This window comes from Cricetulus griseus (assembly GCF_003668045.3).
Source record: "Cricetulus griseus strain 17A/GY chromosome 1 unlocalized genomic scaffold, alternate assembly CriGri-PICRH-1.0 chr1_0, whole genome shotgun sequence".
NCBI lineage: Eukaryota > Metazoa > Chordata > Mammalia > Rodentia > Cricetidae > Cricetulus > Cricetulus griseus.
In genome coordinates, this window is record NW_023276806.1 from 126,590,882 (window position 1) to 126,662,970 (window position 72,089).

The window sequence follows — 72,089 nt, forward strand, 5'->3', positions numbered from 1 at the left end:
TTTCTAAGTTGTGGATATTGGGGTCCAAATACAGGTGTTAAGTCTTGGTGGCAAGCACCTTTATGTGTTGAATTGTTTATTGTTTCTACACTGTCTCTAGACACTTCAGGCTAGGACCACTGAAAACACAGTGTTTTCCTGCCCTGCCTTCCTCACACTTCTGCAAAGAATCTTCCTAGAAGAGATTACAGGGATTCCTTCTCTACCACATACCTATAATGCCAGAACTTTATAATGTACTCAGATACCAGGCATTGACAAATAGAGAATTTTTTTTTCTAAAAAAATGCTTTCACCACTGTAGGGAGAAACCCTGATTAGAGGTACTGCTGACCATGCCCTTTCTTGGCTGACCATGACTTTCTTTCGCCTGGCTGAGCTGACTGGGAAGCATTTCTGGGTCCGTCCTGCTCAGGTGCAAACCTGGTCACTAGCTCCCTTGCATGAGTAATTTTCCCCAATAAACTAATGGTTATCAACCTATTTCTGACTCCACTTTGTAATCATCAATACATCCAAAGCCATACAGTTTGTCTTTTAAAGAATGTGGATGTATGGCTATGTGATGGCACAAGTTTGTACTGGAGTTCTCTCTCTCTCTCTTTTTTTCTATTTACACTAATATTTTCATGGATGTTTAACTTCTTGAATGTTCTGTCTCATTGAACATTTACTTTCTGACTTTGGAATTGGACCCGGTTACTCTCTGACCTGTTCTAGTTCCTTTTCTGGTCTTCTCACATTTGTTTGTTGTTAATAGACTTGCATTTTCCTAAACAAAGTCGCTTTTCTTTTTTCCACTTCTTGACTCATTACTCTCTGGAAGTAGTCAGAGCTCATCCCAGGCAGAGCTCTTGAGTCCAGTATACCATCTGCCTCCTTCTCGTATTTTAGTCATCTCTATGTTTTATAGAGTCACAGCCTCAACCCGTTAGAGTTGAATGGGACCTTTGGGAGCAGGCCAATTCCATCATTTCACAGATGAGAAAATTGAGCCTTAGGAAGAGATGGATTGTAATTTGCCTACCCTCCTGTAGCTAGTGAGTTAGGGGCTTGGATCAGACTGCTGGACTCTTAATTGAGCTCTCTTGCCAATATGCCCCACCCCATCTACCCTGGCACTAATCAACTTTTGAATTTTCCTTAACATATTCTATGTATGCTTTCCCCTGAAAAGCATTAACATTTCTGCAAAATGTTTGAACAGCTTGACTTTCTGGCTCTTTTCTCTTACTTGGGGAGTCTATTTGGACTCTTTTTTCAGGTCTGAATTGGGTCCTTAGATACAAATAGTTTGGAAAGGTAAGCTAATATTCAGCCAGGAAATGATGCAAATGAATTGTATGGTGTTCTGCTTCAATTGTCAGTATCGATAACTCACACTTCAGACTAGGCAGAGAAGACAGAGATCTTCTTTCTGAAATGAACTTCAGATTGTCCTTACTTATGTGGGTATTATCTCAAAAGATAGCCACACTGTGACTGCTTTTAAACAGAGCTGGGTTATAAGTGTCATCATATTTTATTAGCTGGCCAACTTCCAGATGAAGCACACCTACAAAGAGAATTAACTGGAAGAAATTGATACCAATATTTACAATCCATCCTCCAGTAGTCTAGTCATACATACGGAGTGCTATAGTAAAAAGGACACATTGTGATTTTGGGAAATGATGCATCTTAGCCTTGATCCTGCTATCTTCTCTTCTCCTCAGGTCAATGCCAGCTGATTCAGAAAGGAAGGGTAATTCTCGGTGAATTCATTTACCACACCATGTATTCTATTTATCAGTTAAAGTAGGCACTAAGAATATGTTGCTTACCTGGGCTGTGGTAGTGGTTCAATAGGTAAGGTGCTGTGGAACTGTCCAGAACCCATGCAAACATGGACACAGCATGTGTGTGTGATCTCAGTGCTTCAACAATAAATTAGGAAGTGGAGACAGGAGACTCCCTAGGAGTTACTGGACAGCTAGGCTGGTCACACAATAGTGGAAAAGAAGCCCTGTCTTAAACAAGGTGGAATGTAAGGACTGAAACCTGAGGTTGTCCTCTGATCTCCACACTTGTTGTGGCATGTGTGTGCCCCAACCCCACATACCACAGCATATATGGACACACATAGATTAAAAATAAGCAACAAAATAAAATAGAACAACAAAGCTAACCCTCTGGATATGAAAGGAGAATTTTGCATTCAAAGCACAAAACAAAATAAAAGCCATAGATTGTTAATTCTATATAATTAGCTAGCTTTGGAAATCATCCAAATTTTACTCACCTTTTGCTATGCAAAGTGTGACATCATTTTTAAAGGTCGCTGCCAATATTGTGGGTTTGTGTTCTTACAGGCAAATTAAAGGCGTTTGGCCCTTGGATTGTAACACACCATCTTAGCTACAGCAAAAACAATAGGGAATCTGCAGTCTGATATATTGTGCCTGGTGCCACAGAGAGAAATTTCAACCTCTCTTTTAATCCAATTGACACATGCAATATTTATTACGGAGCAGCAAGAGTTCATTACTTCATCAATAGGCTGAGATATTAGATGATTTCTTTTTCAATTGGATAACTGGCTTATAATAATGGAATTCTAGATCAGGTGTGAAGCAAGCAGTTGTCTTTTTATCCCTGCAGTTGGTACAGCAAACAAGGCTCCTGATGAGCTGAGGAGCAGGCTGGAAAGAGCTTGACTTCTGAACTATTTCCAGCAATGGGCTAGCTACTCACTGGAAATTATACAGCATTTAAAAAGCTACCTTTGGCGATTCTTCAGGAAAATGGGCACCAGCCTACTACAAGATCCAGCAATTCCACTCTTAGGCATATACCCAAAAGAAGCACATTCATACTAGGACATCTGTTCAACTGTGTTCATAGCAGCATTATTTGTAATAGCCAGAACCTGGAAGCAACCTAAATGCCCCTCATCTGAAGAATGGATGGAGAAAATATGGTACATTTACACAATGGAGTACTACTCAATGGAAAACAACAATGGAATATTGAAATTCTTAGGCAAATGGATGGAACTAGAAGAAACCATTCTGAGCGAGGTAACCCAATCACAAAAAGACAAACATGGTATGTACTCACTCATATATTGATTTTACACATAGAGCAAAAGACTAACAGCCTACAATCCACACCACCACAAAAGCTAGGCAACAAGGAGGACTCTAAAAGAGACACACATGGTCCCCCGGAGAAGGGGAAAGGGACAAGATCCCCTGAGCAATGGGAGAATGGGGGGAGGGGAGAGGGAGCTAGGAGAATGATAAGGGGAGAAGTGGAGGGGTGAGGAGGACATAAGGGAGCAGGAAGGTTGTATAGGGGGGAGAATAGAGGAGAACAAAATAAGAGATACCATCAAAGAGGGAACCAGTATACGTTTAAATAGAAATCAGGCACTAAGGAAATGTCCAGAGATCTACAAGGATGACACCAACTAACCATCTGAGCAACAGTGGAGAGACTACCTTAAATGCCCTCCCCTGATAATGAGATTGATGACTAACTTATTTACCATCCTAGAGCCTTCATCCAGCAGCTGATGGAAGTAGAAGCAGATACCCACAGCTAAAAACTGAACTGAACTGGAATCCAGTTGCAGAGAAGGAGGAGTGATGAGCAAAGGGATCAAGACCACTCTGGTGAAACCCACAGAAACAGCTGCCCTGAACAAGAGGAAGCTCTTGGTCCCCAGACTGGGAAACCAGCATGGAACTGATCCAGACCCTATAAATGTGGGTGTCAGTGAGGCCTCGGAAATATATGGGGACTCTTGTAGCTCAGTACTTATCCCTAGCATAGGAATGGGCTTTGGGATCCCATTTCACATAGAAGAATACTCCCTCAGTCTAGACACACCTGGGAGGGCCTAGGCCCTATCCCAAAGGATTATGGCAGACTCTGAAGACACCCATGGAAGGCCTCACTCTCACTGGGGAGTAGAAATGGTATTGAATAGGTAGGGTGTTGGGGGGGCAGGGAAGGAGGGGAGGGAAAGGGAATGGGGATTGACATGTAAATGAAGCTTGTTTCTAATTTAAATTTAAAAAAAAAGAGCTGCCTTGTCAGATTTTCTGTGTTTTGCTGGCTGGGCCTGAAGGCCAAACAAAGCTAAGCCGGCTCTGTGGAGGTGGCTGTTGCTTTTTTCCTGCAATTTTAATATTTTCTCTATATTCCTGAAGTACTGTCCTTAACAAGCTGCAGATGTTGCCCTGAGAAAGGACAGTTGAGGATGACTGTATACACTTTCAGTGATGCTCTGATACCTTCAGGGTCTTCACAAGTAGAGTTGGTATTGAAAACACTTGACAACTGCGAGTTCCCAATGATCAGAGGACTTGGCTCCTGGTTTGATGCTTTCTCCAAAGGCTGAATTTGAGCCCTTCTAGAAGATTTGTTGAAGGGTTGTGGAACTCACAGGTGGGGGGGGGGTGGAACCCAGGCTCCTCATTTCTTTATTCACTCAATTTCTGAGGATACTTGACTGAGTGAAAATCTAAAGATTTTCCATCACCATGTGTTCAGTCCCCTACCCTTTTAGCAATGAGAATTAAACCTAGAACTGAAAGACCCCAGAAGGGGTACTTTTGTAGAAGGAGACCCGCACCCAGGAATCAGCGAGACCACGAACTTGGATGCAAACCGCAAGAGGTTTTATTGGTTACGCGGGTACCCAGGGCAACTTAGCTCCTGTGGGGCCAAGCGCACCGAGCCAAGGGAGAGGGGTCCTTATATAGCAAAAAGCACGGTGCAGAAGCGAAAAGCATAGTTACAGGGATTCTATTGGACAATTTAATGAGGTACAGAGCATTTTCTCAAGGTCTGATAATTAGGTGAAGCGGCCTTGGCTCTATCTCATCTTGCATACAACAGACTCGGCAGTTCCTCCCTCTGCGTCCAGACGGCTGACCTTGGAGCGTTCCCCATCGGGCGGGAACGCGGGGGTGGGGGCCCCGGGCTGGCCTGCCTGGTGCTCTCCCTCCTCGCTCGGCCCCAGCCCCGGGGCGCGGTGCCAGGCGGGCGGGCCAGGGTGAAGGCTTGGGAGGGAGCTGGTGGCGAGCGTATGGGTGCGCTCGCGTACGGGAGTGTCACCAAGAGAGAAAAAGCTAAGGGGCGGGGTCTTTCAAGGGGTGCCCCCCAACATCTGCAATCGCAGCTGCAGCAGGGACAGTGGGATGAGGGGAAGCAGGGCGGCGGGAGCGCCCCGTTTCCTCCTCGGCCAACTCTCCTCCCGCCCCCACCCGATCCCCATCCTCCCCAGCCCATCCCGCCTGCTCCAGAGAGAACACCCAGCACCGGCACAGGCGGGGAAGACAAAGAGGCAGCGGGCAGGGGACTTGCAGAAGCATGCTGAACGGGTCTTTCAGAACCTTATGCATGCTTGTTAGGTACTCTACTACTGAGCTCCATCCACTCCCCAACTCATTTAGTTTTACATTACAGAGTGGAGGTTAGTTTTTGTCAGCTTGATACAAACTAGGGTCACCTGGGAAGAGAAAACATCAATTGAGGAATTGCCTCCATCAAATAGGCCTATAGATATGTCTGTGGGGCATTTTTAATTATTACTTGATTCAGGAGGGCACCAGCCCAAAGTGTTTGGTGTCTCTCCCAAGCAGGGGGCCCTTGGTTGTCCAAAAGTTTTATCTGGGCAAGCTAGAGGAAGCAAGTCATTTAAAAAACATGCTTCCATGGTCTCTGTTGTACTTCCTGACTTGGTTTCCCTGATATGGACTGTAATCTATAAGCCAAATAAGTCCTTTCCTTTCTCAAGTTGCTTTTGATCATGGTGATTATCACATCAGCAGAAAGCAAATGGATTTACAAAAGTATATATATCATGCTGGATTTGTGTCACACACTTATAATCCCAGAACACAGGAAATGAAGCCAAGACATAGAGAATTCTAGGCTAGCTTGGCCGATATAGCAAGACACAGTCACATGTAAGTACGCAATGCACAGGCACACACACACACACACACACACACACACACACACACACACACACACACGAAATTTTTAAATCTTTTCAAGGTGACAATCAAGATTAACCATCATAGTGACCCTCCCACCAAAAAATAAAGTCCATATTCTCATCACAATTCTGCTACTTATTGCTGTGGAATAATCCTCTTGTATACTGTAAGCATTTATTACTCAAATTGGTTTAATAAAACACTGATTGGCCAGTAGCCAGGCAGGAAATATAGGTGGGCAGCCAAATTAAGGATGATGGGAAGGAGAAAGGCAAAATCCAAAATCAGAGAGCCACCGGCAAACACAGAGAACCAAGATGAGAATGCCATACTGAGAAAAGGTACCAAGATACCTGACTAAGTATAGACAGAAACAGGTTAATTTAAGTGTAGAGTTAGCTAGTAAGAAGGCTAAGCTATTGGTCCAGCATTTATAAATAATATTACATCTCTGTGTGATAATTTGGAAGCAGCTTCCAGGACAGGGAGCAGGTGGTCAGGGCAGGAAAACTTAAACCTATAACTTACCAACTGTATGGCTGTGGAAAAGGGCCTTGTGACTGTCGCAAGAAAGTCCCTTCTGCTCTGCAGTTCATTTAGGTCAACACCATGCGTGCTTCTAGGTGACCTATGACACCTTTCTCCATCATTCTGCACAGAAATCATAGACCCCCCTTTCAGTTGAAATCTGAGATGTTATCCCAAGGAGGTGACTTTCTCCAGCTTTCACAAAAGCCATGTTTAGATCATTGAATGCTGTCAGCAAAAACATTTGCCCAGTATTTAGTTTTCTATGTTATAGTCACAATGTCATATGTCACATGAAATTGGCCTTTTTATCAATGGGAAATGTTGCTTGAGTGATGTCTTATTTTTTTTCCTGTTACTGTGGTAAAATACTTTGCCAAAAGCAGCTTAAATGAGAAAGATGTTATTTTAGCTCATAGTTCAAGGTACAATCCATTCTGGTAGGGAAGTGAAGGCAGTAGGAGCTTGAAGCAGGTAGTCACATCACATCTACAGTCAGGAAACAGGAAAGGAGAATGCATGCAGGAATTCAGAGCCCTTCTCACTTTACACAGCCTCAGATCTCCGGCCCAAGGAATGTTTCCACCCACAATTAAGATGGTTCTTCACATGATTATCATATTCAAGACAATTCCTCACAGACATGCACAGAGGCTCATCTCCAAGGTGATTCTACATCCTATCATGTTGACAATTAACACTAAACTGTCATAAATGGTTTAGAAAACATCTTGAAGGAGAAATATCACATGACTGAAGATCTTGGAGAAATTATGCAAGAATGCATTGCTTATGTTTCTGTGCTGAAGAATTTGAAAGAGTGAGTAAAGCAATTACATCACTCTTCTTTCTTGTGTCACTTAAAAATCAATAAGCACAAGAGAGTGGGTCAGGATCTATCTATTGCTGTGGCTGATGGCAAAGAGAGATGTCTGAAAATGTCTCTGGTCTTGCTGCCCAGATGGTCACCTGTACTCACCAACCTCACTACTTCTTGCTCCAGCACTTGATTAAGCACTAAAAATGTCCTTTTCATGGGCTTAGAAGAAAGCTTTGTGGATAAGCACTTGTCATGCAAATGTAAGCATCTGAGGTTAATCCCTTAGAATTCATATAATGGCCGATGCAGTAACTCAGCATCTGTAATTATGATGCTCCTGTGGTAAAACGGCAAATGGAAACAGAATTCCTGGAAGTTCTTTGGCCAATTGACTTGGTGTATACAGAGATATACAACAAGGTGGACAGTGAAGATGACACCCCAGATTGTACTCTGACTTCCACACTCGCCTGCACACATACACACAGACACAGACACAGACACAGACACAGACACAGACACAGACACAGACACAGACACAGACACAGACACACACACACACACACACACACACACACACACACACACACACACACACACACACAGGGGAGTGGGAAGATCACTGCCTAACAGTTGCTGAGAAGGAGAAACACAATTCTGTGCCTGCCTTCCTCACATGTGAGTAGATGGACAGGGTGTAGCTTGCCAAGTTTCAGTCTTTGTGTGGGGTAAATTACTCCTTCTGTTGATCACAAAATAAGCATCCGACATTCCCCACAAATGCCCATTTCTTAATACAGAATTAACCTGCCCAAAACATTGTGCTTAGAGTCTAAATATTTAGATCAAAAGCCAAAAGGGTAGGGGTGAGGGTGCCAGTCTTCCTCCATATTTTATACAGTCCAATGAATGTTAATGAGGCTAAAAATAAATAGTTGAAAAGGAACACATTGAGGAGGGAGTGTAGAGGGTCAGTGATAGCTCATCACCACAGTTATTATCTGGAGGAAACATATGGAGCTGTTCTGTAGGCTTTGCCCACTCTACTGTAGACAGTTTCTGGTGTTAGAAGCCAGAGCCTTGCTTCATTTTGAAGAGGACTAGAAAGTGGGAATTACTGGGATACAAGATGGTTTCCTAGGTAGTGGGCTTGTTGCCAAATCCAACAACCCAAGTTCAGTCCCCAGAACACACATGGTAGAAGGAGAGAACCAATTCTACCAAGTTGTCCTCTGACTTCCACATGCTTGATAACTAACATGTAACTAACTAAATAAGTGTAAGATTACAATTTAAAAATAAAGAAGAGTAGAGTAACAACTAGTGCAGGGTATAGATAGGAAGCTACCCAGAAGGCATGGAGGTATGTGTTCTGCCTCTTCTCCTGTCTACCTTGCAATCTTCCTTCCTTGGACTCAAGCCCAGAGCCTCACACAGGCTAAGCAACAATCTGTACCACTGAACTATACCCCTACCCCATTTCAATTTTTGTTTTTCAGCAAGGTCTCTTTGACTCACACAGGATGACTGTGAATATGTTCCCACTGCCTCAGCTTCTTAGTGGTATCACAGGTGTGCAGCACCACCCTCATCCTAAGGTCTGGTTCGATTATGTTTGGTTCAGAAACAGGATCTAATCCCAGAACAATGTCTCTGAAGTCAAACAGACTCAAGCTTGAGTCCAGACTTGTAATTTCTGATGGCCACTTTGAGATCATGGAGGCTTCCAGGTCTAAGGACTGTAATTAGTACTGGAAGAGACAGTGCATAGGAACTATTAGGCAGATGCATGGCACGCAATAGATTACCAAAACTTGTCACTAGGATGGTGACAAGAGCTAGATTCTCTGTCCCCTTCTGTGACATATGTGCTGGGTATTCCTAGATGCCCAGGACACAGGACCCTGGGCTTTCTGTCATCTCTTTGCTCCTACACAGGGATACCTGCATCTTTTCAAAACCACACAGCCCTTTTTCTTAGACAGTCTCTGTTTCAAATATTCTGACATGTCCGAGGAATCCCCATATTTGAGGAATAGCCCCCAAATAACCTACTTCAGTAGTATAATACAAACAAAGGCAAAGGCTTCAAAAATGAAACCCTAAGCTTGAAAACTCCATGGTGAATGAAGACACAGGTTCCTAGTAGCCATGTTCAGTACAGCAGTGTAACGGTAAAACTGGGACTGTCGGGCAGTGTGAAGGAGACAGGCCGCTGTGCTGTACGAGAAACTGTGCCTCTAGTCATTTAAAACATAGTTGAAGTTGTTTCAGAAAGCCAGAATAATTTCCCTATTTTTTTCCATTTTAACATCATAATAAATACAAACAGATGTAATTAATTAGAAACAATATTTTATAAGAAATCATAAAACTCAGCTAAATTTAACTTGAAAACATCTGAAGTTTTATTTGGTGATTGATTATGGTTAACATTTTGTTATTGGGACAAAATACCCAATAAAGCAATTTAAGGAAGAAAGGGTTTATTTGAGCTCCTAGTTTGAGGGTATCCATCATGGCTGAAAAGACATAGCAGCAGAAGATACCTAGTCATGTTGCATCCATACCCATGAAGCAGAGAGAAATGAAGGCCAGCTCTCAGCTCACTGTCTCTTTTTCATTCATTTCAGGGCTTTAGCCCATGGAATGACACTGTCTACTTACTAAGGCAAGGTAGGTGATACCACAGGTGTGAAGCACCATTCTCATCCCATTGTCTAGTGGAGAAGGTTCAGAAACAGGTTCTGATCCCAGAACTCTCTTTTGGAGTCAAACAGACACAGACTTGAGTCCAGACTCTACAACTATCATGGAGGCATCTGTGTCTAAGGACTTCCCACCTTAGTTAACCTAATCAGAAACTGTCTTGCAGGCATGCCTGGAGGTTTGTCTCCTAGATGGTTCTAGATTTTGTCAGGTTGACAATTAGTAGTAATATTGTGGAACATTACTTTAACTAGGTAAAGATGTGTTATATTGTTGATGTTTCAGCATATTACTTTAACTGTGTGTAAAGGAGTGTTACATTTGTTTCTGCTGCCTTTGTTAACAATGTAAAGAAGCTACATTTGTTTATGCTGTATTTGTTTAATTAGGGAAAGATGTGTTGCATTTGTTTCACCTTGCCTACCTAAGGCACCTGGTTGCTCTAATAAAAATTTGAATGGCCAATAGCTAGGCATTATATGGATAGGCAGGGCTGGTGGTGAGAGAGAATAAGTAGGAAGGGGATGGGGAGGAGAGAACAAAGGAGAAAGATAGAGGCATGCTTGGGGCCCGAAGCCAGGCAGCCTCCAGCCAAACATTGAGACAACAGGAAAATAAGATATACAGAGAGAGAGAGAGAGAGAGAGAGAGAGAGAGAGAGAGAGAGAGAGAAAGGTAAAAATCCCTAAGGCAAAATGTAGATGAGGAGAAACTTATTAAAATAAGAGCCAAACTAAGGCTGAGCATTCAAAACTAATAATAAGTCTCTGTGTTATGATTTGGGAGCTGGTTGGAGGCCCCAAAGAAAAAGCATGGTACATAATAGCTGTACCACATGTTGTTAATCAAAATCCCTAATGACAAGGACAATGTCAACTTTGGAGATAGACAAGGAGTCATGTGTGTGTCCCTAAGATGACACACCCAAAGCATCTGTGACCTGTGCTTGGCTAAAGACAACCCAGCAGTTTTCTGAAGCCTGGGAATGACTTCAACATAACTTAAAATCCCTTTGAAAAAGTGCTTGGTGTACAGCATGGGTTTCTAGAACTTGAAATTGTGCCAACTATGGCCAGGGAAACCTCTGTTCATAAGCTACCTGACATGCAAGCATGAGGACCTAAAGCTGAACCTCTAGCATCCATATAATTCAGCCTCAGTGCCTGTAGGGAGACTGGGAAGAGGCAGGTAAAGCCAAATGCAATGGAGTCAGAACTAGATTGACAACAGGTAGTTTATTAAAGGGATAGTACTCACACAAGGGCCAGTGAACAGATTTACACTGAAGCCAGAGTCCGCTCAGTCAGGCAGGAGAGAGAAAAGAGAGCCTCGTGCGTGCCTCTCTACTACTTAAACCCTTGCTAGGTTACTCTGACCATGCCCAAGGGCATGGTCAGCAGTACCTCTAAACAGGATTACTCCCTACAGGCAGGAGTTGGGGTATCCCACAATTTGTTGGCTAGCTTGTCCAGCCAAATGGATAAACTTCAGATTCTGTGAGAGAACTTGTCTCAGAAAGTAGGGTGGAGAGAGATAGAGAAAGACACCTGAGGTTAATCTCTGTCAACCTCCTTCAAAAACATAAGTGCACCCTGTCTATACACCACAATAACACAAAATATCATGCAGACCTGCACAGAGACAGAGACTGAGTGACAAAGAGATAGAGACAGAGACTACAGAGAGAAAAACAGAGAGAAAAACCAACAAAGCAAAACAAGTAATACTGTAATGATTGAAGAACTCTCCAACTAGAATCAAAAAGGGATATGGAACAAGGATGCTGAGAGAGGTAGCCTCAGAACTTTGAATGGTGGCACTTCTCAGGGGGTAAGCTGGAAAGTTTACAAAAGATGAGTGCTTTTATGATTGAGATGTGAAAACCCAATCAGTCCCAGACTCATGAATTTGAATATTTGGTCCACAGATAGTGGTGCTGTAATTGGGAATATGTGGGTGGGTCTTTAAGAGTTAGGTTCTGTTTGGCTGAGGTGGGTGATTAAGGTGGGGCTCTGAGGTTATAGTGTAGTTTATTTCTGGTCCTGGTTTCACCTTCCTGGTCTTGGGCCACAGTGTGAATAAGCCTCTGCCATGCTCTGCTGCCAGCCCAGAGCTATTCTTCCATGGCTACCCTACCACCAGGAACTGATGTTCCTTTGAAACCATGAGCCAAATAAATCTGTCTCCCTGAAGTTGTTTCCTGTCAAATGTCTTGTCTTAATAATGAAAAAAGTAACCAGCACAGGGATGAACCATCTGTAGTAGTAATCAAGGTATGCGTGTCTCCCTCCTACTTAAACCCTTGTTATGTTACTCTGACAATGCCCAAGCGGGCGTGGTCAGTGGTACCTCTTAATCAGGGTTTCTGATAGTCTGATAGTTTTTGATAGTCTCTCTCTCTGTCTCTCTCTGTCTCTCTCTCTGTCTCTCTGTATCTGTCTCTCTCTCTCTCTCTCTCTCTCTCTCTCTCTCTCTCTCTCTCTGTATCTCATGTTGCTTGGGCTGGCTTAAAATTTGCTACATAGCTGACGATGACCTCTGGGGTACTAAGAATGTAGGCATGTATCATGACACCTGGTTTACTCAGATCAAACCCAAGACATCATGCATGCTAGGCAAACACTCTACCAAATGAGCTTGATTTTTAGGCCTGGATCCTGTTTACTAGTCTTTCTGTTTCTCCAACTGTAAGAGCAAGAACCTGCTGACAGTTGCCCAACTTACTTGTCAAAACAGTGGGCTACTGTGTTGTGTGATGCAGGAGACCACACAAAGCAATTTTGGAACACTTGTGTGGGGACAAGACTTAAGAGTAAGTGCCTGGGGACAAAAGGAGCCTAGCAGGTGGGCAAACAGCATCAGAGCTGGCAGAAAGGTGCAGTAACAGTAGGTTTCAGGGTCATAGAAATGGCCAGCTGTCTTTACACTGAGGGAATATTTTTTCAAGAGGATGTCTTTCTCACTGCAGAAAGCCTGTTTCTTGGAGGAACTGCCACTGAACTTTAATTTTATATCTGGCTACTACAGACAAACGCAGACACACCAGACTCAAGTCAATAACCCTTCCTCCTCCAAGAATGTTTTCTGGAGGTGTTGAGAAAGCTAGCTGGAGACTGAAAGCATTACTCTTTCAACATGCTACCAGCAAACAGCAATGTTTACCGAGGACAAAAATCCACAAAGTATCTGAATGTTTGCACTTCTGTTTTCAGAAGATACAGCACTGTCCCTCACCCCCCCAAAAAAAACCTTTATAAACCAAAGCAAAATATAAACAAAGCCTAGCTGCAGTGTGGGAAAGTGGGAGATGAAATTAAGCTGTAATTGTGAAAGACAGACACACTTCTATTTACTTAGTACCATGCTATAATTACTGTGATTTAGGCCACAGGCTTTACTTAAATGAAAATAAAACCTTGGAAAATATAAGTGTAAATGTGAGGCCAAGTCTTTAATCTGCTAATTATGCTTCTAAGTGATAGAGTGAGGCCTATCGTCTGTGTGGGTGGTATTTTATTTTTTATTTTATTAACATCAGAAGAGGCTATAAAATGGGGCCGTATTCCCACTTAATACACATTTTTTTAAAGCCCAAAGTTAGTAATTATGAATAAAATTGAAACCCATTGCATATTGGTTGTAGAAAAAAATACATAAACTTAATTATATGCTCTGGATAGCTGCAGCTAATTGCATTCTGTACTATTTATCATTATAGAAATGAAATGCGTGTCAAAAAAGGACATTTGCAGAGCAGAGATGTTAACAGAGTTATTATACTTGAAGAACTGGTATATGACGTCTCAGCAGTAACACAGTTTCACTGTCATCATTTGTTCTCTGCATAGGGGCACAAGGGTCATACAGCAAGTATGGACAGAGCCTAAGCATAGGCTACATTGGCTCATACCAAAAGTAGCTGTTATTCAGTGGAAGAAGGAATGTAGACTATATTGTAAAGCAGAAAGAAACCTTCCAGCGCTAGGAATGTAACTCAGAATACTTGCAGAGCATGCACAAAACCCTTGGGTTAAATCCCCCTCCACCACATAAACCAGGCTTGGTATAGCATACCTGGAACTCCACTAGTCAGGAGGTAGAGTCAGGAGAATTAGGAGTTCAAGGCAAGGCCTAGGCTCCCTGAGACTCTGTTTCAAAAGAAGGAGAAGAGGTCTTTCCCATGGCATTCAAGAGATCAAAATGCACAATCAGTCCTTACTGAAGGTGTAACAGTTGAATAGTTGATTTGATAGGTTTAGACTCAACATGAAAGAAATTTTTAGACATGTCTGTAAGGGGTTATCTAGATTATGTTAACTGAGGAGGGAAGATTCATGCTAAATATGAATGATGACATTACACGGGCTAGGGTTCTGGACTGGTTAAAAAAGAGAAACAGAGCTAATCACCATAGTCATCACTTGCTTCCTGACTGTAGCTATAATGTGATCAGCCAGCTCCTGCTCCTGTTGCCATGACTTCCCCACAGATGAGCTGTCTTTCCTGGAACCAAAATAAACCCTCTTTCCTTACATTGCTTTTTGAAATGTATTTTGGTTTTCAGCATTTTAGTGTGTGGGGGACTATAAAAATGTGGCTTATTTAGGGACTGGTGAAGCTTTGCCTATCAGCCATATGGCAGCAGCGCCTAACAACCTCAGGGATGAGTGGCGACAGGATGGCTGACCTCATAAGCATAGGGCTGCAGGCAGCAGCAGGCCCCCAGCTGCCATAGTCACAGCACACTGCTTTGGGGAGGAAGAAGGGATCTGGATAAAAGAAATTCCTCATGGCGATCTTTGACTTGCAGGTTTTGAGACTGCGAGTCACTTTTGAAATTCAGCATCTTGCTGAACACCTCGCAAGGAGATAAGCATGGATAATATTGAAACACATTGATTCTCACTGAGAACTGCAGAAGCTCTCCCACCAAGGCTGTGCCTGGAAAGCACTTCCCGATCCGTGTTGGGATTTTTACTTAGTTTTAGGCAGGCAAGCAAGGCTGCTTGCTGTGAATTAGTGTCAGCCATGTCTTGTCCAGAAGGTAGCATTTCAGAGCTCTCCTCCTTGTGCTCCAGCTCTTAACAGTCTTTCAACCCACTTTTCCCTGGTGTCTTCAGGCCTTGAATGGGGGTGTGGGGCGAGGCTTGATGTGGATGACTCACTCATCTGTGGCTGAGCACTCATCACAGTGGCGGATTCTCTGTGCTTTGACAAGCTACAAGTCTCAATCCCTCTCTTAAATCCGAAAGAACAGAAAACAGCTTTCTGTATTATTTTCGTATACAAATAATGGATGCTGTTTGAAATGGGGTCTCACTGTGTTGCCTGGCTTGGCGGGAATCATAAGTTTTGAAGTGGAGTGAGGAGCGCGTGTCTTCCTGGACATTGCATCATCACCTGCTCAGTTGGTGGCAGAGGAATTAAATGGCCCTGATGACTTTAAATCCAGACCTCATGCTGCGTTTAAAAGAATTAGGCCACAACATTTAGGCATTTTTAATGAATGTACTGTTATTTTGCAGTGGGATATTTGTGTGCCTTTTGATATCAGAAATGTGCGTAATTATTTGATGGCTTTTAGACTATTTGATGATACAGGTCTTAGTCTGGTTAAGACAAATCATCTCCAGTTTACAGTGCTAGAATTTAATTAATTTGTACACTCCACATGGAATTTGGAGGAGAAAATCCTTCACGTTAATGGGCTAGTTTTCCGTTTATTCAGTTCTAGGAAATATTTCACATTATACGCCTTCCTGCAACAGATCACTGCAAGAGAGGTTGTGATGGCTGTAACCAAGGTTCGCATCCTGGAGTAAAGTGTGTTTGTAATGAACCTGGTCTGTCTAAATGGAGCAGCGATGAGGGAGGCAGTGGAGGTAAGGGGGTTTGCTCTCTGGGAATGTGACTGCAGCTGTCAGGGCAGCCGGGAAGCTTTTCTAGAGACACACCCAAGTCTCTCTCTTTGTCTGGTTGGCCACTGAAACAATGACTCGACACAAACTGGAATTTCCCCAGAAATCTCATGCTTAGGAAAAGAAAAGGCATGAAGTCTTGTGCCAGCCAGAGGAGGAACTTGTGTTCCTGAAAGGAATTTCATGAAGTTCTAACAACTTATCAGAGCACCTCAAAGGAGAGACTGGAGCTGAGACCAAGGTGAATCAGTGAAGGGGATCATACATACACACCCACCTTGTCTTCTAGTTAAACGTCAGTGTATGGCATATGTTGAAGATGGCTTAGGGAAGAGTGAGTAGGGAGGCTGGAGAGAGTGGTCACAGTATGACCACATTGAAAGGTCAGTCTCTCCCCTCCCTCCCTCCCTCCCTCCCTTCCTCCCTCTCTCCCTCCCTCCCTCCCTCCATCCCTCTCTCCCTCTCTTCCCTCTTTCCTTTCTTCCCTCTTTCCTTTCTTCCCTCTCTCCCTCTCTCCTTCCCTCCCCCTCTCAATCTTTTCCTCCCTCCCTTCCCTCTCACTTCCCCTCTCCCTCCCTTTATCCATCCTGCTTTTCACTATTATCTGTTAGTTTAATGGCCCTTAAAAGAAGTTTTTTGTTGTTGTTGTTCACATAACTTAGGCTCTCTCTCTGTCAAAACTAGACAGATCCTAAAGCATGGGTACAAATGAACCCTGGACACCCATAGGTGGAAGATGACCAGTTGAGCTGAGGCCAATCCACTTTCCAAATTTCTGAAAACATTATTCTAGATGACAAATTTGATCAGAAATCTAATTCCTGTCTCATTGTCAGTAATGATGGATTTATAGCTACGATGTCCTTCTTCAGAATTTCCTCAGCCTCTTAGTTTGCTGTGATAGACTTCTTGAGAATAACTTCTGTGCCCAGATACCAATTACTTCCTGTTTTGAATCAAATTGTAAGTACCTCGAAAATGATCTGTTCCAGTTTCACTTCTGAGACTGTGATAAACACCCCCTGCCCCTCCACACACACACAACAAAAAAGGCAACTTAGGGGAGAAAGGTTTTGTTTTAGCTTACAGTTCCAGGTCCCAGTCCATTATCTTGGGGGGGGGGAGGTCAAGGTGGTGAGGACTTGAGACAAGAGCAGAGATATTGGAAAGCATGCATGCTTAGGCTCAGCTCTTTCTCCTCTCATGTAGTCCAGGGCCCCAAACCAGGAATGGTGTGGCCCATTTTCAGCCTGGGCCTTTCCATATCCGATAAAGTAATCATGACAACCCCACACAGACATTCCCACAAAGCAAGCTAATGCAGATCATTCCCCACAGAGACCTGTGGTGGCAGAGTAGGGGAATGAATGCTTTCATACAGAAAGAGACAACAGAGAAGGAAGAGTGTTTTCAGCCCAGTTCTTATACTTCTAACTTATAAGGGACTTTGAGCTCAGTCAGATTCTGCCAATTTCTGATGGACACATCACCATTCATTTCAGCTTAGCTTTCATTTCATTTCATTCATTGCTTCATGCATGAGGGCTTGCTAAAAGACTTCACAGAGAGTTCCAGAAAAGCTGACATCATTCTAAAGCAAGGAGACTGAGAAAGGCTTCAGGGCTGGGAAGCTAAGTTTCCAGGATGAATTCCTGTAGAGAGTCAGTATTCTGTAAACAAGACCAGACTTATAGGACACAGTCAATGAGCAACCCCTGCCCACACCCTGCCCTGCTCATGCTCGCCTCTTGCCCTGCTCAGGCCCTGCTCAGGCCCTGCTCACTACACTTTCCTTCTTATGCCTCAGGTCCCTTTGAATTAGTGTGTTGGCTGGCCTTAGCTGAAGTCTCTGTTTTGTCTCTCCATGCTATGGTTGTGGGTAACTGGACCCATAGCTGACTCCTGCTGTATTTATGCAAGAAGAGTGAGCTCATGAACCCTGCACCATTGTCTGCTGTAGGAGGCTCTCTGGCTATGAACTCTGTGTCCAGGAAGAGAAAAGATGGGTGGAGATGTTGCCATTTGGCTCTAATATACCTTTAAATACATGGAAGTATTTTCTTATACTTTCAAGTGTAATGTCATCCACCAAAAATAAATGTCTTTATTGTAAGCAATAAAAAGCAGTCAGCATCTATTAAATGGTTGTTTTGAGCCAGGGCTATTACTGACAGCTTTTTATGTGCACTCTCATTTAAGTTTCCCAACAACCCTTGGAATGAAATAATATCAAGGCTCCCATTTTTACATATAGATAAAACTGGAGGCTTAGAGAGAACACGAGGTCCCCAGAGCAGTGATGGTGGAACCCAGACACATTTACAATGCAGAGCTTGAGCACGATGTCCAGCACCAGGTTCGGCAAGATACACACTAAATAAACAGTGAACAGCTGAAGAGATGGCTCAGCTGGTAAAGCACAGGATCCATGAGCCTGAGGGCTAGAGTCTGGATCCTCAGAGCCCACATTAAGAACACTAGTGAGGCATAGCAGGCACCTGAAATTCATCTCTCAGGAGCCACACAAAAGGGATCCCTAAAGCAAGCTAAGGAGTTAGAGTAGCCAGAATTGGCCAGTTCCGGGTTCAGTGAGATTCCCTGTCTCAGAACAGTGGAAGAAGATATTTGACATTCACAGGCACACACACAAGCACATGTGCATCCACATGCACGAACATGTGTGCGCACAAACACATGCAAAAATAATAATAAATACCGACACTTGTGGCAGGCAATTTCACCTCTAGAAAATGGCAAACTTGAAGACCCTGTGAGGAATGAGAAGCATTCTTTCCTAAAGTGAAAACTGAGCCCATGGAGAATTCTATCTCTTCTCTGTTGGGGGTTTTTGAAAAACGATGCATGTATGCTCACATGAAATCTTCTCTGCATGGCAGGGTTACAAGTGACAACTTTGTTCTGGTCCGCTTAATATTCCATTCATGATGTCTGTAATGAAAACCTTTACTAACTTACAAAACCCCAAGAGAAGGCTCTTCATTAATGTCCTGATAAGAATTTGGTTTCTAATAGGTCATGTCCTGAGGAGAGAAGAGCATGAGGTGTTACCTGGGACAGACTCAGTGTTGCAGGCGCTGTGTCCCACATGAGCTGATGTGTGTCTAAGACAAGTCATGCTGTGTATACGAAGGTTGCTTTGTCTCAGTTCCTCCTCGGGAACGCAGCATGGATATTTCTGACTATCTGTTTGATTTCGATTGGAGATGCTTGCCACAGGCATCGCTTAGCAGATTGCTTTGTGATTTATGCAGGGCTCAAGGAGACCAAGGGTCATTTATCTTCAAACCAGGAAAGAGATGAAAGTGGCCCGGTGGTAAAATTTCCTGTGGAGTCAGGCGAGAGCATCAAAGGGGAAAAAATATCATTGTTTCATGAAAAACTAGGAAACGTGAGTCAGTTTTCAATGTCACAGAGATTTCCCTGTGAAGAGTTCAAATTGTTTGAAAAACTCCACTAAAGATAAAAGCGGCTGAAGCAGTGAGTCACAGTATTGCCTTTTGTGGAAGGTTAAACTGAAGATAAAGAAGGTAGTCGAAGACTTGAGTTCACTTCCGCCAGCTGCGATTATTTTTCCCACAATGAAATCTAATTTTATGTCCTTGCTTAAATATTTGAGTAACATGCTTTAAGAGTAAAATAGAAGATGCCCTCCAAATGGGCGCTTCCTTAGTGTGGCTATGCTTTGTTCTTTTTCCACACCCCCGCCCCCACCTCCCGGCTTTGTGTTCATTGACAGCTTCGACAAATGATGCTACCCCACTGCTTTGCCGAACTGTGCTAATTTTTACCATGGTTACTGTGTTTAGTATGTTGTAAGAGTCTCACTCATTTTAAATATGGTCCACAGATTCAGAGATGCCTCAAATACTGTGATGCCTCAGGAAAAAGATTGCTGCCATCAGGCCGTTTGTCATGGTGCAGAGGGATGGGAGAACCCAGCAGACAGAAAAGACATTATGGGTTTCTCTCTGGCTACTGTACATGCCATAAGTAAAACAATGGTGCATGAAGTTGAACTGACTGCCAAAAATAGATCAGGAAGAAAAATGTCTCCCCAGACAATTGGCAGTCATCTGAGGTTTTTCCATTTTGCTAGGAAACCTTGAACAGGAATAGATCTTTCTCTTTCCCTTCCTTGCTTCCTCTCCTACTTCACCGTCTCTCTCCCAGTTTCTTCCCACTGTGTTGGCAGACAGCCTCACAGAAGTGTGGCCCTTGTTAATTCATCAGAAGGTATAGGCAACAGCTGCTAACAGAGAGGGGCTCACTCAGGGTTCCTGGTTTTAAACACTATGAACTGTATTCTGTAAGAAGGCACAATTCAGTATTTTGGGGGAAAAAATGTACTGTAGTTGTGAAACACAGACTGAAGTATACAAATTCAGCCCAGTCCTATTTGCAGTTGAGGAATTGAGGGTGAAGGAAAGATTTTTCATTAATTTGCCATAGGAAATAAAAAGATGGACTGGCCTTTCAAGGAAGGTCTTGTGTGTGTGTGTGTGTGTGTGTGTGTGTGTGTGTGTGTGTGTGTGTGTGCATGTGTGGTGTGCAGGTGTGTTGTATGCATTATTTGTATGTGATGTATGTGTGTTTTATGTGTACACGGTATGTGGTGTGTATGTGTGGTGTTTATGATATGTGTGCTGTATGTATGGTATATGTGTATGATGTATGTGCTGCATGTATGGTATATGTGTATATATGGTATGTGTGTGTTTGTGTGTGTGTGTCAGCCTCTAGCTGTCAGCCTCTTTCAGGTATCCCTCAACCTTAGAAGTACACATCCATGTTGCTGTCTACCTTGTAGGAGGGTCAGCATCTGACAACAGAGGGAGGTGATGGAAAGGCCTGGCAGTGTGGCCTTGTCAACATAATCTGATGCATGCAATCAGGTTCACTGTCTCCCAGACCCTGTGAGACCCTTTCCTGGCCTGTGCTATAGCAAGCAACCAACTTCCTTTCCTTACTGAACACTTTGCATCCTCATTGTTGTCTCATTGTCTGCCTTCAAGGAATGCAGCGTATGATGGTCAATGTGACGACCCTGTGTGTTAGCTTTCTTTAACACAATAAGCATGAATGAAACAGTCTTCATATCCCTATCTGTAAAAAGTTTAGAAAAGATTATCATAAAAATAAATGAACAGGAAACATTCAACTCCAGGTGTGTTCTGTTTTCATGTAACACCCTGAGCCATTTTCTTCCTGCTTAAAAAAGACCAGCAGGCATCTGAGAGATCAGGTTTTGTCAGTGCTGTTACCTTGTATAATCAGAGGACCAGGAGAGAATTCAAAGGGGACACTTTCTCACAGGGTCCTATAGTGCTATTGACTGCTGCCTGAGAATTTCCCTAATTCACACACACACATTGTCCTGGAGCCAGGCTGAGACAGACACCAGAAAGAATAACTGGTCATTGGGGGTTGCCATCAGAATTACTTTTTATAAAATTCAAAGTGAAGTACATAGGATGCCTTTTTCTTAGATCAGATTTCCTTGTGTGTCCTCCACCCCATTCTCATACAAAGACAGCCTAGACTTCCCCTTTATTCCTTGACTGAGGGGGATTCCAACATTGTTTTTCCTATGGAGACCATATCCTCATTTCAGGAAAAGTGCAAATAGAGAGGGGAGGGTGGCCTGCCCTCCCTCCCCCTTCCTCCCCCTTCCCTTCCCCATCTACCTCTTTCCTCCCTTCCCCCTTCCTTTCTGTTGCCTTTGATTCATTCACTGGGGCACACCTTCCTCTTCCTACAAAGCTGGGCTGAAGATGCACAGAGTGTGGAGCTGAGGCGTGCACTACTCTCTGGGGAATAACCCAAGTGTGATTTGAGAAAGAAATGGCCGACTCAGTGGTGGCCTCCTTTGAAGCCTGGCACCCCACAGAACAAAGGAAACAAATCATTTTGAAGTTTCAGGTAGCAAAGGAACCCTAAATGAAAAGACAAAGAGAGGAAAATAAGTGAAATAGGAACACAATGAGGGGAGCCTGTGCTGCACACTCCAATTTCTGTTCTTTTGGAACAACGATGCAGTGTAGATGTGATAGCCTCGCATGAATGCTGGAAAGAGACACTGGGAAAGAAATGAATTGCTGTGTAAAGCTGGCTGTAAATACCACCCTGCCTGTCCCAATTCTCAGCACACAGGAAGGGATCTCCCAGAGACAGTGGCACCAGACTCTGAGGAAGAAACAGATGTGTTTCCAAAGTTCATGGCTTTCATTCTTTCAGGAAAAAAATAGAACTGGTCATTTATCTGCAGATCACCAGATCAATGCATTATTAGCTGCTTTTCTTGTAGCTCTGACAAAAACCAGACAAGGAAATAAAGAGTTATTTCTGCTCAGAGTTCAAGAAGGCATAGTCCCATCCCTTATGGAAGGAAGGCAGAGGGTGAGGTGATGGTTACATGGTGTCCCTAGTCAGGAAGAGCGAGATGAATGTTGGTCACTTTCTCCTGTTTATTCAGCCTAGACTCCCAGTGTAAGGAGTGGTGCTGGGCATTTTAAGGGTGGTTTAATTTGGAAACTCTTTCACAGACATTTGTTTCCTAGGTGATTTTAGACCAACTTGACAACCACTAGGAACTATGTGGGGAATTAGTATGTTTTGACTCTGTCTTCCTGTTGTGCTGCTGGTTCATACCCAACACTGGAATCCTCTTGGTAATCATCACCTGGGTTCAGCTATCAGGAATTTCTATAATGGGCAGCTCAAAGGGATCTTTATGTGTAGACTCCCTCAACGTTGTGGTTGCTGGATGAGCAAAGGACCCGGAAAGATAGACCACACACATGAAAAGGCAGTTTGCAACACTTTCAACACCATATACTGAAAAGCAGTGGCCACCACATGCTAGGAAGCAGAGGTGGGTGAGCCTGTGCTCCTCTGGCTCCCTGCCTGCCATGTCCAAGAAAGGCTGACTGAAGGGGAGATGGGCTCTCAGTAGAGCCTGCAGATGCTTTGAGCAATGATGTGGAAATGGGGGGCTATAAGATAGAAATTGAGGGTTGGTGAGCTGGAGAGCGGATGTACCAGGAACCAGCCAAGGACACCCTGGAGCCTGCAGCTTAGTGCTACCCATGGTATACCTGAAAATAGATCTCCAGGCTGGGAAAAGACCCACCTGGAGGGGAGAAATGATTAACCCTGGAAGGTCTGTATTATTCCCATTTCTGCTGCTGGACTCAAAAGCTTAGGACTTATGGGGTGAAACCTATGACACACAGAGGAATTTGTCTTGGGGATGAGGCAAAATTAGCTTAAGATGAAATGCACCAGAAATTTTAATATGTAGGAAATGGGAGACTCTCCCTTCCTTATTTTAGAGTCTGGAAAAAAACAAAACAAAACAACAACAACAAAAGAGTTGTGGACTAGGAATACAAATCAGTGGTAGAACATTTGCCTAGCATATACAAGGCTCCATCCCCTGCACAGCATGCCCACAAAAGACAACTGGGTGATTACAGCAACCCCAATAATACATAGTGTTGTGGAATTCAGAACAAATATCTGACTTTCCAATAGGGTAAAACCTGGGAACAAGAGATCCGACATATATTGTCGTGTCCTTGTGCCACATGTGAAGTAGAGTATTGCTACTTGAGCTCAGAACTGATTTGTTGCCCATAAGTGTGCACAGGCATGGGGTGATATTTGAAGAGGCACAACTCTGTAAGGTGGATTTATAAAACCCAGTAAGAAAGAAGGGCCTTCAGGGTGAGGGAATACTATTTACTAGAAGAAGGAGAATAAATGGCTTGTGTTGTTGGCCACAAATAGTCTTTCTAGTTGTGATTCAGGAAAGGTCAGAGGCTAAGAAGGGAAGACTCACTGAAACATAAAGGCCTTCTCTGTGTCTGGCTTTCTAGAAGGACCAGAACCATCGGGAACTGTCCTCATCAATGAAAACAGTGCCTTATGTAGACAGATGCTGGAAGGGAAGTCTCCCAGGAAGCTGTGTTAAAATTGGGGTTGATATCAGATGAACAGTGGAGAAAAAGTACAGGGCCAGAGAGAAGGAAGATGGAAAGATGCCTGTGTGCTTTAGTCTGGACAACTGGTGGCGTCTCATAAGGAAACAGGGGTCATGGAAGGACAAACAGGATTTGGGTTTGAAGTTAGTTCTCTGCTTGTCAGTGGTCTGCCAGGGGGTAGATCTGGCTTGCGGATGACTGGAAGTTAAGAGATAAGAAGGGGATGAAGGGAAGGTGAGTGTTGAAGAGGGGAAGTAAATAGCTCACCAGGGAAGCTGCAGTGTAAGGAGAGAGGGGGAGTATGTCAGGGCAAGCTGTCATTCACAGACAACAAGGAACATGGGAGAAAGCTAGAGGAAGGGCAATGGCTAATGCAGATGGATCGTCTACTTGATAGGATCAAGAATTACCTAAGAGAGAAATTTCTGGGCATGTCTGTGAGGGAGTTTCTGGGTTTGGTCAGTTGAGGTGGGAAGACCCATCATCGCATGGGTCTTCTAAATGCAAACATAAGAAACAGTAAAGGACAGAAGGGATAGCCACAGCAATACAAGAAGCCACTGTTGTTAAGTTACTAAGAAAAGAGCTAACTGGAAGGCTCACTGATGTCTTAAAGGGCAGGGGTCACTTTCCTAGTGATTTACTTTCTAGAGCTGTCTCCTTCACTGTGGTGATTTGGATGAAAAATGTCCCCCATAAACTTGTACTTGAACACTTGGTCCCCTGTTGTTGGCTGAACTGTTTGGGGAGGTTATGGAACCTTGCTGGAAGAAGTTTGTCACTGGAGGTGAGCTTTGAAAGTTTACAGCCTGGTTTTACTTCCTATTTGCCCTTCCTGCTTCCTGAGTGCCACTGAAACTCCTGCTCCTGCCACCATCCTGTGCCTTCCCCACTAGGATGAACTTTCTATCCCTCTGGGACTCTCTCTTCCTTGTGTTGCTTTTGGTCACAGTTTTTCTAGCACAGCAACAGAAAAGTAACTAATACAAACACTGAGCACGTGGAAGGTGCTCTATAAGTGCCCAAGTTCTGCCTGGTCTAATTAGATGCTAGCAATGCCCTGTTGTATTTGCAGTGTCACAAAAGGAGAAGGTTACTTTGTTTGGGTTCTTGCAGGGACTCCAGAGGAGAGGGAAACATGCTTCTGTATACTGGCTGCTCATTCTGCTGTTGCAGATGCTGGTGGGAAACAATCAAACCCATTTGCATTAGACAGAATCTGGAACACTTACAGGTCAGTTCAAGTTCAAGAGAACACATTAGCCACAGAACATGTTAGTGCATTACTGACATTCACTGGGGTCAAGTGTTTTAACTTTGTAAATTGAGTTTATAAGACATGCTCTATGGTGATTCCAGATGGTCATAAAACTTTTGAAACTTTAGGCAAAGTGTACAGCTAATTACAAATGAGCACGCATCTTTTCATGTATTACGTCATAATGTCGGGAACTGGAATTCGGGAAATGCAGATGAACAGAGAGCCACAGCAGCTGCAAAAACATGACTCACTAGTTTTTTATTTCATTTTTTTATTTTAATTAGGAAGAAAATTATTTTACCTGTCAATCCCAGGTCCCTTTCCCTCTCCTCCTCCCCTGCCCCCCCCCAACTAACACCCTACCTATCCCATACCCTTTCTGCTCCCCAGGGAGAGTAAGGCCTTCCATAGGGGGTCTTAAGAGTCTGTCATATCCTTTGGGATAGGGCCCAGGCCCACCCCCTTGAGTCTAGGCTCAGGGAATATCCCTCCATGTGGGATGGGCTCCCAAAGTCCATTCCTATGCTAGGGATAAGTACTGATCCACTACAAGAGGTCCCATAGGTTTCCAAGGTCTCCTCACCGACACCCACATTCAGGGGGTCTGGATCAGTCCCATGCTGGTTTCCCAGCTATCAGTCTGGGGACCAAGAGCTCTCCCTTGTTCGGGTCAGCTATTTCTGTGGGTTTTACCAGCCTGGTGTAGACCCCCTTTCTCATCAGTTCTCCTCTACAACTGGATTCCAGTTCAGTTCAAGGTTTAGCTGTGGGGATCTGTTTCTACTTCCACCAGCTGCTGGATGAAGGCTACACAATGGCATATGAATTAGTCATCAATCTTTAGTCTTTAGCACTCTCTATTGGTTGATTTAATCAATCAATTGCATGTGTGCGCTTGCACATGTGTGTGTGTTATAGTGCTTGGGGAAGTCAAAAGACTACTTAGGGAGTTGGTTCTCACCTTCTACCATGTTGGTTCTGGAAACTTATATCAGGGTGTCAGGCTTGGTGGCCCACACCTTTACCTTCTGAATTACTGTGTTGGCCATATTTTTTGAGACACATTTTCTCACTGAACTGAATTGAGACTGACGAACCAGCAAGCTCCAAGAATCTTGCCTGTTCAGTCCCACTCAGCACTGGAGTCACAGACTAATGTTTTATGGGGATCTGAACTCAGGTCCATACAGGTATGCACCAAGTACTTTACCACTGAGCCACACATTCAGTCCCCCACTGTCTTTCAAAACCACCGAGACCAAACAAATGAGATGAAATCTGACAGTGTTGCTTTTGTTTACTATAGATTTCATTTTTTGGATAGGTATTTCCAGAATATAGAGTTACATGAAGTCAGTCAGTACTTTTTAAAAAAGCAGCATCTATGGCGGTGGCTGACTAGTCAGGTAGGAAAAACAATTCTACCCTGCCCTGCATATAGGATTATTTCCTAGCTATGTGACCCTGAGCAGCCAGGGTACTTCTCTGGATTCACGTTCCTGTTTTGCCACAGGAGTGTGTGTGTGTGTGTGTGTGTGTGTGTGTGTGTGTGTTTGTGTGTGTGTGTCTATGTGAATATGGACATGTGCATGCCAACATATGTAAGAAATCGAAGTAGTCCTTGGGTGTTGTTCTTCATTGACTACCTGGCTTGAGACAGGGTTTATTGTCTTTTTTTCTGGATATCTTTACCAGGATAGCTGGTGTGTGAGTTTCCAGGGCTTCTCCTGTCTCTGGCTGTATCTCCCCATCACAGTGCTGGGATTAAAAATTCCTGAGCTCCCATGTCTAGGTTTCCGTAGATTCTTGAGCCGTCTAACTCAGGTGCTCATGCTTAATGTGTTTTTATTTTGAGATGGTCTCATGAGTTTTATTTATTTAGCAGCTCAGGTGGGCCAACCACCTGAGGAGTTAAGATTCTGGGCTTGTGCTATGAAGTGTACATTTGGCTAACATTTTGAGGTATATTCTTCGAACCTAGATAGATGACTCTAAACTGTGTCCAGTTGTAAATTAAAGTTATCTAGGATACTTGACAAGGATTTTTTTCCATTTTTTGGGGGGCTATTTCTTCATTCTGATGGTGATTTCCTTTGCTGGGGAGAAGTTTCAAAATTTCATGTAATCTTATTTGTCAATTCTTAGGATTGTTTACTGTGCACCTGGTGTCCTTTTCAGAAAATCCTTGCCTCACGGTATATCAAATTATGGTTTACTTATCTGTCAACTCCAAGAAATGCTGGTCTTCTCTAGAGGAGAAGCCATGCCTTATTTACCCGTACTTCCCTTAAGTGGCCTCTGTTGTTTCTCAGACCCATCCTGAATTATGCCCAGCACTATCTGATGGAATGACCTCAGGAGGAAAGAGGAGTGACCAGTTGAGCAGGGATGACCACATACAATTCATGCTTCAAGGGAATGGATATGGTAAAAAAAGATGTATTATTTGAGATCTTCAGGTATCAAAATAATTGTGAGTGTTTTAATATATCTGTGTAGCTTTGGGGAAATAAATGGAACTAACAGGAAAGAAACTCTTCTTGGAAATTTTAAGAGGTTAATAAATCTGATTTCAACAAAAATGGCTTTCAGAAGGGTCCTAGCATGATGCCTTGTTAGCTAAAGCAGGGAGTGTGACGTCTTTGAACTTAAGAAGACACAAAGATCACATCTTTCTTATATTCACTATCCTAACCTTTTGCAGTAGTAAATTCATTCCTTTATGATTGACATACATTTTCATTTATCCTGTAAGGACCATAGGAATGAAATATCCTTGTCCTGACAGAATCATATTTGGAGCCTCCAGAGCTGGATTGCTATTGCCTGGCCATTCCAGCATACATCGTGTCAACCGCTGACTTGGCATGCTCTTGAATTCTGTTCATTCTCACATGAAGCCACAAAGACAAGGCTTACAGATGTTCCAAAAGGGAAAGCTGAGGGTCCAGTTTGCTAAATGATTCATAAGGTCATACTGTTCTAGCAGAAAGCCCCAGTGTTTAAAATCACATTTCAGAAGAATCTTGTAAAAGGGAAGCCATTAGGAAATGGTGAGGTTAGAATTATTTAGGACCGTTTAAAATCAAGGAAAGAGAACATCTGTTGATCACTATGTGTTGAAGGATGCCAAACCACGGAAATCATTTGGGAAATTTCTAGAACTTAGTAAATTTGTGTGATAGAAAGGAAACTATAATTGAGGACATGAGAAATTAACTTTCACTCAGGCAGGAATGGGACATATACTTGGTTTAACAGAAATTTACATAATTTGGGATTAGAGATTTTTAATGTTTTGTAGCTAGCTGGGTATTGCTACCAAATGTAGATAGATAAAAACAAATTTAAAGACTGCGATCTCAATTTGAAGCTTCATTAATCTGAGTATTATTTATAATGAGGAATAAATTAAATCTGGTTCATCCAACTTTAACCAGATGCCATTACCTCTCATGTTTCTGCAGGTGCTCATGACTATTTCTTTCCCTCCCTCCCTCCCTCCCTCCCTCCCTCCCTCCCTCCCCCCTTCCTCCTCCTCCTCCTCCTCCTCCTCCTCTTCTTCTTCTTCTTCTTGTTTTTCAAGATAGGATTTCTCTTTGTAGTTGTCCTGGAACTCACTGTAGGACAGGCTGGCTTCAAAATCAGAGATTAGCTTGTGTCTACTTTCCAAGTGCTGGGATTAAAGGTGTGCACCACTATGCCTGGCCTGACTGTGACTATGTTAATCTCAGGGGCTACAATTTTATTTTGTTTTTTAATGTGTGTGTGTGTGTGTGTGCTCGCACGCTTGCGCGCGCACATGAGAAGGCCAAAGTAAGAGCTCATGAGTTATTCCCTGCTATCCATCTTCTGGTGTATCTCAGTTAGGGAAGGCTGGCTGACCAGTGAGTTCCAAGGATCCCACATCTCCTCTTTTCCACTGTTGCGATTACAAGTATGTACCATCATGCCCAACAATTTCATACGGGTATAGAAGATTCCAACAGTTAAACAGGATTCACATCTGTTTCATTTTGTCTAGTCTGTTTTAATGCATGACTTATTGAACTTGGAGTTGATAACTTTTCAGTTTTTCTATTCATGGGACAGACATACCAAAGTGCTATATTGGAGTCAAATAAAACTTAGCCATGCCCAAGAGCATAGTGAATGCTGAACGCATCCTTGTTTCAGACGTTGTTTTGCTACATGTAGTTCTTCAGTAGTATCTTACTGCTTGGTTGTCAAACACCTGATCCTAGAGTGTCTAGGCTGACAGGACCAGGGGACTGCCAATCACCAGGGAGTGACTTACAGTGCAGAAACTCACCACTCTCTATCTGCTATCAGGAGTAGATATCTGAGGATCATGCCAAGTATCCTTCTGTCCCTTCCCCATCATGGGATAGCTGTGTTCTGGGCCAATCAGCTACTTAGGTGAGGAAGCTCAGCTCTGGCTGGGTGTCCTGTTGATGGTGAAAGCCAGGCTGAATTAACTGAATGTGAATTGGAGACCACAAACCAAGTTCTCAGCTTCAAGGTTGCAGAGGCAGCTTGTACAGCATTGTCCACACACCAGGGATGGTAATTTGTTGGGGGAGGGAAGGCTACCAATTCCTCAGTATTCTTGACACTTTCCTCACAGAAGAAAGACAGCACCAAAGAACCAAACCCACTTTTCCTCCCCATCTGTATTCAATAAATTGTTAGGCCACCTGTCAGCATTTGAGGACACACAGATGAACAGTATGTCCCCGGGTTCTGAGGCAAGTGTTTGCCCCAAGCCTTACATCCACAGCATTCTGATGCAGCCCACATTTCCAGGAGGGAAACAGATTGTGGGGCTATGAGGTTTTATGCCGCCTAAATAGAAAATACCCCTCTCACAAAGAAAAGTTGGCACTCCATAGCAAAATGACCTCATAGGACCGGATGCTGTCCTTATCCTGTCAAATGTCTGTGACTGAGGAAGCATTAGCATTTTCCTGAAGGGACTGGGTCCACCTTGGGGACTGTGGTTCCTGACGTGGAGCTGGTCACATGACTTCTCAATATAGTGTCCACAGCTGGGGAAGCATTGCCCTTTCTCTGTGGCAACTGGTGTGACTGGGGCTGGGGTCCAAGTATCACAACTGATTGGGACTGAGTGTTCTGAGTACTTGCCATTGGTCAATTTCTGTGGCTGTGTGCAAGAGCCTTCCTTGACCCTTCTTGGAAGCCAGCCTGCAGCAAATGACCACAGATGAAGTGACTCCTGCCCTGCACATGACTCTCAAAATATCGACCAGCTACTCATGTTAAAGCCTCACACAGGAACTCAAATTGCTTTCATTTGGTTTAGCTTTTAGATATGAAATTCACTTGTATTTCCATCTGTGCTGGATAATTTACATCAACTTGGCACAAGCTAAAGTCATCTGAGAGGAAGGAACCCCAAGAAAATGCCTTCATCGGGTAAGGCTGTAGACAAGCCTGTGGGGAATTTCTCAATTAGTGATCAGTGGGGGGAGGGCCCAGCCCATTGTGGGTGGTGCCATCCCTGGGTAGGTAGTCCCTACCCAGGCTGAGCAAGTCATGAAGAGCAAGCCAGTAAGCAGAACTCCTCCATGGCCTCTGACTCAGCTCCTGCTTCCAGGTTCATGTCTAGTTTGAGTTCCTATCTTGACTTCTTTTGGTGATGAACAGTGATATGAGAGTTTAAGCCAAATAAATGCTTTTTTCTTTAAGTTGCTTCAGTCATGATGTTTTGTAACAGCTATAGAAATCCTAACTAAGACACAAACCTTTAAACAAAAATCTGTCTGTAGGCTGTGGGAACTTACTTGGTGTCCTGGTTTTGTTTGCAGGCCCTGGATGTTGGTGGCTGCAATGGTACATGGTTTGACCTAAATCTGTAATAGCTTAGATAAAGGTGGAAACAAGTTGTATTAGTTTCTTTTCTTATTTCTATGGCCAAACACCTGACAAGGAGCAACTCAAGGGCGGAGGGGCTTATCTTGACTACAGTTCATCATGATGGGAAGCATGGAGGCAGGAGCATGAGGCACATGATCACACTGTGGATGTAGTAAGCAAATCATGAGCAGACAGGGAACAGAGCTTTCTTTAGAACCTTGTAGTCTGTACCCAGTGACAACTTCCTCCAGTGAGACTCTACCTTCAAAATGTGCCACAACATTTCCAAATGGTATCATCACCTGTGGATAAGTGTTCAAGCATGAGAGCCATGGAAACACATTTTACATTCAAATCTTGGAACGTATTTGGTAACATGGTATCCTATTTGTAGTAGCTTTAAAAAGTATGGGTGATTCTCACGCATCAAAAGTCCATTCTCATCCATCAATAGGCAGGCATTTATGAAATCTATTCTTAGTGGTACTGTGGAAGATTCCAGACTCTTCATTTGTACTCCATCCTTTTTAGTCTCCTGCTAAGGTTTTGCATATTTGGCCCCATGATTGTGAAATTGTTGTTGTGCCTCCATGCACCATGTACGAATCTCATTTGATGATATCTAGTATGTGATGTACTTTATCCAAGCAGAACAACTCTCCTAGAAGCTCACTGATCTCTGTTTTTGTCTCATTGGCCAAAACACATGACTTTTTCAACTGGAGAGAAGTAGGAAACTGAAAGAGTTGGTTTTCAGTGTTCACAACTGAGAAAGGATTGCATAGGTGACATGAACTGAACCTTAGAGGACCTGCCAGGGGAGGCACTGTAATCCTCATATAAAGTGATAAAGCAGCTCAGAAAGACTGCCAAACACCAGAGGCAGATTCCTGTTGACTCACTCTGACCAAAAAGCCAACATAGGTGTCACTATCTCAAATTCTCAAAGTTCACTTCAATTCAACCATTGTTAATCATCATCTGCTATAACGAAGTCACTATACTGTGGTCCCAGACTGATTTTCAGAGGAATGAAACATCATTCCCGCTCTAGAACAATGGATCACCCTGGTGGAGACTCCCATACACAGAAGTCTCCAATGTGAGGTAAGCAGAATCAAGACAAAGTGTTGGTTATCTGGTATTGGATGGAGCTGGTGGAGGGGTGAGGAAGCTAAGAGGGGAATTTCCTGGAGAAGGACAAGTTTATCTGGGTGACTTTTGTGTATGTTTCCTTTATATTAATAAATAGTGTGGTTTTTTGTTTTTATTAAACTCCAGTGAAGTTTTCCTATTGTGTTCTGGGTCATCTCAGGCACAGTTTATGTCAGAGTCAATGTAAAAGTTTAACCATTCAAACTAAATCAACTAACATTATTTTCTTAATTTAATATTCTCATAAAAGCCACAATCTTGTCTTAAGCCAGCACCATATCTAATGTAGCAAATTAGAATTTAGCATTTAAGGTTGTGTTTGCTGCTCTTGCAGAGGATCCCAAATGCAGTTCCCAGGACCCATTTGATAGCTCACAATGATCTGTACCTCCAGTTGTAGGGGATCCAATGTGCTCTGACCTCTGAGAATACCAGGCACATATGTGGTACACATACATACATACAGGCAGCACTCATACACACAAAAATACTTTAAAAAAAGAAACTAAGAGTATGGCATGGCTGTGCATAGCAGTAGTATTAGCCCCCCAAGGTAAAAATAAGAAGGCCAGGATTTGAAAGTATTATTCATTTTATCAGCCTTGATACTAAGCCTTGTGGATTGATGGAAGACAATCCGACACTTCATAGTTCCTATTAAAACAAATGTTTTCTTGGGAGCTGAAACGTGTCTATTTGGGAGGCTAAGGCAGGAAGATCTCTTGAGATCAGGTACTTGGGCTACACAGTGACAGTCCATCTTTAAATGCACACACACACACACACACACACACACACACACACACACACAAGCACGCACACACGCACGCGCACACGCACACAAATGCATACACACAGTCTCATCATAGAAGTCAAAGCCTGCTTCAGTTCACCTTGCTTCTCTGGCAGCACAACACCATAGAAGAAAACCTCATGATATTGAAATATTGCAGAAGCAAGGCAGGACAGCTATGACAGCTATTGTTGCGATGTCTGTCTGTTTGCTTTGATGTCAAGATGCAGGCAGTTCCCATGGTGGTGTATGTTGGAGAAGAGCTGTCGGCTGTGTCCTGGGAATGCAAATGATTTGCTTACAATTTTCTGACTGTTGCCACCTACCTTGGAGGGTTCAATCACTGATATATGGTAGTCTCAGTGCCACCAGCACCAAGCATCCTAACTCCAGAGCATCCATCGGCAGCTTTTCTTCAGAGTGTTTGAGTTAGGTTGGGACAGTGAGTCCACAATTGGCAAAATTGGCCTCCTCGGTCTAGCATATGATCAGATGCTTCTCTAAGGGACACACATTTACTCAGTTCACTAGGTAGTTTTGCTTTATTTGCTTCATCTAATCAGGGAGTTGAAACCATGGCTGCTTAACACCTTGCAAGGTCCTTCATGTCGTTCAGTTGAAGTTTTCCATGCTTTTTGAAGTCACTATGACTATCCTCATTCATAGATAACAGATATAGTAAAATCTTACCCCTTTGAAGCAGAGGAAGTCCAGGACCCAAACTAAAGCCCTTATGTCTGGAACCAGCCTGCCAAAGTTCCCCCAAGTTCAGTTGCTTTAGATTCAACCTTGCACTTTTTCTAAAGTCACAGACCACATGAACTCTGCACGGCCAATATTTTTCTGTATGTCACTTGTTTTTCTTTTTTTACTTAAATAAAGCAGCCTGCATCCTAACCTGCAGCGGTCAGGGAATCATGAGATTCATGTGCTGGTTGTGTTTCTTCTAGGGTCTCCATTTAAAACATCTACACATTAAAAAGAGAAGCAAGTTTGGTCCCTGAATCTTCTAAACATTGCCATATAGGAGGGCATGAATCACAGCTTGGGAAAAACTGCATGAGGCTTCCTCCTTCAGGCTTGCCCAAAGGAGTTTCTGACCCTGCTGTCTCTTGGTGAAAATTTCCACATAGTCTTTAAAGACAACAAAAGCATCAATCAACAACTGTTCCTGTATCCTGCCCACTAGCCAGGCTACACTCTGATTCCATGGCCTCCACAGACAGCAGAGACTGGGGGCTTAAGATTCCTGGAGATTCTTATTGTTTGTGTTTAATGATTTCTATAAAAAAAAATCCATGTATTTTCACTTTTCTGCAAGTCTCCTCTGTCCCAAGGACAGCAGACAACCTCCAAGCTGCTGGTCACATGTTGTCTTGTGCTTCCACCTCTGCTAGACACGGACTGCCTTTCTTATTTGTTGACACATTTTTCCCTAGGCAATGGCTGCTGGCAGCAGCACCGGCTTCTCCTTCAGCCTTTAATTCTAAGTTAGACTGTCACATGCATCCTGGCACAGGCAGGGCTGTATGAACTCCCAGCTTGCTGATCAAGTCTACTGGGCTTGTAGTGACAATGGTGGTAGGGTTGGCTCTCACGAGCAGTGCTCAGAATTTCTGTGGTGTAGTTGGCATGGTGAGTTTTGTAAAGGATGTCCAGGAAGCTTTTAGGACCTCCTCATTTTGCTTTTCCTGTGTGGGAATTGGCTACAATACTGAATGCTATCAGTCATGCCTTTGGTCCTGAAATATTTACCAGTACAGAACCTCTCAGTGGGGAGTTACTATTACTTTCTCCAGAGCTGGAAATGATGATGTGGTGCAATTTTATGCAGACAGTTGGAGAGAAATCTGGAAAGTAGCACTTACCTCATGAATAAACATTGAGCTAGGAAAGAGGAAGCCTTCCCTTTCCTCCTGGCTGGGTGACTGCAGGGAAGGGCCACGCTTTCTGGGTCTTTGTGTACTGTCTGACAAAGCTTCCTTATAGGGCTGTCAATCTATACTTCTGGTGTGCAAAAGGGCTGAGGAGAAGGCTGTTGGTAAAGTGCTTGTCATGCTAACATGAGTACCTGAATTCAGATCCACAGGACCATGTAAAATGGCAAGGTTAGCAATAGCACACATCTGTGATCCCAGCATTTGGGAAGACAGAAAGAAAACATTCTATGGGATTGCTGGTCAGTCAACATAGCCTATTCCATGAAGTCTAGGTTTAGTGAGAGATCCAGTCTCAATGGAATAAGATGGAGGTCGATAGAGAAAGATACCACTTTCTGCTGTGGTAGTTGCTATGATGCATTTGTATCTAAAATAAGCAGACCTGGGCAATGTATTTGGGCATTTAAAATAATTATTACATTTGTATTTATTTTATTTTGTCTGTGTACATGTGTGTATGGCATTGGGAGTGGGAGCATGTCACATAAAGTACCACAGAGGACAGCTTGTGGGATCCCTTTCTCTCCTTTTATTGTGTGGGTCTCAGCTCTCTCAGGCCTAGTGCCAGGAACCTAGCTGAGCCATCACACTGGCATGGATTTGGGGCTTTCCCCACCTCCAGGGCAACATGACTCTGGCAAGGACAGAAGGATCTGGGCGATCATGTGAGGTAGTTTGTTTGGCTGATCCAATTACATTGACATAGAAGCCCTCTGTTTTTATTAAGTCATAGCAACTTGTTTTTAAGCTTTGGATCTGGTATATAGACTGAAGCAGATATGGAAAAGATAAGAAGGAAAAAATGTCTAGAATTGTTTCCACCACCCCCAGAACAATTGAGAGAGATCATTGTGTCACAGCAGGGCAATACACCAGAATACACTAAATATTTTGCTCATTATCCTTCCAAAAAACCTCAAAATGAGTTGGAAAATAGGGTGGTTTGGGCCAGCTGCTGTGCTCCAATGAGATGACAAAAAGGAATTATTTGATCTTTATGTCTGTCATCCTTTACCAAGTTTGTGGACTCTGATATCACAATAACCCCGATCAGCTCCCATATTTAGGCAAGGATTTTAATCATAGTCACTATGTTTTATTTAGTAGTAACTATGTGGGACACAGTTTATTTATCTCGAATCCTTGTCCCTATGTTGTGGGGCAAATGGCATCATTTCCATCTTTTTGGTGGTACAGAGATCCTAGCCCAGGGCCTTCCTTGTTCAGTTCAGGTTAGTTAAGTGTTCTGTCACAAGCTGTCCCCAAAGCCTTGCCATTTCCACTGTACTGAGAAAAAGACAAGAGCAGGCTAGTTGGGCAGCGAATGGAAAGCAAGAGGGTGGATTCTGGTCTGACTCTAAAAATCTAGCTTTTTGAGAATGCTGTTTTCATTGTGACTAAGGAATTCTTTTTTGAGGGGGTAAATCAATGCTGTTGAAGTTTAAAAACCTGACTTTTATTGACTTAATTGCCAAACCATAATAGACTATTAAGAGAAGCATGGAAAAATATGTCACTGGGTTGGAAGTCTGAAGTTTATTACATTAGTTATCATTCAAATAGGTTTTGGAAATCACTTACCTAATTAGCCATTATGATCATCAGTCAGTTGTTTCTATGGATACAACTTCATCGTATTACTCATAATAGACACTCACTTATGTGGTTATTTGTGGAATCTTAGACATCAGTATCTGATTATTCTTATACAGGCTGGGGTTCCTGCTCCTTTAGTAGGCCATTTATTGGTTAACTGAGTTGTAAGTAGAGCTGTTCCTTGGTATATACCTATAAGGAACTGGTTCTAGGAGCTCCTGCCATCCAAAAATCTGTTGGGGCTAAGTCCTTAGAAACATGTCACTGTTCACTCACAGCCACCAAATCCTCCAATGTGCTGTAAGATTATTCTTATGATTATGTCATGCTATATATTATTATTGCTGTTGTTGTTATTGTTTTTTTTAGCTGAATAAAAAAAGTTTTATTCATTTCCTTTTCACATCTCATTTACATTCTGTTTGGATACATCATTACATCCACTTTGTTACTTTTTATGGTTATACAGTACTACACAATAAAACAAAATTGGAGTCATAGGTGGTACAGAGAATCCAGTACCTCCTGATGAACTGGAAACAGACAGAGAGCTTATAGACTGGGTTACAACTACAAGGAGAGGATGAAAATACAATAGAAAAGGTAAATTTCTAAATCAAAGTATTCCTATGATACTGTTGAAAAGCTGCTTATCTCATACACTGAGTCGCTGTTTCAGATTGTTGAAGAGGATTATACACTTTCTGATATCCTCAATGATATCACTAAGGAAGACTTAAAGTGCGTCAGACTACGGTAAAAGCTTCCAAATGGTTTGAATAATAGAAGGTCTTAGTGAACATTTTAAAATGAAATAGATTAACAAAATGCCAGTAGCTTCCTCCAATCATAATGAAATTATCTTTCCACTCTTGTTTAAATGCCACCACCAACACTTTTATGGCACCAGGTCCAGACAAAGACACACACTTAATAAGTTAGAGATTATATTTGAAAGAGTAGCTGGCAAATGTAATCCTGTAGATCAAATGCTTGTTTCTCCTACTTGTGAGGTGGCTGTTTTCAAATTTGCTTTCCTTATGGAAACTCCTGTTTTGTAGCGGTGTTGTCCTCTGTAGACTCTGGCATGCAGTCTCCCAGCACAGAAGACAAATGCAGGAGTCCTCACACTGAGCCAAGCTGAAGAGAATACACTAATACCCTACCTGCTTATGGCCAAAGCTTCTGTTCATGTACACACAAATCCTGCACTTACACAGGACCCCTGTTCACTGATTCAAGAATGTATAATTTAGGTCATCCTTGTGTATAAACAGGATTGTATGTAACATCAACCATGATCTAGTGTACTAAATTCTTAGGATTGTATTTCATTTAAAAAGTCAACATTCCTTATAGCAACTGCTGGAAAGATAAAAGCATAATACTTAAATGTGAAAGGTAAAAAGTGTGCCTTGTTGTTGTTGTTGTTGTGTGTGTGTGTGTGCTTGTGTTTGTAGGTATGTGCATGAGTTCGGAGGACGATGGCAGCCAGAGGCTTTGGATCCCCCTGAAGTTCCGGGCTGCTGTGAGTGGCCTGATATGAGTGTTGGAAATCAAATCAGACTCCCTGTAAAAGCAGCAGCATTCATAGCTTCTGAGCCTTCTTTCCAACGTCCTCCCAGATGCTTTAAACAAAAGCTTCAGATCATGTATAATATAATGTGCTATGTAAATGATTGTGAGGCCATATCTTAGGAAATAACAAGAAATAATATCCCGTATTGTTGGTGTGGATATTATTATTATGATAGTGTGTGTGTCTGTTTATATTTGTGGTCCAGGTTGACTGAGGCCACAGAGCTCATGGATAGGGAGAGCCAATTGTGTTCATGATGAATTTCCTCAGGCATTGAGCTTCAGTGTCCTAGCCACAGAGCAGTGGTTCTACTGTTTGACATTTGACACCACCTGGAAGTAGTGGTCCACACAAGAGAAATCAGGCATCTTCTCTTCCGGCTTATTGTGCCTCAGGAGTCTTCAATGGATGGTCAAGGTTATGTATGTATCATGGAGCCTAACATGAACAGGTACAAGAGTATGGCGCTCAGACTTCTCTCTCATTGTAGGTGCACCAAAATGTGAAATAGTGATTTTCAAAGTAGGGCTGTGTATTAGACTCATGGGGGAGGGATGAGAGCTTTAAAACTGAGACTCAATTTCAGTCGCTCCAGGTTCTTCATCAAGCAGTCCTTGTATTGGAGCTTCGAAGTATTCTTTCAAAGACCCCTGGCTGACTCTAAGAGGAAGCATGTTTTGAAGCACTGATTGACTCTGGGGGAAGGTGCCTCCAGCTTTATTATGCTAAGTCTACCACAGTCTCTGTGAGAGAGGGATACTTTTCACCAGGCATCTTAGCTATGGAATTAAGAATCTTGTAATGAAAAGTTCAGTTTACATAAGATTTCCTGGTGGCATGAGGTTTGAGAGACTTCCGAAAAACATTTCACCAGCCTGAGCTATTGAACACTGCCACTATCAATTATTGACAGAGCAGCCTGGGGTTTCTGTGAGGGGTGGGGAGGAAAAGTTTAGTTGATCTATTGGGCTTTGTTTCCTAGCATTTGAAGCCTCACTTCCTTCATAGAAATAAAGGGTTTAAAACAACAACAGGGCGGGGGAGGTGGCCCCTTCCGGAAAACACTTACCTTGGAAGTCCGAGGACTTGTTTGATTCCAAAAACACTAAAAAACAAAACAAAGAAACAAAAAAAACCTACCACCAACACAAAAGCCTAGGCACGGTGGTGTATGATTTTGGCCTCTCAGAGGTAGCAATGTGGATCCCCAGGGTTCACGGCCAGGCAGCCTAGCATACTTGGCAAATTTCAGGTCAGCAGAGACCTTATCTCCATATAAATAAATTAAATTAAAATTAGAGTAAAATAAAACAAGAAACAGTGGATAGCATCTGAGGAATAATGTCTGATGTTGTCCTCTGGTCTCCATGTGTACTGGCAAACATGTATTTCCACATGAATACAAACACCCAAATAAATAACAAACTAAAGACTGTATGGCATTATATCAGAACGCTGAAAATACTCAAGATGCTTTATAGTAGGAAAGAGCCCTGCTTGAATTAATTATTAAACTGTGAGCAGCTAGCTGTATTTTGAATTTCTTCCAAAGACTTTGGCCAGAGGTCATGTTTTCTGCTGTTCTTGTGGATAGCCTGCCTGCTTTTTCCCTTTTCAGACATCAGTCCTGCTGAGTTCACAGAGCCTCCTCCATCATCATGGAGAAAACCTTTTCTAATAATCCAGAAGCTCCAAAATCAAACCTAAAATGCTTATAGTAAAGATGCTGGACATACTTTATGCATCATAGTCACAAAACAGGTGCATAAGTCAGGTTGAGGCTGTCCTTGCAAGTGGCAATCAATTTTTGTTGCTACTTTCTGCTTTTTGGGCAATCTGGCTAGTGAGACGTGGAAAATGCTTTGGTTTGATTCCTTATGTACATTGTTGGTAATCATTGTGGATTATTGCAGAACTGCAAAGATAGTTTCTGGACCTGAGTAGCCATAGGGAATGGGGCTACTTTTAAAATCCTGCCAAGATTCCTGTTGCCTTAGCTGACACCAAGGAATGCACAGACTCAAGCACAATTCTTATGAAACACTTTATTTTGTTGTAGTTTGCCACTGGAAGAGTCCACACACAGCAACAGGGAAAGCAAGTATGTCCTGTGGCTTATGGTGGGGTTGGTCCTTTCTGCAGGTCAAAGAATATATTGTTGTGGAGATTTTGGGGAACAATCTGTATGCCCCCTCATGCTCAGGAAGCATATCTTCCACATAATTTTGAGTTCTAAAGGAAGGAACTATTTTATACATATACATATATATGCATAAGTATATATTAATAAATACGTGTATGTATACCCTTCCAAAGCCTAGGATGGCACCAGCTGGATGTGGCCCTCATTCTGGAATACCTTCAGGATTTCCAAACAGAGAAATCCATTTGTTCAGCCTGAATTATTTTTTTCTCAGTACCAGATGCTATTGAAGAACTGACAGAAAGCAAGGCCTACTGTAACATATCAGGTCACCTTTGGAAACGCCCTTGAAAGAGTGAAGGGTGGATGGAAGCAGGGAAACTGTTTAATGGCAGATTTAGCATGCTTTGTCAACATACATCCTTGCCTTCTAAAACTCTTTGGAGCAGGGGTAGAAGAGAATGACTCATATATCCCAGGCTGTCCTCAAATTTGCTATGTAGTCAAGGATGACCTTGAACTTCTGACCTTTCTGCCTCTACCTCCTGAGTGCTGGGGTTGCAAGTATGTGCCACTATGCTCAGTTTCTGTGCTTTTTGGGGATTGAACCCAGGGCTTATGTATGCTAGGCAAGGGCTCAACCCCTAAAAATTTTTTTTTATTATTGTAAACAGATCTGCTGTACCATGGCTGAATGCTCCTCAGAAAATGGTTCTGATTAGTCAAAAAACAGCAGACAACCTAAGGATTATTGCTGGTTTAGTTTTTCATAAAAGTCTCTTTTCTATCAAGGATGGTATCTGGTATAAAGAGGAACACCTGTTCTACTAGAACCCAACTGAAGACTTCTAATTCCTCTGATAGAAGTCACAGGACAGCTGTTAGATAAGATATGGTAACAAGTTTAGACACTTGAGAATCGAGATACTGAACCAGTGACCTGGAGCCCCTCTGCCACCTGTCATGGAAGACTACACAGTCATTAAGGGAAAGAGTGTTGCCCTGTTGTTTAAGAATAGACCAACATGTGTTTGGCATTAGGAATAGTTCTTCCAGCTTAAGTAGCACTTATTTCTGATTACTTTTAGACTTATCCCTGTCCTATTTAGTGATGTCATTATTCTCACATCTAAAATCAGAGATCATCTTTTGTCTTTTATTTACAAAGCCTGGCTGATCTATTTCTGTTGTCTGTTGTGACTCCTTCTTTTCCTCACATCTAATGCCATCACTTCAATCCAGGTTTCCATGAACACTCCAGCATCCTCTGGAGGTAGCTGAGGTGCCTTTGGATCACCTGTCATGCAAGCTCCTTTCTATAGTGAGGTTTTTCCATGGATCCTCCGCTGCGCTCCACTGCCTCATCATGCTAGGCATTACCCACTGTTTCCTAATACAACTCTGGCTGGATCTGTCTTTCAACTCATCAGAATACCTCCAGCATCTTCTCCACTGCAGCTTTGTGGGCTCCTTTTTGTTCACTAGTAGGGTTTTGTAGGTGTTCCTGATGTTTCTTCTGCTGCAACCACATCCTTCTTTTCCTCCAGTCACCATCATTTGTTCTTCTTGCTTAACTGTTTTTCAACAATTATTTATCATTGTTGACAGCTTTTTTCCGCCCCAAGAGAGATATGACACCCCTTGCTTTTACCTTTTAACACTTGGTCTTTCTTGTCTTGTTTATTCCTGGGCCCACTCATTTTACAAATGAGGTGCACTTATTTGATTTATTCTGGCTTCTCTGGGGACCAGAACTGCATCCTTTTCATTGTTATTCCCTGAATAGCCCCCTTTATCTAATGGTATGTATTCAGACTATGTTATAATGATGCAGGATTTAGGCAGCATTGGATGCCCACTGTAGATCCTGGAAAGCTTCCATCTTAGTCCCAGATCTCATATACCACTCTGCAGCATAGGGTTGGTCTATGTGCTTGAGTCTTTTGTGAGTTTAAAAAATTGAGGAATAAACATGAACATAGGTAGCTATCTTCCTTCTGAAGCATCTTTGAAGGCTGGTCCCCTTATTGACTCCATACTTCCAATCTCTCTCACCTGCTGTCTATCTCCCAGAGTTGTCTCCATCTCTCAGAGCCTACCGCACCACATTTCTTCTAGAAGAATCTTGTTTTTCATCATAAAGCATTTTGTTAGAACAGTTTGATTTAACTTAGCAAATTCTTCACACTTGATTCAACTGAGGACTGAGTCAGGAGTATTGTTTTCCATAAAGGCATTCCTGTCTCCTCTTACACCTGGTTCTGTCACACCATATGTCTCTAAGAAATTTTTAATAATTACCTAGACCTAAAGTGGGGAGAAATGGTAGTCTCTATTTTACACAAGATAAAAAATACACTGGAATCTCTTGGTGCCTGACATATGTAAGTCTTGGCATGCCATGTAATAATATGAGCAGTTGTTTTGATCACAGCTGGGGAGCAAATGCTAGCAATGCCTGATGCTCTGAGACCTTTATCATATTGAAGGGTAATTGTAGTGATCAGTTTGGCACACAATTGTGCCTGGCTTGCTTTCTGGAACCATTCTTCATCTTGAACAAGAGAGGCAAAGCCAATGCAAGCATAGCAACCATGGTTCACTCAGAGATGTTTTATTGCTTGAGTTAACCACAAAAACTTATAAACTATCTGAAAACATGAAAATAAATGTGATTCATTAATCATTAACTAATAACTTCAGTGTGTTCCAGTGCTATCATACCCAGACTAGAAGATCATTGAAATAAACCCAAGGTATTTCCCACGAATATGTTAAAGGCTACTTAATTCTTTGCTAGAAGAAAAAGAAACCCATCTCAACACAGTAACTAGGAAATGTTTGTTTCCAAGCCATTGCAGTTTGCTTTGTTAATCTCTCATATCTCATTGTAGAACATTCAAGTTAGCATGGCAACAGGCCACTGTGTGAATTCAGAAACAATACAATTCTTCTAACTTTTCCACAGACTTTGCTTTTTGGGCCAGAAGCCCAGTGAATTTGGACACAGCTGTCCTCTGAACTTAGGTTGCCAGTTAACATTTCCATGTCTAGGCTTTTATTTGGCTTATTTGTTCCAGAAAGTTCTCTGTTTTCTGATTAAATGTTCCACTGTGCTGTACCCACAGATCCATAACCTATTTCAGTGGCTGAGTTGCCAGTTGAGGTTTAAAAACACTTGCATCTTTTTTACACTGGATCTAGGTCTGCCCTACATACCATTTCAGTGCAGTTTGAGTTTTGTCCTTGGTCCTTTTCAGTCTCTTTTCACCTTACGGGGGTTTTCCTCAATCTCTACAAAGTTGGTCTGGTGCCCCTTTGTAAACTTGGAAAGCTGGAGCCTTATTAAGGCATTGGCAGCTCACGGAGCTATTTCTATTTGAAATTAATATGGCCAGTATTTGGAAATGCCTGAGACCCTAAGTAATGAAACACTACTGGGAGGTGACTTGGATGGATCCAGAATTACTGCTACAGCAATTTTTAATGGTTGCAATAATAATTAACTCCTAATTCCTTAACTTGCACTGTCTTGTGGGGATTTAGAGGTAGTGCAGGCTTCTGCTGACATGCGTCTCCTGGAGAATGCCTCAGAGCCTCAGAGCCAGCTCTCCAAACTACTACTTAAGACAGGGATGTGCAGGAGGGTTCAGAACTGCAGCTCAAGGCAGGGGTGTGAAGGAGAGAGGAGTCTGGGTGAGATAATGCTGAGTGCTGTGTTCACACAGGCTCACTGCTGGGTGCTTGGGGACCTCAGAACCCTCAGAAGCATAAAGTTGCTGAGTGTCAAGGTGGTCCAGATATCTCAGTATAGAAACAATTATCACTTTTATTTCTCGCCCTGGTAATAGCACATTTCTTACACTCCTCTGTTTTTTGTGCCTCACTTTTGCTTAGCTGTAATATTTGAGCTACAGGAGGATGTATCTCACTTCTTCCTTCATGATTTTTTTCATTGAACATGGGGACAGTGACAATCATAATGGGATTCTATAGAGCAGGGAGAAGGCCTGCAGAGTTTGTATCACACAACAGGCTGCTGTGCCAACATCTATCCAAGGCCAAGGGAGCCCAAACACAGCCAGGCCCCAGAGGTAGGAAGGGTGGTCTGAGAGCTTTGCTGTGACATATGACTAGCTTTAACAAGATCCTTCATTCTAAGACTTTGCCACCACCACTCCTGTACCTTCTTCCCAACCACAACCAGCCAATAGCAGAATTCAGTGTATCTGGGGCAGGCCTCTCTCTGGGTTCACAAAGATGTCCATTCTTTGGCATCTGCAGTGACTGGAGCATGTTCTAGGATGGAGAAACACAGGAAACACACCTGCCTGGAATGCACACTCCAGCCTTTGATGTAAACTGGTGTGGTTGTCCCTGGGAAATATTGAAAAGACAAGGAACACAGAAGGCATGGCATTTAATATGTCATGTCACAACACACTAAGGAGATGAAGGAGACACTTGTTTAATTGGCTTGTACCACTCTGCAAGATGGCCTTGAACATGGTGCTTCCCTATTTTTATATCTGTGAGAGCCCCGGGCAGCATTCTGCCCTGTGTCTCTAGTATACTCGGGCAGTGAGTGTAGGCTTCAGGTAAATGCGAGCCCTTTCTGTGGCAGTGGGCCATTTCTTCTCAGCAGTCTAGTGTCATGACATTGTTCACTGAAACTTTCTGTGACAAGGAAACTGTTGTATTTCTACCCAATCCTCCCATGGCTACGGGGTGTCTTGGCACTCCTTGCAGGTAAGAGGTGTATCCTCATTTCTTCATCCTCTCTGAAATCCATGCTTCCTGAGTCCAACCATATGGATGTGTAGCACATGCACAGGAAGACTACTGATTTAAGTCACACTACATGCATATGACCAGAGAAACACGGCTTCTTCGCTGTCTGTCTGAACTATGCTTCCTTTGGCCTTTGCTGTGCTGGGAACAAGAAATGCATTAGGCAGCTAACCAATTCTTGTATTTATGAGCCTAAAGCATTTATCAGCTCGTTGTTTTTGTAGGTCAGAAATCTGACTTCCCTGGGTTCTTTGGTTTACTTGGGGTTCTTACGAGGGCAAATTCAGGTTACATTTGGGATGGACGGTAAGAGATAGCTCAAGACCGAGGCATTTCCTGTGATGTGGGGCTCCTGGTGAAAATAAAAGTGATGAGAATGCTGGCATGGATTAGCTGCCTTGTCTGGGCAGTATGAGTTCTAGACTGACCGCTTAAGGTCAACCACACCAGGATTCAGAATTCAGTTATTCATGAGTTGCTGGACTGCAGGTGTCATCTGTCCTTGGGCCATCTCAGTGTCTTTGCTGTATTTTGTCTATGTTTATGTCACTAGGTCCAGCCTACACTCAAGTGGAGTACATTGTAAGAGGGCAAGAACTTCAGGGTAGAAGACCACTGAGAGCAATCTTTGGAGTTTCCAGTCACTGAGAAATAAAACCAAATGTATTCCAGTGTGGTAAATGTGGACTGCAGTGTCTGGAAAATCATCATGACTTTACTTGTACATGGAATCTAAAGCAACTGAACTCATAGAACCAGAGATGAAAACGGTGGTATTCAGGCAGGGCAGGAGGGGAAGGGAGTGGGAAGTGCCAGCTAAAGGGCACAGTATTTTGTTCTGGGATGTCAGTCAGTCCTGCAGATCTATTAGAAGGGTGCATCATGCCTACAGCTGACGTCAGTGCTGCATAACCTTGTGAAGAAGGCATAGCTTCTTACCATACCCACCAATAGAGGGAGTGGGAGGAAACATTGGGAGACAACAGGTATGTTTATGGCCTTGAGGGTGATAATGGCTTCATGAGTGTATACTCAGACTCAAGTTCCTTGAATGTATACATCAAATATGGAAAGCTTTATAGTTCTCCTATTTAAACAACAACAACAACAAAGAATTTCAGAATTCCTTTTCTGAGATGGTTCCTCCTTATATGACAGAAGAAAGCTCCACTGTTCTATGACAGTGTGATAGGGACCTGTGTTGACTGGGGTCCTCGGTTCTCTTCCATGAAGCCATTGGGCCTGCTATCTGCTCAGCAACTGAAGCTAACAGCTGTAGCAAACCTGTGTTCTGTAATCTCTCCACTCTGTGGCCTTGGCTATCTTCTCATCTGAATGGATATGTTGTGTGACTTTTCCTGGGGATATATAAACAAACATCAATACTCTAGTTAGGCCACAGATGACAGACCAAAGAAACCATTCTATCCAAGTCCAGATCAGTGAACCTAGGAGTTCATCTGGAGTTACTTACAAGAGCAGGAGTGACTCAGAGATAGCTGCATCACCCCAAAACCCACCCCAGTGTGGGCAACTCAAAAAAGCTGCTGCATTGGTGCTCCCTGACTGTCTTTCGGGCAGCTCTAGTGAAGGGTCTCCTCCCCCAGTGATTTCTTGTCATTTAAATAACCTTAGGGAAGGGCCTTGGGATGCTCCTAGGGTTCTGAATTTCCAGAACTCACCTTTCTTAACGTGTACAGTAACCTACTTAAGTCCTGAAACAAGAAAAGATTCCAGAGCCTTCCAGTGTTTTTAAGCTTCCTGAGTCATTAAGAGTCATTCTCCTCTATCCAGAAGGGAATTCTACTGTTCAGGTGAAACAGCCACACAACCAGCATCACTTCTGTTATTTGAAAAGACCATGTCCTCCACACCATTTTTTATTCTAGATAGGTCTATAGAGAAGCACTGTAAAGCTCTCCACTTGAATCATCAGATAAAGCCTAGTTCTTTCCTAAAAGCATGTGGGAAATTCCAGATGCTTTTGATCTTTGAGGGTCACAGTCATTCTAGGGGGCTGAATTTGGGTCTTCTGTCTGCACAGATATGTGGTGACTTCAGAGTCAGTGTCCCATGGGGGTTTGTGGAGTCTCTAGAAATGAGGTAAATGCTGCTCTGTTCTTCTCTTTCATTAACCCACACAGGCTCTACTCTACAACTATGAGCCTCTGCAGAGGAGGGTATGAAGGAGGTCATGCTATTTTGTGTCCTATTCCCATTGCTTCCCATAATGCAGCACAGTGAGCCAGCTTATGCTATCTTCTCTTCTGACTTCTTCTTGCCCAAGAGAGGTGGTTGGGTGACCTCTAGGTAATGTGGTATCTAGGTCTGCTCATAGGGTATTTTATTTATTTTTTATTATTTAGAGAATACTTTATTAGTTTTTGTAATCAAACCCATGTAGATAAAGCCTTACATATTTAATACAGTGTGTTACCCTTGTACAAATGGAAAAAAAATTAAGTTCAACATTTCTAGACCAATATAGCTGTTAATTTCTGTACACTGCCAACTCAACATGGTAAACTGGGATACTTTTTTCCAAAGTTGAAAGTACAGCTAAAGTTTTCAAAAATTCAAATTATATATATATAATTTGGCAGCATGTTATGCACCAATAGCAGCAGCAGCTTTTCCAGGTTCGGCAGTCATTTGAACAAAATTGTAGAGACATCCAGAACACTCCATTTAAAAAAAGTAAAAAACAAAATCCATAGGATATTTTATTAATCAGAGTTAGTATGACCTGGATTGTTTTCTTCTTTCTACCAAGGCTTGATTTTCAAAAATTGTTTTTTAAATGTGGACTTGTAAAAATCAAATTTATGACTCAAAGTTGATCAATGGCCTTTTATTCCTTGTGTAATAAGTCTTTTGGCCAAGCTGGGATGTTGAAATTATGAATGGACATGATTTAGGGCTGAAGTGAAAAGATATTTATTCAAAGTGCCAGCAATGTCATCTTTATTAATCTTGGTTTTTATAGTAAGAATTCTATGCCTTAGTCTGAGAGTTCCCAGAACTAATTCTTCTGGAATGAAGATGGGCTACAAATAGAAAAATTTGAATTTATTTTATTTTATATTTGGCACACCATTTAGTTTATTGGGTTTACGGAGCAATAAACTAATGGTTACTTATAGCTACATGGGTGACCATGAATAACTACATCCCTGCAAAATCCAGCCCATGATAGTTGATCTCATCAAAGCTTCATCATTGAGTCCTTTGGAATGGGGGGAATTTTAAAAATGGTTTTCTAGTTTAATCATCAAGAAGCTATTTTCCTGCTAAATGGACAGTCCTTTTCAGGACTTTAGATTACCCTCCATGTGACATCTGTATTGTGGAGTCAGAAGAGGGATGTTTAAGGGGAATCAAGGGCTGGTATGTAGGGAGAGAATGCTGGTGAAAGAACATGCCAAATGGAAACCAAGGTGTTAACTAACTCTTTAGGCCCTTTCCAGCAGCTGCACAGAGCGGGTGGGGTGGGGAAGAAATGTGCCAAGGCAACACAGGAAGCCTCAGGTTAAGGCAATAAGGAAGCCTCTCTTACAAAGCCACAGTGGAAGTAGCTGTCTTCCCACCAAAAAGCCTGGGGCTGTACAACACTTCTTTTTGCCATGGCATGGGAAACGGAGACTGAAGGCTATTTATGGCAGCAAGTTGGCAGAGGCAACAGCTTACAGAGCTTATTTGAAGGAAGCAGTCTCCTAATAAATGGAACTGATGGCTAATCGGAATTAAAAGTGAATGGGGGCAATTCCAGAGGAAAAGACCGCATCAAATATTTGGCCTTAAAAGACTTGACACAGGAGAGTGACTATTTCAGTGAGAGGGACTAAACATAGGGTGAGGGCAGACCCAGGGCTGAGAAACACAGGAAGGAGCTGCACCAGCTTGCAGGGCCTCCATTATTGGCATGCAAACTGCCTGTGGCTGTTTTTCCACCTGGGGTTTGACTCATTTGTATTTCTTTTTCTCTTATGAAGTGTGCTGTGAAAGACTTCTCCTGATATTTTGGTAATTACTTGTTTCCACAGAAATGATGTAAATATTGAGGCCAGAATATCAAGAGGAGAGAATCAGGGCAGCAAGAGAGATGTGAAACAGAGCACCAAGTCAAGTAGAAGCCATCCTCCCGGAATGATGACTTACAAAAGCTAAAGGCAGGGAAAGAGCCAGGAGGGAGGTGGCTTAGCAGGTAATGGGCTTTTTTTTTTTTTCCCCTGTGAGATTGATGACTAAGTTCAATTCTCAGAGCCTGTGTAAAAAGCCACGTGTAGTGATTCCCAGCATCTGTAATTTCAGCACTTGTACAGCAAGATGGGAGACAGACAAGAGGGAAAGTAGCCTGAAATCTATAAGGTCAGATAGCTTGAAGTATGCCGCTTAGCAGAAGTAGCAGGAGAGAACCCCTGCTGACACAGAGAGACCTCAACAAGGTGGAAGGCAAAAACTGGCCTCTAAAAGTCATCCTCTGACACAGGCACTATGGAGCTGGGCTCACATTCACACACATCAAACACACACATGATGATGATGATGGTGGTCATGATGATGATTAGGGAAAGGTGGATGGAAATGTAGGCTAATGAGCTTGGGAGATGCAGGATGACTGTGAGTAGGTTGGGGGTATATACAATGCTATAGACATGTATGAGAAGAATGGACTGGCATTAGATGTGTGTTGATTCTTTATCAGGGGTGAAAAAGGTGAAGTGAATCTGAACGAGTAGAAGAGATGGCTGAGACAAACTTTTGAAGTGCCAAAGTGTGCCTGTTAGCACTTGGCTTCAAGACCTGGGTGAGAGTCCTCTGCCAGCAAAAGCAGAACATCCTTTTTGTGTGATGTAGTCAGAAGGGGAGGAGTCTTTCTATGCCAAGCTGAACCTTGTGCTTCTCTGGTATCCTGAGGATGGATGTAGTTCTAGTACAAGACAGCCCATAAATAACTAATACAAATATTATACTTATATAATATTTATATAATATGCCAGTTCTGGAAAGATATCATTTCCTCCATTTTACTGATTAAGAAAATGAAGATTATTAAAATGTTACTACCTCAAAACAAGAGATGTTGGAGACAGTATCTAAATCTATGTGTCTTTACTTCTAGAATTTGTTCACATTCCGGTGACACGGCTTGATCTCCTCTGTGCTCTCATTTCCAACGAAATCTTAGAAGCTGATAAGGTAATAGGCAGATTTGAAAAGGGAAGTCAATCTTAAGCTATGTGTCAAATTTTAACTGACACTCCAAGTCTACTATCATCTAGATATACCAGCTAGACAGGTCAGCATAGCCATGTCCAGAAAACACTGGCCCAAAGCAGAAACTAAAGCTGCCTCTACCACAAGTACAGAAACTCCTTGTCTAAATAAAACTCAGCCATGGCTGTTTCCTAATGGAGGTTTGCACAGTCAACTGATAGTATGGAAGGGGTAGGCACTGGGCTTAACAATGACAGGTGGTCCTTGGCCAAGTGGCTTTACTCTTTTGGTTTCTGTTTTTTATCTATAAGATTAGTGGTTCCACACCTTCTTACTGTTGTGGCCCTTTAATGCAGTTCCTCATGTTGAGGTGACCCCGAACCATACAATTACTTTTGTTGCTACTTTATAATTGAAATTCTGCTACTGTTATGAATTATAATATAAATATCTATGACCCCTGTGAAAGTGTCATTCAACCTCCCACTCTCACCTCCCCCACCCCATCACCCTACCCTCTCACCAAGTGTCAATACTACATCTACAAACTTAATAACTGGATTGTCAGGATTTGCTTCCCAAGTAAACTTGAGGACACTAATGCTTATGCTAGCAGAGGAAACAGAAGCCTTGATCCGTTTCAGCTTCTGACAATGGGAGTACTTGATTTACTAGTCTCTTAAAAATATTTTAGTCAAGGGTAGTCTATGGGGCCTCTGGCAGTGGAACCACGATGTATCCTTAGTACACAAAAGGAGTTCGGGAGCCAATTTCCCATGGAGGGATACACAGGGGAGGGCCTAGGCCCTGCCCCAAATGACTTAACAGATTTTGATGATCCCTCATGGAAGGCCTCCCTGGGGAGTGGATGGGGGATGGGATGGGGGGGTCGTTGGGGGGAATGGGAGGATGGTGGGAGAGGGAACGGGAATTGATATGTAAAATAAGATTGTTTGTAATTTAGATAAAATTTATAAAAAAATATTTTAGTCAAGTGCTCACCAATTATCTTAGCTAACTTTCTCCTGTTGAGGAGTGGGGAAACTCTGTAGGTAGCCCAGAGATGGTCAAAGTTAACTCCTGTGTTACACGAGTCCATGGTAACAAAATGCATGGGTATTCCATATTCTTCCTATCAACTAGAGTTTCCCAAAGCATTTGTATAGGTTTAGTACTGGCATATTAGCCACTGGGTCTAATCATCAGATGTGTCATTCTTTCACTTCCAGAGGTTGAAATATATACTATCACATATGCATCCTGAAGAGAACGTGTACAAGTAGAAAGAAGAGGGCACAAAGAACCTGCTGACACATTTTGCTATCTGTGTGAGTGTGTTAAGAAACAGCATTCTAGCATAGAATCCTAAAAGGATTTGATAAAAAAGGTACATGCCCAAATACTGTGTAAGTGTCTGGCAATTGCCACCATTCTTCCAGAAGAAGTGAACACTATGGGAAGGTTGGGCAGGCATACAATGACATTATGTAGCTATTGAGGATTGTGAAGGTGTAAGACTTTATCCTACTTGCAATCTGACAAGTGGTCCTTCTATGGTGTCAGGGGTGGGAGACTGGGGACTCCTGATAAGAGGGAAGTATAGAATACCATCGCAGCAACAGCAATATCCACAAAACTGGTGTTTGTATATCATACTCCAAGGCCCAGTTCCTACCTTATGTAAATAAAAGGAACCAGATGACACCCCTTCCTTAAGTAGATTTGCTTCAGGAGAATCCTGTACTGTGGGAACCTGAATCATGTAGAATATTCAATAAGCATTTTGACCTTGGCTTCAGACACACACATAAAAAAAGAGAGATATTTCTTTTCTTTCTTTTTTATTATGCTGGATCAGAAGCTTGCCTGCCCTTTGCTCAGAAAGAGACACAATATCTATATTTCAAGGCTGTTCGCCATATAAATATCTTTGCAAAGATAGTTTGGAGCAGAGGGCAGGCTGTAGCTCTGCTTACACAATGTGCAGAACTATTGAGAGATGAATGGAAAATTGTCTGCTAACAATAAGGCCCAGTATCACAGGATTCAAAGAAATTATAAAACAATTATTATAGTTTGGCCAATGATCATGAGTCAGTGACATTGGTACCCGTCAGGAAAGTAATGAATGTGTACCATAGCTTAGACTGACACATTTCCCCATCACTACATGACAGTGTGGCCCCCATCCCAGCATAGGAAAGACAGCATTTAAAACATTCACTATCCCTTCAATTCAAATGCAGCTGCTTTTATTCAGCACCTGATTGGGAACCTGGTGGTTACTTATCATCCATGATAACCCTGAGATAAGGTCAATATTTCTTCATTATAGTTGGTAAAAAAGGAAAATTTGACTTGTGGCATAGGTTGACTGGTAGTGACAAACGCAGAAGATAACAGGAAAATCTGGGTTTTGGAGACCTACTTAGAAGAAAAAAAGGTGATTCATTTTGTAGTGTTGGATTAGAAAAGGCAATGGCTGTCTGCCCAATTTCTTCTCTAACTTTTCTCTATGTTTGCACTCTTAATACTCCACTAACTAGCACCTGTTGTAAAAGAAAAAAAAATAGATGAAATGGTTCCTGGCCTCAGGAGATGACAGATAGCTTGTTTTTACATAAATTCTTGTTAGAAAACAAACCCCAAATGCCATTGTGACAAGTTAATATCCAACTGCCTATCATGTATGGTACTGAATTCCAATTATATCATCCCCATGGCCAAGGAATTACACTACTCAAACATTTACATATAAATTGACCTCTGGCTAGTGAGTTACCAGTGACCCTTGGGGAAGCAAATTCAAGTCACTCTGGAGGCCCATAGTCACCAGTCAGGTTTCAAAGGACTCTAAGAGATTTTCACTGAACACAATTGAAAATTATAGAACACACAAGTAGGAATTTACTATGAACAAGGATAACAGTGTATTGTGATAGAGACAATAAAACTTTTACCAACTTAACAGTAATTAGTAAAGGACATAATGAGACTGTCTGGAAGGTGAAAAATGCATACGAATATTTGAAAATACAGTCAAGTATTTTGATTATGCCCCTGGCCAATCTATCCCTCTTTGTGGTTGTAATGAATAATTTGGAGAAAATATAGACAGAAGTTTTTCATTCATTGAAAATTAGGACAAAGTAGACAGACTGGGGGTAGAAGTACAAATCAAATCAAACTTCACTTAGAAGTAAAATGCCGACCTTCCCTTTGGGAACTCTTGGCCTGTTCTAGAGTTCTACCTTAATTACAGACTGTAGCTGATTTCATGTTACAGACAACTTGGTTCAAAGATACCATGCTTTTTGCTTATAGGCTACACAGAAAGTGTGACCAGGAACTGCACAGAGCCTTCCAGAGGGGACACAGTGAAAGCCTTAGAAGTCTCCAGACACATCTGTTATGTGCCAGCATAGGTCAGATCTGAAGCAATGTACCAAAGTCATTGAAAACCAAGTTGATGACCTTGGAACCTCTGTTTAGGAGAGATGAGGCCTTGATGATCAGTTCTGGTGATAGCTGGCACCATTTCCCACGAGAGTTCCTCAGGAGACATGCAACAGCAAAATGCAAGGCACTGGGTGGAGAGGAACATGTTTCAAAGGAGAAATACTGACTACCTAGAATGTGAAGTTTTCAAAGAATTTCAATTGAGCATGCCCATTGTGTTTCACATGAGGATAAAAACATTTGAAAAAAGTGAAAGAATAGAAATTCTATGCAGAAAAAGAGAAAAATAATAAAAAAGAACTAGTAGAAATTTTATAAAGGAAAATTCAATTATTAGTAAAAAAATTATTCCCTGGAAGGGTTCAGTAGCAGAATGCCTCTTTGTAAGAAAGAGAAAACTTGACAAAAGATCAATAATAACTATACAATCTAAATAATACAAAAAATGTAAATAAGTAAATAAACCAAGACTTTGGGTGCTGGGGACAATTGTGACATGTATAATACTTTTGCTGTTTGAAGTCTAGAAGGAGAAGGAAAAAAGGGAATGTCTTTGTGACATTAATGATGGGACTCCTTAAACTTAGTGAAAGAAAGTGTACAGTTTCAAGAAGCTCATTAAGTCTGGAGAGATGGCCTAGTGGTTAGAAGCTTCCAGCTGCTTCTCTGGAAGACCCAAGTCAGTACTCATGTGGTGGTTCACAACCTTCTGTAACTCCAGTCTGGAGGATCCAATACTCTCTTTAGGCACTACATGAATGTGCTGTGCAGAAACTCATGCAGACACATATACTCATAAATAAAGTAAACATATCTTACCCCCACCAAAACAAAGTTCATTAAAATACAACAGTGAAGTAAAAACAGAATGGGGGTCTGCCCTAGTCAGATTGGACAAAAGCAAAAATAAAGAAGACCGTATCCAAAAGTGGCCAGGAAAACAAAAATGAAAACATTGCATATTGAGACCCAATTTGAGTCAAAAATATTTCTCTAGTGAGACTACCACACTTAGATGGCAGAAATATATATTTAAAGTACAACCAGAGAAAAACATGTCAGTATTTAGGAAGGAGGATAAAGTAGCAAGATTTATCACTGCAGACCTCCCCAAGGAGGTTATTTGGGCTAAAGGAAAATTATCTTATTGGGAAAAACCAGCTTTTTAGGACTTAAGGAAGGACAAAAGTGGTGAGCATTTAGGTAAGGATAAAAAGCTGTTTCCTAATAAGGTCTTTAAAATATATGACATAGTAGAGTGAAAATGAGAAAACTTTGATAGAGTTTCAGTGTGTGTAGAATAAAACATGGTAAGTATAACTTAGAGGGAAAAGGCATCCGTGTGGTTGAAAGAGCTCTCTATTTTTCATGTACTGGTAAAATATCAGATTTTTGTAGACCATGAAAATAGATGTATTTTATTGTCCCCAGAGCAACCATGAAAAATGCATATAAGTATAAGCCAAACATTGACGTGTAAACTTAGAGTTCTTTAAAATCATTTAAAACAACAAACTACTACGGTGCTGCAAAATACAACTCTTGACATGGAAGCTGGGGGTATACTTTTATCAGCTAAATAAAAATAATTTGATAAACTGAAAACTATAGACAAATATCCAACATTCAGTGCAGAGACAAAGCAATCAGCTGTGTTGATAATCAAAGTGAAGTGTCTTTTAAAGATTTCAGTTTTATCTGAAGTAACTGATATCATCCATCAGCTCCATTCAGTTTCATATAGGTTAATTTACCATTTACACTTTTACGAAGTTGTAAAGTAGCAAGGTGTGATGGCGCACATCTTTAATCCCAGCACTGGGGAGGCAGAGACAGGTAGATCTCTGTGAGTTCAAGGCCAGCCTGGTCTACAGAGCAAATTCTAGAACAGCAAGGGCTACAAAGAGAAACTCTGTCTTAAAAAACAAAACAAATAAAACAAAAAATGAACCAACCAAACAAAAATGTTGTTAAGTATTTCTTAAGTTAAACCCTCGCCAAGAGAGAGGTGGTGGTTGTTATCTTTTTCTACTTTGGTGTGATAGTTTCACTTGCCAACTTGATGGATTATAGACTCCCCTGAGAAGAGAGTCTCCAAAGGAGTTGTCTGGATCAGGTTTGGTCTGTGAGTGTATATGAGGAAGATTGTCTTGATTACATTAATTGATGTGTGAAGACCCAGCCCACTTTGGGGGCACCATTCCTTAGGCTGAGGTTCTTGGATGATATAAGAGTAGAGAGTGAGCTGAACATTAAACATGTGCGCATTTCTCTCTGCTCTTGACTTCGGATGTGACTAGTTGCTTCAAGTTTCTGCCTTGACTTTGAAGATGAACTGTAACCTGGAATTGTAAGCTGAATACGCATCCTTTCCCTTAAAATTTGATTTTGTCAGGGCATTTTATAACAGCAACAGCAATGGAAGTAGGACAATATTGTATTTTCATAAATATTTGAAATTTATAGGCAACTTTTCTTTGAGAATCTTATACCCACATTCTGGGGTGTATCTTCCTTCTGAGCCTCTTTCTCTTATCCCTCTTGTTTAAATCTATACAAAAATTTAAATCAAAGTCTACTTCATTAAAGAAAGAAACAAAACGATAAATGACATTGGTATTTTGGAATCTGTTGAGAAGTATGAAGAGCATTTGGTCAGAATACTCTTCCAAAGTGCCCTCATTCATGTGGACACAAACAGCCATTGTTCTCAGTTCCCAGAATGCAGTTGTGTAATTCATGCAGCCACCTGCTGAGGACTACAAAATTCCTTGGCAACCCTTTGGATTCTTGAGCAACTGAAAGGACAGAACTCACCAGGCTGATGTAGAGGCTAGCTAAATCCTGTGATGCTGTGGGGGAGCAGTGAACCTGCGTGTCCTTCACTTTCTCAAGATGGTGACCTACTGAGAGACAGCAGAAGAGCTTCTGGCATGACAATTTTCTGTGGACTTGGGTGGGCAGCTGCTCTGTGAATGCCACTAAAAATAGAACCTGGCAATATGGGATCTTGATGGCTGGCTCTTTAGACAGGGATGGGGATTGTACAACATAAGCAGAGTATGTGACAGTGTATTGCTCATAGACTTGAACCAAATACATCCCAGGGCTGGAGTGATGGCTCAGATGGTACAGTGTTTGCCAAGCACCTGTAAAATGGTATTGAGTACCTGTAATCCAAGCACAATGAGGCAGGAGACTCCCTGGGGCTTCACCCTGGCCAGAAAAGCAGAACTGGTGAGTTCCAGATTTAGTAAAATAAGAACAATTGAGGAAAAGCCTTTGACTTCCATAGACATGTGCACACATGCATGCACACCCAAACACAAATATGCACTCCTCTGCCACTCTCCCAAGATGTGGACGCCAGGGTTACAAGAGTACAGGGTGCTGCAGCTAGGGAGAATGGGGGTTCGACATGGCAACTTGACTCTTGCTGAGGAGACATCCGGGTGGCTCAAAGTTGGCATGGTAATTCCCTCTGGAAGAAGGGAGTAAAGCTATTTTTAAACAACTGGAATAGCATTGAGGAGAAGGTATATATAGAAGGTGAGGCAGGAAAGACGTAGAGAGGCACACAAGTTACTTTATCTGTTGAATATAGTTAGGATGACCACACATTTCTGTCCTAATTGTAATGCTTTCAAAAAAAGAAAGAAAAAAACAAAACAAAACAAACCCCATGTTATCATTTCACCCTTCCCTTTGCTCCCTCCAAACTCTCCATGTATGGTCCTTTGTTCTCTTGGCCTCTTTTTCCATTAATTATTGTTACAGGTGTGTGTGTTAATGTATTTAGGAATATATTGTTTAGGGTTATATGTTTAAAATAGATAATTACAACCTACTCCTAACTTGAGATTTTTGAGCGTAAAAGGAAGGCCTAGAAGTAATTGACACTTTTTGAATACTTAGTAGCCATCCAATCACTTCTTTTAAAATTTTTTGAAAAGATTTTTTCTTAAAATACATAGACATTTTTATCATGTGCATGGAAACAAAACATTTAACCCTCCTAATTATGTGAACAATATGAATAAAAAGAATTTTTATTTTCATTTATACTTGTACCTACCTCTAATGCTATGCCACTCGTATCTTCCTGAGAAGCATATATTCTTCAACCTTATCTTGATTTCTGTTTATTAAAACAGAACAATAGCCAAAGGTGTATTTCACAGTAAACGAGGAAGACAATCTGATAATGCCAATAACTTCTCCTTTTCTTAATTGAGAAAATACATTCCCCAAGGCTCAGAAATAAGTTCAGAATGGATTCTGCTAACTGCAGGGCATCTCAATGCAATATTTTCATATGGGTATGTGCAAACATCCCAGGTTATTCTCCCCCCCCTTTATTCAGTTTGCATTACTTTAATAAATAATTTTATATAACAAAAACTCATCAAATAAGTTGTTTGTTTATGATGAGTGTGGATTCTTCCTGAATATAGCTGTCCTGGGCTTTCTTTATTTCACTGCAGAATGGTTGATCTTTCCAGTTAAGAGCAATAACTTTAGCAAACGACTCTCTTCATTTGAGATCTGATTCATAGGATGGATACTTGTGCTTCATTAAGGTCCTGTCCTCTATTGCAGTGTATCCTGCTCTTCTCCAGCTTACAGAGGGCTGATTGTCAATGTCTTTTTCATTGTGTCTTTTAGTAAGCAGCATCTATTCCTTAGTAAACAGTTTTACTACTCCATTTTAAAAACTTTGTATTTGTTTCTTTTTTTTTTTCAGGTTATTACACAAAGCAATAGGTTGTTTTTTGTTGTTGTTTTTTTGAGACAGGGTTTCTCTGTGTAGCTTTGGAGCCTATCCTGGCACTCGCTCTGGAGACCAGGCTGGCCTTGAACTCACAGAGATCCACCTGCCTCTGCCTCCCGAGTACTGGGATTAAAGGCATGTGCCACCAATGCCGGGCCCAAAGCAATGGGTTTTATCATGGAATCTTTACACATATGTGCCATTATCCTTTGTTGTCATCTGTTTCCTTCCTCACCTGCCCCCCCCACCCCCCAGACTGCCCATCCCCATAACTAGCTGTTTCTCTTTCCTATAATTTTTTTTTTTAGTAAACAAAATTGAAAAATTTTGAACAATCCCTTCATAAATCTTTCATTAAAGATTTCTAATTAATTTTGAACACTCATCCTAAATTTAGAATTTGCTTGTTTTTAAAAATGTGACTTTATGGTAAGGCACTAAGGTTATACTAGAAAATTCTTGAACAGCTCAAACATTTCATATATCAAACTGACTATAAGAAGCAAGGTGAAAATATACGTATATCATGTTAAATAATTGCTTGTTTTCAACTGAAGCATAAGAGGTATTATGCAGTGAAGTCACTTTGTGGATTGTTACACATGTATATGGAAAACCACAGCATTTTACAGTGGAATATCGTAGCTTGGGTTTTGTTGCTGTTCATTTGTTTTTAGTGTTGTCATTGTTTACTTATTGAGATACATTTCTTCTGAGTAGTCAAGGCTGTCCCTGAACTTCAGATTCCCCTGCTCTGTCTCTTAAGTACTAGGAGTGAAGGTATATGCCACAATGCCAAGTTTATGTGTTCTGGGGATGAAACCCAACACTGTGCACATGCCTGGCAAGCTACAGTCCCTGGGAAGCTCCCTTCTAGTTTCTTTCCTATGAGAATGAAATGAAGCTCCAGCTTAAGCTACTATTGCTGGGGACTGCCTTTTAGTCAGCTACTTTCTATTTAAACAGGCTCATGTACTTTCACATTCACCTATGAAACATTTGGCCACAGTTCTACTATACAATCTCTAGAAACCTTTTCTAGGCACATAGGGCAGGTGAAGAAATTGAAGGTCACCTGTGATGGTTAATTTGTTTAAAATTCCATAGTCAGAGATAGGGCAATGTGTTCTTGGAGGCCTTTGGTCTGGATTCAACAGGCTTGCTAAATGTGGAGTTCACAGACACAGTGCTAGCAAGTGAGAGAGTGAGTGTTGGCGTGAAGGAAAGCATGAAGAACGATTCTTACTAATGATTGGCATCCAGGAAAGACACCGGTCAGACGACTGAAAATGCAGGAGTTTCTTCAAGGGGAATATGGCTTATTGACTGATCTGTTCAATATACTACTGAATACAAATTGCTTTGTTGATACGATCAAGGCTTATTTCAATGTTCTGAGTTCCTAATCTTATCGTGCATACTCTGATATAATATGCCATATGCAATATCTGACTCATGTATGGCAGGTAATAACCTGAGCTTACTAGGCACTCATGAGTAGTCTTTAAAATTCTTGAGGATGATAATCTTTGAGTATCATGGAAATGTTTACTTCAGGTGACCTCCTACACAAAAAATAAATACATATTGAAAGGTAAAAGGTGGGGCTCAGCTGGTTAAGGTGTGTTCTGTGAAAACTGTTGACCTGAATTTGATTCTTGGAACTCACATGGTGAAAGGAGAGGACCAACTCTTAAAAAGTTCTCTCCCAGACGGGCGGTGGTGGCGCAGGCCTTTAATCCCAGCACTCGGAAGTTAGAGGCAGATGGATTTCTGTGAGTTCGAGACCAGCCTGGTCTACAAGAGCTAGTTCCAGGACAGCCTCCAAAGCCACAGGGAAACCCTGTCTCGAAAAACAACAACAAAAAAAGTTCTCTCCCAACCTCCACACACATGCTGTGTTAATCACCTCTCTTTGTTATACATGCTCTAAAGCTCTCTCTCTCTCTCTCTTTCTCTCTCTCTCTCTCTCTCTCTCTCTCTCTCTCTCTCACACACACACACACACACACAGAGAGAGAGCAAATAAATAAATAAATAAACAAATAGTTTTAAAATATAAGTTAAGTTCAATTTTTACCTTGAGATTAAGAGTGGGTGAAGAGATAAGAATCAACTTCGTGGACAGGGGAGATAGCTCAGTGAGTATGTGTGAGGTGACAATGAGGACTAGGGTCTGCCTCCCAGTATGTGTGTAAAAAGTCAGGCACTACCCACAGGGGTGGGAGCTGGGCAGCCTGCCTTCCTGCAATGGCAGGTTTTCCAAAAGTTTGAGCTATTATTTGTACCTTTGTCCAACCTCAGTGATTATAATATGCATGAATCTGGTAATAGGCTGGAGGATCTGAAATATGCTTTGAAGGAATTTTAGCTACTTATTTTTGCAGGCTCCAGTACCTGAAAACATATTCTGCTGTATGCTTGTTGATCAAGAATAAAATCACAATTTGATTGCATTATGGAGTTAATTGTTTCTGACAATAATCACATACAAGGAATTTATTTTCATTATCAGGAAATTTTGTTTTGAAGAATTTGCAAGGTAAAACTCAAGAATTTGTTTGAAGGCAGAGTTCTTACGAACTCAAAAATAATGACATGTTTTTAACATTCTGGAAGTCAAAGGCTGGGCAGGAACAAGAAGATAGAATATGAATGGCCTTAGTGTTTCATGGACTATTACAGGGTTTCTTCCAGGTCTCAGCATGCACTTTCCAAACAGTCAGCTGTGTATTCAGCATTCAGTGGCCCAGAAAACACTCAGTTTGCCCTGGCTGTTTGAACTCCAGCTTGAAAATTGAGCTTCTAATTCTGTCAGTGCCTTATCATGCCAACAAATTCTGTAAAGAAAAGAAAAGGAGAGGTAAAAGTAGATAAAATTTTCTAATCTTGTAAAAACATTATTATGATGTTTATTGCAATTAAAATATTTTTATTATTTTCTGTGGATTACATGAATGTGTATAATGTATTTTGATTATATTCACTCCATCCTCCCCCACTCCTCCCTGATTGACCCGTATACTGAGGAGTGAAGTCTTTTTTTTTTTTTCATTTTTTTATTAGTTCAAATTAGGACCAAGCTTGTTTTACATGTCAATCCCTTCTCCCTCTCCCTCCCCTCACCCTCACCCCTCCTACCCCACCCTGACCTACCCCCCCACCCCACCCTCTGCTCCCCAGGCAGGGTAGGGCCCTCAAAGGGGGCTCTGCAAAGTCCACCACATCATCCTGGGCTGGGCCTAGGCCCATCCCAATGTGTCCAAGGCAAGTGTGCATCCCTTCACTTGGGATGGGCTCTCAAAGTCTCTTCTTACACCAGGGAAAAATACTAATCCACTACCAGTGGCCTCCTAGAGTGCAGAGGCCTCCTCATTGACATCCATGTTCAGGGGTCTGGATCAGTCCTGTACTGGCCTCCCAGACAGCATCTGGGATTGATGTGTTCCCCCTTGTTCGGGCTAGCTGTTTCTGTGGGTTTCTCCAAGCTGGTACTGACCCCTTTGATTTTCATTCCTCCCTCTCTATAACTAAGTTCCATAGTTCAGTTCAGTGTGTATCTGTGGATGTCTGCCTCTGCTTCCATCAGCCACTGGATGAGGGCTCTAGGAAGGCATAAAAAGTAGTCATCAATCTCATTTTAGGGGAAGGCATTTAGGTTATCTTCTCCACCATTGCTTGGATTGTCAGTTCCTGTCATCCTTGTAGATCTCTGGAAGTCTCCCTAGTGCCAGATCTCTCCTCAGACCTATAATGGCTCCCTCTAATATGGTATCTCTCATCCTGCTCTCTCTCCTCTATTCTTCCCCCAACTCAATATTTCTGCTGCTCCATTTCCTCCTCTCCTCTCCTCTCCTTTTCTCTTGCTCTCATTCTGGCAGCTCCCCCTACCCTACCCTCATGCTCCCAATTAGCTCAGGAGTTCCTGCCCCTTCCCATTCCTGGGGTCCATGCATTTATTCCCTAGAGTTATCATGTTTCTTAATTTCTTTGGTGAAGAGGATTGTAGGCTGGTAATCCTTTGCTCTATGTCTAAAATTCATATATGAGTGAGTACATACCATGTTTGTCTTTTTGTGACTGGGTTACCTCACTCAGGATGGTTTCTTCTAGTTCCATCCATTTGCCTGTGAATTTCAAGATTCCATTGCTTTTTTCTGCTGAGTAGTACTCCATTGTATAAATGTACCACATTTTCTCTATCCATTCTTCAGTTGAGGGGCATCTAGGTTGCTTCCAGGTTCTGGCTATTACAAACAATGCTGCTATGAACATGGCTGAACATATGTCCTTATTGTATGAATGTGCATTATTTGGGTATATACCTGAGAGAGGAATTGCTGGATCTTGAGGTAGACTGATTCCCATTTTTCTGAGCAACTGCTATACTGATTTCGAGAGTGGTCTTACAAGTTCGCACTCCCACCAGCAATGTGGGAGTGTTCCTTTTTCTCCACATCCTCTCCAGCATAGATTGTCATTGGTATTTTTGATTTTAGTCATTCTGACAGGTGTGAGGTGGTATCTTAGAGTTGTTTTGAGTTGCATTTCTCTGATGGCCAAGGATTTTGAGCACTTTCTTAAGTGTCTTTCAGCCATTTCAGATTCCTCTGTTGAGAATTCTTTATTTAGTTCTGCACCCCACTTTTTAATTTCATTGTTTGGTGTTTTGGTGGCTAGCTTCTTGAGTTCATTGTATATTTTGGAAATCAGCCCTCTGTCAGATGTGGGGTTGGTGAAGATCTTTTCCCATTCTGTGGGTGGTCGTTTTTGTCTTACTGACTATGTCATTTGCCTTATAGAAGCCTCTCAGTTTCAGGAGGTCCCATTTATTAATTAAAGATCTCAGTGTCTGTGGTACTGGTGTAATGTTCAGGAAGCGGTCTCCTGTGCCTATTCATTCAAGGGTAACTCCCACTTTCTCTTCTAGAAGATTAGGTGTGGCTGGATTTATGGTGAAGTCTTTGATCCATTTGGACTTAAGTTTTGTGCATGGTGACAGATATGGATTTATCCGCAATCTTCGGCATGTCTGAATCCAGTTGTGCCAGCACCATTTGTTGAAGATGCTATCTTTCTTCCATTGTATAGATTTAGCAACTTTGTCAAAAATAAGGTGTTCATAGGTGTGTGGGTTAATATCAGGGTTTTCAATTCGATTCCATTGGTCTATCTGCCTATTTTTGTGCCAATACCAATCTGTTTTCAGAACTATGGCTCTATAATAGAGCTTGAAGTCAGGGATGGTGATGCCACCAGAAGATCCTTTATTGTATAGAGTTGTTTTGGCTATGCTGGGTCTTTTGTTTTTCCATATAAAGTTGAGTATTGTTCTTTCAAGGTCTGTGAAGAACTGTGTTGGGGATTGCATTGACTCTGTAGATTACTTTTGGCAAGACTGACATTTTTACTATGTTAATTCTACCTATCCAAGAGCATGGGAGATCTTTCCATTTTCTGGTATCTTTTTTAATTTCTTTCTAAGTGAATTATGTTGTTGACATGGGCATGACCAAGTCAAGGATCTCAGTGCCTCAGCTTCTTGGGGGGGGGAGGTCTGGGGGGTGACTTCCCCGGGTGAGGCTCAGAGATATGGCACAGTCCTCCTCAGGTCTCTGTGGATGCTGATAATGTATAAACTCTCCCCCCCACCTCCTTACCCCCCACCCCCGTGGACGTTTATGGCCTGAAGACTGCTTCCCCATAGAGACTGCTCCTACTGAGATTAATTAAACTGTTTCCTTGTTCAGAAGTGTATAATAACTCTATCTCTTTGCTTGTACGTAATAACCCACCTTCTTGGTCAGCTATATGTAATGAACCAACCCCCATGTTCAACTGTATATAATAAACAAGCTGAGCTTTCTGGGGTGCTGAAGCTTTTCCATCCAAGAGCTCTGTCCACCCAACTCCAGCCTTTCTTCTGTGTCTGTCATTTCTTTCTTTTTACCACTTGTATTATTTTTGAAATTATAATAAAATTGTTATTTTCCCCTTCTCTCTCTCTCTCTCTCTCTCTCTCTCTCTCTCTCTCTCACATACACATGCACATACATACACATGCACACACACACACACACACACACACACACACACACACACACACAGAGAGAGAGAGAGGGAGAGAGAGAGAGAGAGAGAGAGAGAGAGAGAGAGAGACTCTGCTTCCACTGTGCTTCAATTAAAAGTCCAAGGCATCACATGGGCTAATTTTAGGTGAGTTCTGAGGGATCTAAGTCAAGTCCTTATGCTTCCAAGGCAAGTACTTTACCAACTGAATGGTCACAGCATCTCTGTTCAGTAGTTTTGAAAGTGTTAAAATCTCCTTCAGGGCAGTTTCTAGTTAATTATTAGCAAGCCCGCCTTTTACCAGATGGCTTTTAACAGATAAGGAAAGCCACTCCTCATGTATTTTTCTGTGGCAAAAGGTATAAAGTGGCTGCTGCTGTCCATGGATGGTGCAATTCTGGGACTTTCAGTCTTATCACGTGTTTTTTTTTTTTAAATGCACTGTAAACCTCAATGTCTGTTCCTCTCTGCAACACAAGACAGTGCAGACTTACCAACACTGGCTCACTCTAGGTTCCCTTTTGTTGCAAACAGCCCTGAGAACATATTTTGCTGCTATCAGGAGCCACGTCCACTTGCCTGGCTCTTTGCCAACATATAGCAATAATGGTAAGGCATGAAATGATTGGAAATAGGCTGTTTTTAATCCTAGAAGAAAAGCTTAAGTGATCCCAAGAGCTTACAATGTTTACATAAAATATTTGTGGAAACTAAGTCCCAGAAGAGAGGTACTTGAACTGATTACGGTGGTGAAGGTTGGTTACTTTTTACACTATTTTTTTTTTCTTTTTACATTTTAGTTAATTTCTTCTATGTGTGGCATGAGTGTGAGTGTGACAGTCAGAGGACACCTTGCAAGAGTCAGTTATCTCCACTATGTGGGTCCCACGGTTTGAACTCAGCCATCAGGCTTAGAGGCAAGCATCTTTCCTTGTTGAGCTGTCTTGCTGGCCCAGACTGATCACTCTGTCTATAGGACATGGTTAGTAGCTTTACTGCAATGTCACAGCATTCAGTCGAAGCTCAATGTTATTGGCATTTGCTGAGCATGTACTTCCCTCCAAAAGAAGGTTTGTGTGCAGGGACTGTTGCTATTATCTTGCCCGTGGTTGGTGAGGACCTTCTATGGTGGGTATGACACTGTGACCCTTCAGAGTGACTCATGGGACTCTCCAGAGGGAGGGTGGTACTTGTGAGGAGTGCTGGTGTGGGAGAGAAGCCCAGAGTTTACAGTTGACAAGATGGATGCTTGTTCCAATGTACAGTTGTACAATAACTTTGAAGCCTTCCAGTTAAGAGTATTTTCCCAGCCGGGCGTTGGTGGCGCACACCTTTAATCCCAGCACTCGGGAGGCAGAGGCAGGCAGATCTCTGTGAGTTCGAGACCAGCCTGGTCTACAAGAGCTAGTTCCAGGACAGCCTCCAAAACCACAGAGAAACCCTGTCTCAAAAAACCAAAAAAAAAGAGTATTTTCCCCTGTACACTTCTGTGACTCCATTCCTTCCCAAATAAAGAAAACCGATGGATAATTGCAGGCTGTTGCAGTTGCATGGTGGCTCTCTATCAGAGTGTTGGGTCTTCTCTGAGGAAGAGCTGAAAAGGGCAAAGACTTAGTGGTGACTTGAGCTATTAGGAGATCCCCTGAGACTGGACAGGTTGCCTTGGCAGGCTGAATATCTCCACTTAATCCTGGGAGCTGAGAAAGAAACAGGAGGGAGCAAGGCTGAGATGTGGGGAGGTGTGGCTGGTTGAAGGAAGTACATCATTGGGAGTGGGCTTTGAGATTAGATTGCCTCATCCTGTTTGAAGTTGGCTCTTTCTGCTTCATGCCTACACTTGAAGATTCCAGTTCTTAGCTGCCTACTGCTAACGCCATGCCTGCCACTAGTTGCTATGCCTCCCTGCCATGAGGGACCCTTCTCCTGGAGCAGTAAGCCCAAATAAACTCTTTCCCATAAGTTTCTTTCGGCCATGGGTGTTTTATCACAGTAACTAAAATACCCTTTAGAATAGTGTTTAACATTATTTATAATATAACAGGTTTGTCATTGAACTGTTAGACAATTTGAAGTGAAAAGAAGAAAATAAAACTCTTATTATCTCATTGTTGGAGTGATCCCAGCAAACAGGGTATATGTACTCTACCAAATTTTCCCCGGGAATGTTACCAGAGATTTTTAAAAAGAGAGGAAGATGACACATGTTATCTTATAAGCTACCTTAAAAAAATGTCATTATGTTCTGAAGATCTTTTCATGTCACACACATTCCCCATGACGGTGTTTTCCATGATTATGGAATGTGTCACGATTTGTGTGACTGCTCTTTTATTTTGGACATTTACATGGTTTCTAATACTTTGTGTCAACAGTCCATATCCTACAGGCATCCCAGATGACATCCTTGAAATAGATCCCTGCTATACAAGTGAAGGCAAAAGACTTTATGTTTTTTGGGTCTTTGAACAGCAATATAGAGTTGTAATAATTTATATTCTCATCAGAGCACATGACAATTCCAATTTCTTTGAATGCTTACTATGAATAGGTATTCAATACTACAAAAATTTATCAATTTATAAGTGTAATAAAGTCACATAAAAATCAAAATTAAATGTTATGCCATCAAGTTACCAAGGAAGGCTGAAAGTCTAGTTATTAATGAAGGAAGACTTTTCTACCCTAGGCAATATACTAAGGTTTGAAATTGAGGAAGGTTTGGGGGAGGGCAGGAGGCCACCCTAAGGAATCTAGAGCTCCAGTGAAGCTGTGATGGTGCTGGTGGCACATAGCAAAGAAGTGTGTCCAGTCAATACACTAAACAAAATTGAGGAACTACAGCAAAGATAGGCCAGGCCAGCTGCCAGGAGGTAGTCCTCAGGGAGCAGGTATTTAAGTCAATTCCAGCTCAAAAATCTAGGACGGTTATTTCTTGGAGAGGTGATAGTGCAGATTTATCTCAAAACCATAGCTTCAGACAATATTTAGATTTATGTACTGGGAGTTTTACTCATGATACCAAGCCATTGCTCTGAAGTCCACTCGTAAGTAGAACTAATGCCTGTGCTTTGAAATGCTGAGCAGAGACTGGCTTTGACTTGCTTGAATGAACACTGGCTATACAATCAGCAGCAAGCATTTCTCCTCTGTTCCAGATGTCTGTCAAGTGTGGCCTCTAACGTGAATCCCATGAATGTGAAGTATATTTCCTCAAGCATTTCATTTCTCTGCAGGGCTTGTCACTAATGAAAACTTTGGCTGAATTGGAGGGAACTAGGAGCCTAAAGAAAGTCGGAGACAGAAATTCCTACAAATGCAAGGCCATAATTGCTTAATTGGGACTGACACATCTCTGTTTGGCTTTCCCAGCACTGCAAGTCTGGATATTTAGCACTGGGAAGTCAAAATGCCTGGAAAAAAAATAAATATCCAGTCTTCAAATATCTGGTCTGCATCACTTATTTTTAATACTAAATGTGACATTGTGCAATGTTTTATCGATTAAATTAAACTGCACGCATGAGAGAGATAGACTTTCAATTGAGTTCTTCTGTGAAAAACGAGCTGCATGGCCGTCTTCCTGGCAGCTGGCTCACATCCTGACAGATACTGGCCGGCTTCATTTAAACAGCTGGATCCTTGCAGCCTTCAGGCTGTGTCTGAACAAGGGTGCCCCCATTCAGGAGAAAAAGAAAAAAACACAAAAAAAGCTGTTGGGCCTTGAAGAAGAAGGGGAAGCTCCACAAATGTATCCTTTGCCCTCACAATTGACAGCTGGGACTTGCTGTGCAGTGGTGACATAGGTGCCCAAGAGGCACTTTATATTCAGTTCAACCACCCCCCCACCCCCAAATGAGAAATCCTATGCATGTTGTTTTCTGTGTTCAAAGACATTCATGTGTTGGGGCCTGGTATGTTCCAAATGCCACGTGGGAGGAAAGTCCTAGAAAATGTCAAAATCCTAAGCTAGGCTCACCTCTATTGCAGAGAACCCCAATTCAGTTCCCAGCACCCACACTGGTCACAATCGCCTGTAACTCCTCCTTCAGGGCTATCTGACACCTCTGACCTCTGCAAGAACCTGCTTCCACATGCACATGCTCCACACAGAAATACACACACACATAACCTTAAAAAGAAATAACCCTAAGCTAGCTGTTGTGGACATACAATCCCAGCATTGAGAAAGCTGAAGCAAAAGGATCATGAGTTCACAGTGACATAGCAAGACCTTGTCAAAAACAAACAAACAAACCTAGAAACCAATGGGACTTTTCCAGTTGGACAGTAGGAACTGGAAGAGGAGCTACCTACTCTTTATTACTATAATTACAACTGTCTCTTGCCCCTAGGGAGAAGAATGCTCACATTATATGAGATTTATATTTCTGTGCAAATAGAAACAGGGCAGGGTGAGAATCTCTTCAGTGGCTTTCATCTAGAAATTCTTCTTTCATATTTAGAAAGTCCAGGTGATATGAATAACTTTTATTTGGAATGTGATGATTCCTAGAAAGTAGAGATATTGAGAGAAGTGTGACATCAGGACTGACAGGGGCAGGAGGATGCAAGGAGACAGATTGCTGTAGCTCAGGCTGTCACTGACAACATAGCTGTTCAGCAAGACCACAGTTCCCTCTTGGAAGACCAAGGCTGGAGAGCCATTCTTAAGGGACACATGGTCATAGAAGGCGTGCAGCTTAGAAAATTGAAACCAAGGTACCATGGGATGGGAGCATTGTGAGCAGTGGACAGTGTCCTTCTTTGGGAAACATCCACACCAGTGAATGTGAGCAGGACCGGTAGACCCTGTCAGGTCAGCAGGTAGGGACCCTCCCCAACATAAAGCTATGGAAAGGGAGGCAACAACAACCACGTGAGAAGGAGGGGAGAGGTCACCAGCCATCATGGAAACTGACCTTAATGAAATTCAAAAGGAAAGCCAGGTGTGTAGTTGTGGGAACCTTCTATTAAGGGCTATAGGAGGCAAAACGGTTTCCATCTTTAAAGAAATTTGCACAGGTGCCTTCTCACAAAGTTCTCTTCTACAGTAAATATTTTTTGAAGACCGGAGTGTGTGCTCAAGGCTATGCTCTGTGCTCAATGCTTGCACTTTCCTTGTCAACTGCACTGCTTTCAGCTAGCCACTCAAATCTGAGGTCAAGCTCCGACCACTGAAAGTGAGGTAAGGACCCCTTTGAGTTAGGAATAACAAACCCAGCTGGCCCCTGCTGGGTGTGCTTGTTTGCTCAATTAATCACTGCACCCTTCTGCAGAAGCAAAACATTTTGCTTGCCGAAAAACTTTGGATTGTGTGATCATCTAATAGTGGTATATGCCCTTAGTTCCCAGCACTCAGGAGGCCGAGACAGGAGGATTACCACAAGTTCAAGGCAAGCCTGAGCTGCAGAAAGAAACCTCATCTCCAATCAATCAATCGATCAAGAAAAAAAAAAGCCAGAAGTAAATAATTATAAGCACAGACTTCAGAGTAAAGACAGAAAAGAATCTGGAGCAGATCATAGTATAGCTGAATAATGAAACACTATGAAGGCACTGAAAAGAAAATGGGAGGGTGGGTGTGCTAGCCTTGCATCTCAGTTCTCAGGTGGAGGAGGGGGGAAGTGGTGGAGTTCAAGGTCATCCTGTCATATATCATGAGTTCAATGCCAAATTGGAATATGGGAGATCCTGTTTCAAAGCCAATATGGATTTAATTATTTTCATGGGAGTGGCAGAGAGAGAGAGAGAACGTAATGAAAATATGTTCTAAAGAGTCAAGTGTGGTCAGTCTGTGGAAAATGCCATGCATGTGGGATCACATGTATAGTTAAATACACTATCGCTATCATGTTTTTCTGTGCAGATAAATGTATTTAGCCTTTACAGATATTCAAGTTGGAAGCAGGAGTCAGGCTGGGGCTAGGAAAGGACAGGAGACAGTGAGACAGCAGAGTTTGGTCCATCTACTTTGACAGTGGCTGCACCTTGCTTTGATTGATTATAACCCGAGAATGGGGATGACAAATCATTAAGATGCTAGAAGAGACACTGGAAACTGTGTTTGCAGTCAATCAGAGGAAGAGATGGAAATTCACCAACTGCCTAGTGTAAACTCTTCACTGGGACTGGACACTACTCACTGCTAGGGTTGAGGACTAAATTAGACATTTAACACTTCTTGAGGAGGAAGCTCACCTAGTACAAGTAAAGCGCTTGCCACACAAACCAGAAGACATTTTTTTTTTTTTCTGACTCAGGGTCTCTTGTGTCCCAGGCTGGTCTTCAACTTCCTATATATCAAGTGGTCTTGAGTTTCATGTCCTCCCAACTCCATCTTCCCATCATCTTCTTTTACCTGGGACCCTGGTAAAAGCCAGAGGCTGCAACCCCAGCACTAGCCTGGGGAACCCAGCACAGTGGGAAACAAGAGAGACCCTGTCTCAGACAAAGTGGAAGGTGAAGACTTGACATCTGAGGTTGTCCTCTAAACTCAGCATGTGCATTGTGGCAAGTGTGCCCCCCCCCAATAATGTACTTGAAAAAAAAAAAAAAACCTGCTCGAGGATGGGGCTAAAGAGTATCTTCAGTTGGTAGAGTGTTTGCAGAGCCTGCCTAAAGCCCTGAGTTCCGTCCTTAGTCCCACACAACTGGGTTTAACAGTGTAAGCTGTAATCCCTGTCCTGGGAAGGTGGAGTCAGGAGGGCAGGCAATTCAAGGCTACTTTGATACACAGGAAGTTTGCACCCAGCCTGAGCTACAAAAGACTCTGTCAAAAAACCAGAAAGAAATCAACATCAGAAACTACTATCTGAGTATGAGTTAAAGCATCTCCCTTCCTTAGTACATCTTTTTTTTTATTTCCTGCATGGCAAGGTCAAAGCCATGTCTAGAGGTACCCTGACCAAGCATCAGTGGGTTAACTTATGGTTGAACAAACATCCAATGGGTCTGACCAGTCTGACCAGTGTGTATAGAGGCCCACCACACTGCCCATTCGAGCACAGGACCCATGTCTGATGAGGCCTTCCCTGGGAGGATGCAGCTCAGCAGATAAATGGCCAATGTTGTGGCTTCTCCATTTTACTTATACTTTTAGAATGTTTTATCCAGAGGGTCTCTGGGTTGCAGTGTCCCTGTGAAGCCTGGAGAGCCGAAACTCTAGAGGGAAGGAGGGAAATCTTCCCCCAAAGACACTACTGAATGCTTTCCTTTAGGGATTGTGCAATAGGGTGTGTGTGTGTGTGTGTGTGTGTGTGTGTGTGTGTGTGTGTGTGTATGTGTGTATGTGTGTGTGGTGTATGAGGTGGGAGTTGGAGGGGACATTCTTCAGCTCCTGGCTGGGGTGGCAGCCCCAGATTCTGCCCCCACCCTTGCTCCATATGGATACAGGAAAAAACATAGAGCAAGTACTCCCTGCCCTTGAGGAACTGATTCTGGGGTGGGACTAGGGAGAAAAACGGAAGC